This window comes from Ptychodera flava, chromosome 18 (genome assembly GCF_041260155.1).
Source record: "Ptychodera flava strain L36383 chromosome 18, AS_Pfla_20210202, whole genome shotgun sequence".
Lineage (NCBI taxonomy): Eukaryota > Metazoa > Hemichordata > Enteropneusta > Ptychoderidae > Ptychodera > Ptychodera flava.
The window spans coordinates 5868141-5940229 of record NC_091945.1 but is presented as its reverse complement, the minus strand read 5'-3'; the positions used below and the strand labels follow the sequence as shown (position 1 = coordinate 5940229).

The 72089-nt window shown below is 40.2% G+C and overlaps 2 protein-coding genes across 2 annotated transcripts; both read left to right on the top strand.

Moving 5' to 3' along the window:
- Nucleotides 1-43525: 43525 nt before the first annotated feature.
- Nucleotides 43526-45007, top strand: LOC139117896 (uncharacterized). The gene has a single exon (XM_070681130.1). It carries the CDS (start codon nt 43526-43528, stop codon nt 45005-45007), a length of 1482 nt encoding a protein of 493 aa, XP_070537231.1.
- A 152-nt stretch (nt 45008-45159) lies between these two features.
- On the top strand, nt 45160-48646 carry LOC139117895 (uncharacterized). Its single transcript, XM_070681129.1, has 3 exons — nt 45160-45559; nt 46772-47292; nt 47930-48646. The coding sequence occupies exons 1-3, from the start codon at nt 45160-45162 to the stop codon at nt 48644-48646; spliced, it is 1638 nt and encodes a 545-aa protein (XP_070537230.1).
- The last annotated feature ends 23443 nt before the right edge of the window (nt 48647-72089 follow it).

The following is a 72089-nucleotide window of genomic DNA, read 5'->3' as shown; positions in this document are numbered from 1 at the left end:
TGTCCAATCATCAGTACCATTGAAGTATTTAGTGTAATAATCACATGAACTGGCCCGAATCGCCACCTGCGTGACGTAGAACAGGACGGATAACAAACCCTTTTCTAGTTCTATCGCATTTTCCCCTGAATGGTTGCGGGAGGGGAAGTGCAGACCGATCTGTCGCTATCGACACCAGTCTCTCATAGCAATTACGAAAAGGTGATGCGATAAATTCAGACATGCGGGAAACACGAAAATTAAGGCATGTCCAACGAAAGACTCACTGAAGGTTTACCTCTTCCCAAGAATTCAGTGGGGGTGCCGTCGATGTATTTATGTTCAGTGGATTATAGTAGGGTAACGTCGCGGCTCCATAAGTACGGCTTAATATGGACGTCGCACCTGGCAATAAACCCGAAAGCTAAACCTCAACGTAAGTTGAAGTGAATGAATAAGTACCGTATGGTCTTCGGGAAAGCGACGTAGAATACACAAAACATCAAAACGATCGCTGACTGGCAGTAGATAGCAAATCACTCTCAAACCACCCACTGACAACCCGCTGCTGTTGTAAGAAAGTCGCGGTTTCATGTTGAAAGAGAGGGATCCGTTGGAAATCGCACCCTAAAAATGCAAAGAAGATATTTTTTGACACACAAAGGATAGCAGGTATGAATTCGCAGATGTATGGAAAACTATCAATACTGGTCTCTTGAATACTCTGTGGCTTGTATCAATTCACAAGCGCCTGTGGGTTGTGGCGAAGACATTAGCTGTCAGCTGTAGCCTGAACTTTGCAGTGCAACGCTGTGGATATATAATCGAAAGTCGACTTGGACAACAGAACAGGGTTTCTGTCAAGGGACAAAACTGTGGGGGTATCTGCGTTCGGGTTGTGTGTCACTGCAAACATCAAACTGTCAAAGCCCATAAGATGTAAAGATTGACAACCGGGATCGGGATTTACGAGTTGATACCGGCGGAGACCGGTGAGGGCAGCGTTGTAACCAAATAGAGTCTGGGTCAAAGTAGGTGCCATGGAATGGAACTTTTTGGGCTCCCCAAGGTCGTAAGCTTGTGATATTTGAAAGCCACGACAGCTGCTAGAATAAGAACTACTAATAAGAACGATGCTGTTGATGCATTCCTTCATAAATACATTTGAAAATATTCTGCATTACACAGAACAGAATGCTATATTATTCAGGAATGCGTTCAGTCCTTTGTCGAGAAAAAACTATGTCATGACTATGATCCAACTCTATAACTTTGGACAAATAGCCAGTATTTCTTGACTTAATGCTAAGTATGGGTCAACAAAAGTTATCGCTATTGCTTTCGGCAGTTTTTGATGTCATTCACTATTTCATATTTTTCCCGCCTTCAACTGCAAGTTTTCGATGAATATTGAGAAGTATTTTGCTTTTTACTGAAAGACACGTGAGAGACTTATTGGTACCATTTACTGATATCATGCAGGTTCACTTATTGTGCTGACATTATGTGTAAGGTATCATTGCGTTACTATTATGTTTACTGTGTATCTGTAAACTTTCTAACAGCTTGGATTTTAAACAGTGTCCTAACGATAGAAAAAGAGAATGAATCAAAACTATAATCTTGTAACAGAACATGTGTGTTTATGTGAGATAGAAAGGGGTTCAACAATTTTTGCATATTCATTATTTGCTGCTCCAGAATGCGGCCTAAGGCCAAACCAGACTACCGGTGTAGAGACTTTCTGGAGGATGATCAGCTTCTCATATTGGAGACTCCGTCATGCTTCATGCTCCCTGGCCAAGCCCGGGTCCTGGTTCACCTGGTCGACAATAAAGTCTTCGGCTTCAACTCTACGGACATAGTTTGCTGTCTTACATAATCTCAACTACTGTTTTCCTAAGTTCAACCTCTTTCGATAGAGTTATGACATCCTCCCTTATTGTGAGAATTATGACATGGTTGAGAATCCGTTACTATTTGTTGACCCACTGCTAGCATAAAGTCAAGAAATACGGGTCTTTGTCACAATTATACGTTTCTCAGATCATAGTCATGACATGATGACCTTGGGGTTTTTCTCTGCAAAAAGAGTGACCACACTCGCAATTTCTGAACAAAATTGTTAGTCCTCATGCATTCGTCGTCTCAAAATATAATAAATCGTATAGAAAGTCGATGTATACTGTGTAATCGGGAGTAACCGCTTGGTCCTTTTAACTAATCCTTTTTAACTTTTAAAAGAGGCCTGTTTCGTGTTTTTTTTATCGTTCGTTTTTCACGCTGCTTTTTTCTAGTCTGGCTGATTTGTTTGTTGTCTGTAATGTTCAATTATTCCTACTTGCCTGTATTCTTTTAATTATTTTTATACCAGAATAAGATATGTTTTTATATAGGATGTATAGATTCCTGAACTAAATAAATAATAATAATAAATTATAAGTATTATATAGAAATAATAACGCGAATAATAATAGGTTCAATTTCCGTGAAAATTTCACCATAAGGGTATTTTGGGTCGAAAAGACCAAATATGATATCGATTTCATTGCCCCATGTTTCCATGGTAACCATTTTAGGGGTTGAAAATTTCAGTTTTTCTAATATCCCATGAAAAGTTACTTTGATTGATATGAAAATTATCTAGTGGGGGAGTTCGGGTCAGAGAACACAAAAACCAGACTTATTTTAATGTTTCTAGTTGCCATGGTAACTGTTTTGGGATTGAAATGTTACTTTTTCCCTAATTCCTATTAAAGAACGATTGATTGATGTAAAAATTTGATCATAAGAGTTTGTCTGGTTAGCACACCAAAAAATATCACACTCATTGTAATGTGAGATGTTTCCATGGCAACCATTCAGGAGTAAAAATTACCATTTTTTTAAAGATTCCATCTAAAATCCAGGAATCAATAGAATGTGTAATATCAAAGGGATATTTTGGGTTAGAAAGACCAAATATCCAGTGTAAAAATCCAGTAATCAACAGAAATATTATACCAAAGGGTTATTTTGGGTTAGAAAGACAAAATATGATATCCATTTTTACTGCCCTGTTTCCATAGTAACCTATTTGCATTTTAAAATTTCAATTTTTTTCCAAATTCCATTAAAAGTAATCCCAGTTACTATGCAAATGCTCTCCTAAGTGTATTTATCACAGCATGAACTCCATGTTAATTTTGTTTTATGTTGCCTTGGTAAAAAATTTTGGTAACCACAGTTTTTTTTATTTCAAACCATAGACCCTCGAGAGGGTCTATGCTAAAACATAATTCACTGTTTTTTATTTATTTTATGGATGTCTAAGTAACAACTTAGAAATTTGTTCTATAATAAAAATAATTGTAATTTCTTTGCCTTCATTCTAGGATGAATAGTAAACATAATATATATTGGGGCCATTCTGGTCAAAATTATGTTTTCTGTTAATTTTAGTGTGTTAGAATTAATTTTATATAGACCAGAAATAATTTTTGAAGTATTTTTAATTTTGTTTCATGCAGTCATCCCAAATAAGTGTTATATAGTACAGTACTAACTCATTATGCATCGAATTATGTTTATGCCTTCAAATTAATTTTATGTGCTAAAATTAATTTTACTAATATCTCAAATTAATTAATTTTAATTTATAATATTAATAATTAATTAATAATTAATTTTTTTCGTTAACCAGAGAAGAAAAGGCTATTTTACAAGATTCTGCCTATGAAGTGAATTTTCTAGTCTTTTGATGTGTATACTTGCACACCTTTAATACCCAAGGAAACAGGTATAATGGACGACAGTGGGACTCAAAAGTTTTGTGACCTATTAACAAACCCGTTTAACCCTCAGAGTTGTATGCAAATTTTAAAAGTCGCCATGACGACCTGACAACAACATGGCCTTTTCAGCACTAAGACATAGTGTAGCAGGGCTATAAATAAACCATGACCCTTTTATCGGGAGGAGGCATAATTTCTGTGTCATTGTGATTGATACATTGTTATCGAAATGCGACGAGAATGCGTTTTATTGGCCATCGTTTCCTGTGTCTGTCATTCAAGTATGCCAGTTCAGATATTGAAACTTTGTTGCAAAGTTCCACCGCATGGCCGGTTGTCTTCGTAATTTCATATTATGGCAAATTTCTGTGCCCAGCTGGGTTTGACTGCATGCATTTATCTAGCTCGTCCCAAAGTGACGGACGCATCTTTCAACCTTTCAGCTTGGTGAAATACGCATTTATCGATTCGACAAAGGCCTGTGGATTCGCATATCTTTGCACAAGTGCTACATGGACATAGGAAAAAGTTCGACTCACCCTAGCCCTCTCGATTGTTGAATACAACCTTGGTCCATGATGAGAGTTCTCGAATTAAAAACTGTAGTGTAGCCGTGCTCGAATACAAATATCTTCTTATTAAATTACGTCATTGTTATACAGAGTTAGCATTCCAAAGTCTGTCACCCTGTTTAGGGCGGCATTTCCATCTGAATGATTGAACGACGTGAAACGCAAAGCATATGTTCCGGCAATATGTACAGTGTCAGTAGAAATACTGTATATGCTGCTGAGTTACGTAAGCTTATAAGCTTATACTCCACAAAATGGCCACAGGCGGCGTGAACTTCTGAAAGGATTTCCTAAACGTCCTACTTGGTACCTTAGACACTCACATGTGATATCCTGAAAAGTATTCTCTGCAGTAATTCCAGTTTCTGTCAAATTCCATCATTTTTAAAGCTCACAACGACACGATAGCGCGAGATCGGAGACGTTCTACTGTCACGCCACGCACTCTCAATTGCGCATGCTCTGGGATTCGCGTCGCGTCTCTGCGCGCGCGTGTTCCGACAGAGAAGAACGCGAATCGCAGGGTTTCTGCCAGACTACACTGCCAGGGCGAAACATGCGAAATGCAGAAAAAATGTTTATTCTGCAATGCCAATATGACGCTTACGAAGTAGTCTGAATAAGTTTTAAATTATACATCAGAATGAATCCATTGTACATTGGTACATTGGTACGTTTAAGTTAGATTTATAAAATGAACTTTTAATATTACCCCTACTGTATGGAAAATATTCGTTCGGTGGTCGCAGCATAGCAATTTCACTGCAGAGAGAGAGAGAGAGAGAGAGAGAGAGAGAGAGAGAGAGAGAGAGAGAGAGAGAGAGAGAGAGAGATTTTTAATTTATATTGGAATCTTTTTCATAGTCGTGACTTTTGATGGAAGAAAACTAAAAACAAAATTAAATTGAACCGATTGAACGTGTATCCGTAAAGTTCGCACAAAAGTTAAAAGTCTAGGCCTGCTGGTATCGCGTAAACTGCTTGGTGTCACTTTTCCGACAAGCATTTAATTACCCCTTGGCTTAATGATATCCCCCTCTCTCCGTACAGTATGATGCACAATTCTGCGCTGCACGTAAAACAATTGGAAGTCACCCCTATTGACAAAATAAAAATATACAACACCTCTTTTTCAGAATTCCCACACAGCTTCAATGAACTGTTATTAGATTTCTATATAATACTTATAGCCCCTAAACTTGTAATAATAATAATAATAATAATAATAATAATAATAATAATAATAACAAGGCAGTATTGCTGAAGGCAATGAGTACTTGGGCCGTGATAGAGTAATTTTGAGGACAATATATACTACTATTCAAATATGGTCTTGAATTTCCTCCTGTCAATTAGGCATTTGATTAACTGGTTATTAAACGAAGCAATGGCATGACAACGGCAAAATATGTCTAGCAACTTTTGTGGAGTTTGAGGCAGGGGTTCTTTATTTATAGTGGAAATTGCTTAAACTCCTTAAATATTCAAATTACAGCAAATTTCTTTTGTTCTCGATGGTAGATGTCTAATATTTAGATGGGCATATTTAGATTTCTACCCTATAGTTATCCCTATATACCAAAAATCGGACATCCAGCTCTATTGGCTTGCTCAGAATTAGATATGCGCATAATTAATGAGGTACAATATGTGGTGTCATAAGGTGTCCCATCATACCAAATATGAAGGGTGTAGCACTTGTGGTTACTGAGTTGTGGACAAATATATCTATTTGAGGTCAAAGGTCATTGAGGTCACGTGACATTTTTGTCAAATAATTGTATTGCTAAGTTATTCCTATATACCAAAAATCAGACCTCTAGCTCTATTGGCTCGCTCGCTCGCTTGAAAACAATCTCATAAACCTGGCCATATGGGCAACTGTGTATGGGCAGCTGGATGCTTGACTTCCCGGAGAAGGCGAGCTGTCACGTTCAAGCTCAGGATTATTTGTCGATCAAATTTCAGTAAATTTACCTTACCTAGATGAAATTTTGTCTATAGGCTGAAATTTCGCCGAATTTTGACGAAATTGCATCGATTTTTCAGGTTCATATCCGACATTTTTGAGTTTTGAGTGCAGACAGAAATAAGTTTTGAGGCAACATGGCTGCGACCCCATGTTGACCCCGGTATCTGCTAAAGTGCGGGTTGCGGGCTGCGGGTTTTTAGAATTATGGCTAGATTTCTAATATATGTAATATGGCATTTAGTATATAAGAAATAAAACCTTTAGAATGTGTCTATTATCAATAATGATGATCAGGTCTATCGTACAGTATCCCTTTTCCTGCGAAGTCCATATTTCACCATCAGGTCAAGATGGTTAAAATTAATGAAACACTACTATATGGTGTATTTTAACGTAATACTGAATATTTGTAGGCTGTTGAAAACATCAATGCTGTAAACTTGATTTTTTGGACTAAAGATGCTATAACAGACCAAACCAAATGGGTGAAAATACGTCATGTTTCTGAAAAAAATCAAAATCTGCTAAACTAAAAGCGGCGATTCCGAGGACCAATTTATTTATTCCGAGCTGCCTTGCCATTACAAATAATTAGGGATCTGAATCACTTTTCTTTCTTGCCATGGTTGTGAGTGAGAATATACGTAATACCAGACTGACAAAAAAAAAATCGCGCCTCGGAAATGTCGCCACTTATCGCGGAATGAAAATTGTTACATTTCTAGTATCAGGCCATAGGAAGTAAATTCTCTGTAATGCATCCATTCACAATTCGGTTCCAGGGCAACTCATACAGAAAATTAAACAATGCCTAGTTAAATGCAATGCATAAGGAAAGATTTGACTTAAAAAAGCGTAGAAGTGATGTGTATTGTAAATGCCGTGTATTTTTCATGAAATCTTTAAAAAGAAAAAGACGTACAACAAAGGACTTAGTTTACTTTGCCGTTTCGGTTCAAGCGAGGTCGCGACCTCAGAGAACGACATTCTGCTAACATTTTACGCGAGAATTTCAGTGGGAAAAACACGCCGGTGCGTTGCCTTATTTTCAGGAATCGATCTAATTGGAATATTTTTGGATGAGTTTGTGTTCTGCAGCTCTCAATAATTTATCTCCTAATATCATGAACGTATGACTTGCACCTGCAGTATGATAGTCGCTCCATGCCGGTATGCCCCCTTCAAGCATTTGATCCAGCGTGACTTTGAAAAGTTTCGTAGGACTATAATCGTGTTCACCACAATAAAATTATTTGAAACGGCGTTGAAAACGATTTTGAAAATTGTGCTTTTTATCGGCGGTTGAACTAATCTGAAGTGTGAGAAGGGCGAAAATGATATAAAAAACACACACATTTTTTCATGCCCGCAACCTGCAACCTGCAAAATAGCGCATCCGGTTGACCCTGCCTAGCCCTGCGTACGATGCTATGTGCTACAGCTAACACGCATCGTACGCAGGGCTAGCGAGAGAGTTGCCGACATCGACGGTTATTTACGAGAAGTGAATAAAAGACTGTCATTTTTGGAAGCGATCGAGTAGCTGAGGTAGGCTGGGATACGACTTGGGCCCAAGAACGCTGAATTTCGGCAGTAATTTGGCTTTTTACGTGAACCCAAAATGGATTTGAAGTCACCGACCCTACGTACGGGTCTTTGCAGGGCTGTGGTGAGCGGGGCGATTAGCTGTAGCGGAACATACAGCATCGTACGCAGGGCTAGTTGACCCCAAGTGAAAATGTGTTCGCGATCAAATCTTCCTATATTTTTTTCAGAATTTTCGACAAAATCATTGCTTCTTAAATCTTTTGTAAAATATAAAATACTAAAATAAAAATGCGATGTGCCATGTCTCCAGATTTCTAAAACACATCGTTCGTTGACCGTTCGACAGAATACTCATTTCGCAAACTTGTGACGCAGTTGAAATTCAATACTGACCGCCAAATAATCTTAAGGATGTACGATCGGTACCCGCGCGTGGAATTTATCACTCCCCATAAGATTACATTGAAATTTGCTGGAAAATCAATTTCTACTATTATCATTTTCATGAAAATTTGCACAAAGCTCAGTCTAGAGAAATAAATAATAGTGATCAAATAAAATGATATGGTCACCGCGCTAACTTTTGAGATGAACAGCATTGAATTATTTCGTCCATAGAAAATGCATTGGCGAAAATATGCTGACTCAGCATTTTTTCTCATAAATGGCAAAATTCATGGCCGTGTGTCTCAAAAACGAGCGCGGTGACCCCTATATTTTATCACACATTTTGATAATACTTACAAAAGAGAATCCAAAAATCGACAATTTAGAGAAATGACATTACTTCAATTTTACCGATCGTACATCCTTAAGTGAGACGAGATCATTCTAGACCCCGGTTCTAGACATCCTCCAAATTATCCAACCATTCGCGTTAGAGTTCAGCTCGCTTAGAGTATCATAACATTCTTCGGCCTTCGTTTAGATCGACCCTAATTCTCCCATTTAGGAAATAAATACACAAGCTACCTCGACAAAACTTCGTGCACCATCCAGGACCAAACGCACTACAAATCTGTCTTGACGTTACACTGACGTTATCATCTCCTTACATGGTAATCGGCATACCGTATTTTTTAGCAAAGGAGACACAGAATACGTCGGAGTATTCAGTTTCAAAACGTATTACATTGTGTGATGTTGTCAAAAAAAGGTAGTGTTACTGCAGTGGTATAAATTACAAAACACAAAAGTTCAAATCAGTTTATTTTGGACTGGCTTTACCCAACATTTCATATTGTTTCTTATGCCAGATTTGACCACGTACTTACTGGCGACCCCTTTACATGCAAATTTTGTGTCAAATGGTGTGTTCTCCTGGAAAAACAAACGTACGATTTCTATATGAAGGAGGCGAAATTTGCCCTCAAAACTCGAAACCACCCCTTTATGGGGTGTACCTAGCTATTTTGAACGAGCTTCTCGAATCTGCAGCTCTATTTCGAAATGATGGTCTGGTTTCTCTCAGCTCAAGGATAAGTGTTCTCCATCGCTGTGGGCATTACTATTCTCAACTGGGGGTACAGTTTCCAGTCGTAATGTTTTTCATTGTGTCCGGGATATAAAACCTTTCCTTTTCAAACTTTCACTTTGATTTACACTAGTCCACATCTTGTCAGTGATTAAACATGTTTCAAGTTTAAATGTTAAATTCTGGTCTCGAGCCCTCCTGTTCGACCAAACTGAAATTACCCCTCCCACTTTGGCTCGTCCAGTGGGTGTAGCAAGGGTCGTGCCATCGCTTAGGAAACGGAGGGTGCATTAATTGTTGCATTTCAATGCACATTTTGATTATATTCAGAAAATTTTGTGGCAAAAACTCAGATAGAGAAGCATTTATATTCACATCTCACTTATTCATGACTGGCTGAGAGCAGCACTTCCATTAAGTTAGCATCATTACGCCATTTATTATGCCAAGAAAGATGAAGCCAAGACATTTTGCCCTCCCTGGTCTCAGCAAGAAATGGTTATACCTTACAGAGTTTTTTCCCACGGAATGAAAACAAATGTACTTGGGCTGAGGCCCAAGTACAATATAATAATAATACGGATGTTTGGCGCTAGTGCGGTTGCGCGCGTTAAAGTCTCCCTGCCAGCCTATCGCAGCTACCAATAGCTGACTTCCTTTGGCATTGGGACAGCGCGAGGCGATGATTGGCAAATTCACTTGTCAGAATCGGTAAGTTTGACTGGTAAAGATGGCATTTGGTGTATCAAAATTTCAACTTGATCGGATTTATAAATGAAAGCTAATCATTTGGGACTTAAGTGACGAAAATACCCAGGCAAGACACAAAGACGCACAAGTTGATGTAATATAATAGCAATGACCCCCGCCGCAGTCAGGTACACACCCTAATTTTGGTAAATTCGCTCCAAAGAGCACGAGCCAACAGGCTCGTGCTATATCTCGCGATTTGTACCAAAATTAGGGTGTATACCTGACTGCGGCGGGGGTTACTGCTTAAACGGTATAAATTTTGATGATTGAATAACAAAAATAATTTATTAAAAACAGTATATTAACATTCTGATGAGACCCTAAGGAAAATATAAAGACGATGAATTTATTTAATTAGGATTTTAAGAATGGTCTCATGGTTATAAATCAGAGAAGACTTTAATGCACAAGGGTGGTCTTTCAACGTTTCTGTCTATAAGTATACGCACGATTAGTTAATGCATTTCATACGACAAATGGACGGTAAGGGAGTTAAACAGACTGTTTTATATAAAGTATTGTAATCGATAATGTACTGATCAGCTGAACAAACTTCCTATCTGATAAATGTAAATTCCCCGTTCAGTTTTACTGTTTATGTCGATATGTTACTTACTAGACCCAATTGCTTTCCTAATTTTTTTGCGGCTTGAAACTAAGATTTCGATCATGTGAATATACGTATGCCTACGACATCTAGTGAAACATGACGTCATGTCCATGATATCTGTAAAAATTGTGCATACAGACAAACTATGCTGTTCGGGAGATCCTTGATATGCGGATCTGATCGTCTCTTTTTGAACGGGCAGTCCCGTTACACATACATGGTAAATCGGCAACGCCAATTAATGTTTAGTACTTTCCGGGTAAACTGGTTTGTGTCGCTATAACTAAAAATGATAGATTTTCAATATGCAAAATAGTAGTTAGGCACACATTAACCTCGGAGGACATCTTGACATGAAAGGATAAATCACATGAAGGGAAGAAATAGCGGTAGGCAATAGCCCGGTGGTGGCAGTCTCGGAGCAGCCGGGTACGCACGCTCGTCAGAAATTTCGCGTAAAAGGGGATGATTTTCGTCGGACATCACGGAGACATCTAGGTCCGTGAAATCGACAAAAGGGGTACTTTTTCAGATCACCCTCCGAGAATAGGTCTGGTTCTTCTCCCCAAGACGCTTTCTTACTCGAGAGAGTAAAACCCAGCAGCGGTCCCCCCAAGCCATGATCCAGAACCGTCCCGGGAGAACCGTACATCACATCGTGAAGGTGATTGTAACTACGTGCCCACCCCTAAAATCAGTTCGAGTAAAATTTTGTATGTTCTGGCTGTTTAAAAATCCAGTGACCGTCCCTGTGATGGTAAACTTTGTTCTTGTGTTTTATGAATAGATACGCTGCATTACGGGGGGGAGATACCTAATTGTGTTCCTTTTTCACAAGAGTCAGCACACTTGCTTTGAAATTTGTAAATTATGGTATTCAAATGTCTTGGCAAGACATTTAGGTAAAATATTCCAGATATCGGGGGTGTTTTTCGCAGTGATTTTCTCTCAAATTTTCCCGAAAAAGGGGGTGTTTTTCAGAGAAAAATTCTGGGAAAAGGGGTGCATTTCAAACTCTGCTAACGAGCGTTGGTACCCACCCATCCAGAGACTGCCACCGCCGGGGCAATAGCTCCCTCCGCGAACGTCTCTAATCAGATTGGAATACAGTCAAACGAAGTCCTAAGCATATGTTGTGCAGTTTTGAAAGTCACATATGTATCATGAATTCTTTACAAAAAAGTAGACAACAGAATAAAAAAGAGGTTAGTTTGCTGTTGGGCCGGTTGCACACGGGGACGACTTTGCAGTGAGGCCGGTCGGGATCTCACTTTTGTTCGAACTTCTACCATGGAGCTCCATCGCATCGCAGCTAGATAGCCGGTACTACGGTAGTATTTATGAGAATTAGATTCCCATTACGTTCGATATTATTTGGAAATACTTTTAAATTTACTTAGTAAGACTTTTGTACTGCTTTCAAGATATAACTTGTTCCTTTCCGAGCGTTTCCAATTACGGCAACGATATGCGAAGTTGATACGCTGTGTTACATATATTTCCTGTACGGCGTAGCCCAGCCGTACACTAAACTTCGTTTGAATAGACGGAGCAGAATCGGTCCTGTCATTTATTTTAAGAGAAATTTTTCATAATAGTGCATAATGGAAGAAACGACTAGTTCAATGATTACGATGTAGTATTGAATTTTTATTTATATATGTTTTTCTCTCAATGCATTCATCAAACTTGATCTCCGTACCGTCGGTCACAACGTGCAATGCCTTGCACGAAGCTTAATCGACTGCCTTTATCGTTAGTTTAGCTGTTAAAGACGTTTGTTTGAACGGCTCATTATAGTCGAAACAATAAGTAAACACTTACATATTTATATCTTTCCGGTATTTAGCTGAATGAGTCTCCAGTTTCGATTGAATCAGACCTTTTCGAAGAGCAAAGGTTTCTATGGACGCTATTGTAAAACTTGTGAGCGTGCGGTGGTGTGATTAGTTTTGTTTCGTGTGTCAACAAAGCCTGGCTTCTGGTCCGGACAAGAAGTCATTTTTCACTCCTATTACTGTTAATCGTACACATTTGCGAGGTGGGCTGGGACATGCGAACTGTGCGACTCAGTATTAATTATGGTCTACTTTCTCGTACTGAGGATGTCATTTTAATCAAAAATATGAAAAAACTTGGTAGGCCTAAAAGTGACAAATACTTGGGCTTTAATCAGACAATACACTATAGAAATACCTTTTGATTGCATAAATATCATCGAACACGGCTTATAAACGTGGAATCTACATAATCTATATCTATAACACGATTGTTTACAAACATTGACGATATGAGCTGACATAGATGCTGATGCATCTAGTTAACACTGATTAACGTACTATCATATCACTACCATCGTCCCCGGTAAATATTTACGACAGTTAAACATCTTATGAGTGTCTCCAGTGAATGTATATGGCTGAAATTTATTATCTCATGATGAGCGTCCCCAATAAATATTTAGAGCTAAAATGTTTATGACCTCATTATCGGCTTTCCGGCAGTAAAATGCTTATGGCTCTTAACTTTATGAGCTCATGATTAGCGTCCCCTGTAAATTATTGTAGCCAGAGACACACCTCGCCGAGATTGGCGTGGTTGGAAATGAAATAAAATTTCTTGGTTAAAATAGTTCGGATCAGATATTCCAGGAGTGCTTGAAGGTGTTTTCTATTCAAACTGGTCGTCGTTTATCCGATGCCATTCGTTAGGGACCAGGGACCCTGATCACGAGATGATGGACTTTTCACCCATAACCCGAACATGCCGAGTAGATGAGTTTACAGGGAAATCATGTTATATTTGGGATTACATACCACAACATGGATCTGTCTCTTAAGTGACTCATCCACCCTATCATTTACGTGCATATCTAATTTTAATCAAGCAAATAGGGCAAAAGGGCTGTTTTGGAATGACCTCGAATAATCTTTGACCTGCTTAAAGCTTGTACCCTCAGCAGTCGACCAATTGCGAGGAGCTCCTTTATGTATGCCAGCGCCAAGTCGTTGAAACCCTTGCATGTTCAGCACGAAATTTTAAACTCTCTTCACTTATAAACAGGTATCTAGTGAAAACTTCGTAGTAGTGGTTAAATAGAACCTATTTTCTTCATTTTTGACACGATACGTTCAGCTGATAGCTTGTAACTCCCTGATTTGATAGTTCGGAAGGCCAAACAGCAAACGGTTACAGTAATCAAGTCTTGGTGTAATAAAGCCATGAACTAATTTTATAGCACTTTTATCGAAAAGATTGTGAATTTTTCCAATTTTCCATGAAGCAAATGATGCAGACTTACATACATTCACGATATGAGCTGACATAGATACTGATGCATCAAGTTTAACACCAAGATCACCCATTACAGGGGATGAATGAATACTAACTCTCCCAACCTGCAGATCACAAGCACGTGGTTGACCTTCATCATTAAATTTCAACGAAAATCTAATCAACCCAGTCTTGCCATCATTCAGTGCCATCATGTTGGCAGAAATCCATTATAGGATTTCTTTAATACAGATCTCAATTACCTATTGGTGTGGAGGCACAGCAGCAAGTAATATACTGTTGGGAGTCATCAGCAAAAACATGGATTGATATCGACTATTTAACAAAACTTTCTTATCTGACAAAACTCTTTTTACCAATAGCGCAGGGAGGCACTAAGCCAGCGCACTTCTCCGCCGCCATTAAATATATATGTGTCGCCCTGCGTACGATGCTGTGTGTTACCGGCACTGGGAACACAGCGTCGTAAGTAGGACCATAACCCCGGAAACACACAACATCGTACTCAGGGCTACAGTACAAATACAAGGAGTGTACCGATTTAATGTTTGAACGAAGTATTCTATTCAAAGGATTTTGTTTCTGTAAACTACTCGCAAATTGTTTAACTTTTTATTATTGTAACTATGACAAAAAGCAAGAACAACCGTTGTTCTTGCATCGACCGTAAGGCTCGCTCACCACAGTTCAGACACTACATGTAGATTATTTTCATATCATCAACTTGCTTGTTTATTGAGCATGATTAATGTACTCAAATGGCAAAATTAGCGATTGTGAATGCTGACGCAGATAGAATTAAGGCAGTCGCGAGGAAGTTGATGCAAAACAAAACAAGAAGTACTCTGTTCGCTATTGTGGTGATTTTGATACTCCCGCCACAACAGACAAATTAAGCCATGTGACCTCGGGGCGCTTACAGTATTTTTTAATAATTATATCGCCATTTTGTGATGTTTGTGCTTTTTGACTGCCTTCAATTAAGATTTCTATTATGTATTTTGACAGGCGAAGTATTGTGTTGGGGATTACATTTTACTGCCACAAATGAGTAGGGCTACAAGCAGTAATTAGTTATTTTTATCAGATAAGCACGTTTTGTCAGATAGGCGCCAAGCACTCGTTCTACCCATGGGAGTGCTGTAAATCTTCAAAAATTGAACTTTCTCCAAGAAAAGAGTGAAAATGCGTTCATCACATGAACCGGCCCGTATCCCCACCTGTGTGACGTACACCAGCACAGATACAACAAATCCGTAACAAATCCGAATTACCCCTGTTTTACGTCCTCAACCGGAACTTTTTTCCTGCATGCAGCATGGTACCGTTCATACATGCACGTCGCGACACAGACAGATTTGTTGTGATCGATGCCGTGCTCTCCTTACATTTTCACAAAAAGGTTACCCGACAAATCCACAAATGGAAACATAGAAGGCATGTCCAACGAAATTTCGAGTCGTAAAACAATAGCTATTCCCGAGAATCGTAATGGGGATACCGTCGATGGTTTTATTTTAATTGATCAGTAACGTCGCGGCTAGGCTCCAGTCGAGTCGTAAGACAAGGCTCAGTGTGGACATCGTACCTGGCGATCCCGGTTGGCGAAAAACCTGAAATCTACACCTCAACGTAAGTTCAACTGAATAAATAAGTGCCATAATCTTCGGGAAAGCGACATAGGAGGCAAAAGCATAAAGTCATTCGACTAAAAACGATAAAAGTCATTCATCACACTCGCTCGGAATCAAACCTGCAGCGTAAGGGTGCAGCGAAGACAGTTGTCGAGCTGTAGTCTTAACTCTACAGTGCAGCGCTGTGGAATCCGATGTATTTCGAAAATTGACTCAGACAACACTCACAACAGAACTTAGTTTCCGTCAAGTAACAAAATTAGGATGTATCTACGGGCGAGATATGTATCAATGCAAACCTCAAAGTCCGTCAGATGAAAACATTGACGACAGAGATTGGGAATCCGTGTTGGCACAGGCAGAGACCGATGATGGCAGCGTTGTGACCACAAACAAACATGCAATGTGGCCTACTATGTGTGTCATCGAACTGAATCATTCGCGCTCGCCAAGGTCGAAAACTTGTATGATATTTTAAAAAGCCGCAGCAACCCTAAGAATGAGAATTACTGTCTCGATCGTGGTGTTGCCTTCGGCTCGAAGTTTTACTTCTACGCGAAAAACAATCTTATACGATGACGTCAAACAGGGAAAAAATACCATTGGATTATATATAAATACAGTTAGGAATAGGCAACCTAATGTGAACCTCATGACCCCGATTCTGCTAGGTCTTTCTACCTGTGTCGGTCTCAAATTTGTATCCTGAATACAAGATAATTACCGTCCAGGATATCACTGAATAGTACTACATCGCCAAACAGGAATCCGTTCTTTCATGCTTTGGAGCTTCAGTGCCTTCGACACAAAGTGTGCCTCCCTGTCAACACAGGTGGACGTTGTTAAGAGGGTTGAACTCCACACTTTAATTTAGAGCACTCTTTCGCTGTACCTGTCATAAAAGGTTTTCCCTTATAACAAATTATGAGCATCTATACACATACAGTTGATTGAGTATGTAAACATCCGCTAGGAAAATACAAATACAAATAAACCCTTGAGAACCGGAAGATATATGGACTCATTAAGTAAACATTTTCTTTTGCTTTGCCTTGGATTAAAAGCGAGCATTGCATTTCAGCCGATAATTCTGTTTATTTTTCTAGAAATCTTCACACGTTAGCCCTTCCCTTGAGACTGGTTTGTAGAGACTTCAAAGTGCATGCTAATATTACTTTAAAACCTACTTAAGTGCCGTACCTTTTTACCTATGTTGAAAGTTTGACCTTTGTACACTGAATGAGTGATACTGTAAGGGTAGCACCATTTATAGTGCTCATTTAAAATGGGTTACAACATTTGAGATGGACAAAATTTGAATTTTCGAAGAATAAAACGTTTAATGTATGAAGCTGAATCAATGTCATCATGTTTGCTCAACACTTCGATAAACCAAGAACGGCCTGACTCTCACCAGGCTAAATAATTTTATCGCAAATCGCTGACTGTAAAGGACGCCATAGTCCGCTCAATATGCAAAAATAAGTCGTTTTTTTCTGAACCTTTGTAGCATTTCGATTTTTTCAAGCAAGAACGACGAGTACACAATGATAGGTGACTGACAATGTTACAACAAACACTGGTTAACATTCACGGCTGAGACTACAAGCTTCAGCAACATCCATGCAACACAAGAACAGCCCGAAAGGGAGCCTGGCATACTTTCAATATTCCGCATTGTATTTGTCTTGACATTTAGGTTTGCATTTGTTAACAAAACAATTTTCATACCCAGTTTGAGCGTCAATTATAAAGTTTCCGACTGTATGTGTGTATGAATGAAGTGCTGACTATCCAAATTTTATACACTGCAATATCATTAAAAGTCATATTACATCTCTTCCAAACACTCTCAATTATACATTAGTATACAGGATGATGATGATGATGATGATGATGATGAAAAGGTGGACTAGAATAAGAGCAGTAATTAATTCTGTCTTTACCCTTATTACCCTTATTACGAGATAATAAAGTATATGAATAACAGACTTTACTATCCGTGTGCGATCTTAGCATCTTGCCAATTTTTCATGAATTGTGAGTAAAGGGCTCATGTACAAAAAAACTCGTATTCCTATTAAACACGCGGATGGAGGACCTGTGTGGAAAATAAAAATCTCATGGTCATGCCAGCTACCCTGCCTGAAAGGTTAAGTACATTTTTGATATATTTTCTTTACTTAACAGTAAAACTGACACCACCATACATAAATATATAACACTCAAGATAGAAGCCTGACCAACTTTGCCAAGGGCCACAACCTAGTTTAATTGGACTTCGTTAATTTTACATAAATTCACAAAACTATACCAGCGTGAAAAATTCCCAGGTATGGGGAGCAAGCTGCTGCGCTGGCCTCATAAAAGACGCCCATCTCCGCTAAATTTGCAGAAATGATTTTTTCCTGAAATTTTATAGCATTTTCAAATTTTTCAAGCAAGAACGACGAGCACACAATGATAGGTGACTGACGATGTAAGACGTACACTGGATAACAGTGGCGGCTGAGAGTACAAGTTTCAGCAACACCAATGCTACACAAGTACAGTCCGAAAGGGAGCCTGGTATATATTCCGTATAGTATTTGTCTTAACATTCAGGATTGCATTTTGTAACAAAACAAATTCCACCCCAAGTTTGGGAGTCAATTATAAAGTTTCTGTGTGCATGAATGATGTGCTGACAAGCAAAATAATATACACTGCAATATCGTTAAAAATACATTTTACACCTCGTCCAGGTGATGATGATGATGATGATGATGATGATAAAAAGGAGGAGGAGAGCGAAGACCAGTGGTTAATTCTATCTATGCCCTTAAATTAGATTGTCATCGGCCTCAGATTGATAGGTTACAAAATCTTATGACTGAATAAATTTAGGCATAACAGACTTTTACTGTCCGTATTCGATCTTGGCATCTTGCCAATTTTTCACCAATTTTAGTACAGGGGTCATAGACAAAAAAGAAACTCTTAATTCTATCAAACATGTGGGTGGAGGAACTTTGTCATAAATATTGTCGTAAATAAATTTTAAGATCATACAAGCTAACCTGGCTGAAAGGTCAAGTACATTTGTGAGATATCTTTCTTTGCTATAGCTGACACCATGATACATGTAAATAATAACACATGAGAGCGAGGGCAAGATCACGATTTATTGCCTGCCAAAGGATGGTGGTCATGATCGAAATATTGATGATGCCCGAGCCGTAGGCGAGGGCATCATCAATATTTCGATCATGACCACCATCCCGAGGGCAGGCAATAAATCGTGATCTTGCCCTCGCTCTCATGTGTTATTATTTTTATTACACCGAACAAACTACGGCTCGGGCATCATCAATATTTCGATCATGACCACCATCCCTTGGGCAGGCAATAAATCGTGATCTTGCCCTCGCTCTCATGTGTTATTATTTAATTATTACACCTCACTCATTCAGCGTGCACTGCCATTGGTTAAACACGACTCACGTGACATGTAAAAGAACGTGATGATGCCCTCTGCGAAAGTGATGATGCCCTCTGCGAACTTGATGATGCCCTCTGCATTTGATATTACATGGATGACGTCATTTTACTTACTGCGCATCCTTTCTGCGCAAAACAAATTGTCGTTCGCTTGTACTTGCTACTATCGCTGCGAAACGTCATGCAGAGCGGGGGGGGGGGGGTAACTCCATGGCTAATAGTACGGGGGGGGGGGCTCCGCACGAACATGGAAACCCAAACTGTTGTGATACCAGTTTTGAGCAAAAAAACCTACCCTTTCTGATACCTAGTTGTGGAAACGCAGCTATCTCTTGGCGGGTGGCGTGAGTTGCAATGTGAGTGGCGGTGTTGACAGTTGACCCGCATAGCAACTCACGCTACCCCGCCAACAGATAGCTGCGTTTCCACAGCTATCTGATACCATACTATACCATACGTATACAGATACGACTCACTCGCCTTGCGTACCAGTGGTACCAACAGTCAAACCGACAGATCGGAAATATTGATGGTAGATCTGGGATGTAGATACATGGTTTCCAGTGTTGACAGCATGATTTTTAACAAATGTCAGTTTGTGTTTAAACCGGACCCTTTCTCATACCAACACCTCGTGAAAAGTATACCCTTTCTGATACCAAACAGTGCAAAGAACGACCCCTTTCGCGCGGACCCTCCCCGTATAGCCATCTATGGGAGTTACCCCCCACCCCCCGGGATGCAGAGCTGTCACCGGCACAGTTAGACGATATTTTGATGCAAGTAAACAGCAAACGAACGAAAATGGCAACAAGGAATGCAATTTCTGTGTTCAGCGACTATGCAAGCAACAAATTTGGATACGCCACCGAGGAGATCGGCAAACTTTCAGCGGCAACCCTGGACTCGGCACTGACAAGTTACGCTGAGGTCCGGACTCAGAAAGGCGAACTGTACTCGAAGAAGTCTTTGTGTTTTTGTGTCTTTGCATGTTTGCTTGTTCGGTGTAATAAAAATAATAACACATGAGAGCTAGGGCAATATCACGATTTTTTGCCTGCCCTCGGGCTGGTGGTCATGATCGAAATATTGATGATGCCATGACCATCATGACCACCATCCCTTGGCAGGCAATAAATCGTGATATTGCCCTCGCTCTCATGTGTTATTATTTAAATAACACCCAAGGTTGAAACCTGACCAAATTGCCAAGGGCCACAATCTAATCTAGCTTGGATTTTGTTCATTTGACATAAATTTACATACCATACAAGCATGGAAAATTCCCGGGAAAGGAAGCAAGCTACGGCCTGACCTCACCATAGTTCCCGCATGTTCAACTACATGTAGGATAAAACTTACAACATACCAAACAGTTTGTATCGCAAAATTACAGCTAATATCAAATTTTACCAATTTTTACCTAGACATAATACAAAAGGCAATGCTTTGTATGAAATCTTATTTATTTGTTACAGGGACATATCCCAAATATGAAATAAACGTTTAACATAAAAAAATATTGAGATGCAATGCCAATGGCTGTTTTGCATGTTTTAAATGGTACCGCAAAATCACATTATTGCCAACAACGACGTGCAGCTTTTTTGTTTAAGTCTACGGCCTCGGGGAAAAGCGATGAGTTTCTGGTAACGGACGGCCCCTCGGGCGATAAATGGGCGCTATAGCCCTAATGACCAAGTAATAGGTGTTTAATATCATAATATCATATGTATCATATGATCTTGCCTGGATCGTCACCTGTGTGACGTTTACCTGGACAGATAAAACATCGATATTACCCCGTTCAACGGGAATCTTTTCCCCTCCACGCGACTGCAACCCCGCCTTCCCCGGCGGGAACTGCACAAAAACAAATATTTCGCGTTCGATCGATACTGTTTATATTCTCACAGAAAAAAAAGCTAATGCGATAAAATTATGCCACGGAAGGCATGTCCAAAGAAATTGCGAGTCGCAAAAGCTATTTTAATTCCAAATGACCCGAACGAGTTGCCAGACCTCTACAAACGGAATGCTAATGGTCTGCAAGCAGTGATCCGTCGTCCATCGATTGGCTTAGGGACTGGACATAAATTACAGGGGGGGGGTGGGCCGGTGTGTTTTTCAAAAAAACGCTGCGTAAAAAATAGTGACCCTTCAAAAGTTCATGCACAAAAATTAGTGACCCTCCCCCTTATCCGTGCATGAAATAAGTGACCCTCCCCTGTTACTCAATACCCCCCAAAAAAACCGGCATGTGTTAAAGACCCCCTTCTGACTTGCTATACTTTTTAAGTCGCCCTCCCGAAAGGAAGGCAAAATGTGGCCGATATAACGCGTTGTCCAAAAAATATCAAATCATATGTGTGTTATTCATGTAAATGTACTTTGCTTGAAGTGGCAGGTAAAAAGTGCATGCCTGTACAAAAAATGTAAGTTTTAGATTTTATCGATAATGTTGATTCACTATACATGTAGTCGACTATAAGAAAACTACGAACGTGTATTTTCCAGTATAAAACTAGCTATATCTGTTCATATACAGATGTTTAATAACTGATATAGATATACTTGATTAGCATGGGTTGTTTACAAGTGCACATGTGAACAAGATATTTGATTTTGGAATTTCTGTCAAAATGTTGATCCACTATACATGGGAGTCTATGACAAAACTATACATCGGAGTCTATGACAAAACTGTCAAAAAATTTTCAGAATTAAAAATTTGCACCATTTGTGCATATATGGACCCTGAATAATTGACATAATTGTGCTTGATTAGAAGAGGGTGGTAAAATGTACATCTGTGTACAATAACTTTGTTTTTGGAATTTCGCATAAATGTTGATCCACTATACATGGGAGTCTATGACAAAACTGTAAAAAAAAATTCAGAATTAAAAATATGCACTATTTGTGTATATATGACCCTGAATAATTGACATAATTGTGCTTGATTAGAAGAGGGTGGTAACACGTGCATCTGTGTACAATAACTTTGTTTTTTGAATTTCGCTCAGTGAAATGTGGATCCATTATACATTGTAGTCTATGAAGAAACTATGAATAATTTTTTTTAAATACAAAACTTGGCAAATCTGTGTATTTATGTATGCTTGATTATTGATATTTATGTTCTTGATTAGACTAGAGTGGTTACAAGTCCATGTGTGTGCAAGAAATTTGATTTGGAATTTCACCGAAATGTTGATTCACTATACATGGCAGTCTATGGTGAAACCCTATGAATAATTTTTTTCCAATACAAAAATAGGTAAATCTGTGCATCTATGTACACTCAATTATTGGTACTAATGTTCATGATTAGACTAGAGTGGTTTCAAGCCAATGGTTGTGCAAGAAATTTGATTTTGGAATTTCACTGAAATGTCCATTCACTATACATGGCAGTCTATGATGAAACTATGAATAATTTTTTTCCAATACAAAAATAGGAAAATCTGTGCATTTATGTACACTTGATTATTGGTATTAATGTTCATGATTAGACTAGAGTAGTTTCAAGTCAATGGGTGTGCAAGAAATTTGATTTTGGAATTTCACCGAAATGTTGATTCACTATACATGGCAGTCTATGATGAAACTATGAATAATTTTTTTCCAATACAAAACTTGGTAAACCTGTGCATTTATGTACACTTGATTATTGATATTAATGTTCATGATTAGACTAGAGTAGTTTCAAGTCAATGGGTGTGCAAGAAATTTGATTTCAGAATTTCACTGAAATGTCCATTCACTATACATGGCAGTCTATGATGAAACTATGAATAATTTTTTTCAAATACAAAACTTGGTAAACCTGTGCATTTATGTACACCTAATAATAGTATGTACACTAATTATTAGTATTAATATTCATGATTAGACTAGAGTGGTTTCAAGTCAATGGTTGTGCAAGAAATTTGATTTCGGCATATCACTTAAATGTCGATTTACTATACATGGCAGTCTATGATGAAACTATGAATAATTTTTTTCCAATACAAAAATAGGAAAATCTGTGCATTTATGTACACTTGATTATTGGTATTAATGTTCATGATTAGACTAGAGTACTTTCAAGTCAATGGGTGTTCAAGAAATTTGATTTTGGAATTTCACTGAAATGTCCATTCACTATACATGGCAGTCTATGATGAAACTGTGAATAATTTTTTTCCAATACAAAACTTGGTAAACCTGTGCATTTATGTACACCTAATTATTAGTATTAATATCATGATTAGACTAGAGTGGTTCCAAGTCAATGGGTGTGCAAGAAATTTGATTTTGGAATTTCACCAAAATGTTGATTCACTATACATGGCACTCTATGATGAAACTACAAATAACTCATAGGTTATCTGATCCTAAATTGTTATTCAAAAGTTGTTCGACCTGAAGCTTCCAGTTGTTATTGATGACACTATGCACTATTCTGAACAGTTTGTATTCTGTCAATGTCCTCAAAAAATTAAAAAATGTACATACAGCGACATGAACGTTTGACACCGACCTATACCCAATGTATTGTCAATGGGAGAATGATGTCAAATAAGTAATCTTCCAAATTGTTATTGAAAGAGTCATTATAGGGGACAGTTATGCACAATAGTGTTGAATAAGTAGAAATCATGACAACTTAAATCAATGTGACTGCTTGGATCATCAATACATTCATTATTATACCTGAAATTTGCGCTCGAAGGGCGCGCCGAAAATGGTAATGTCAGAAAATGAAAGTGCCAGGAGGTATTTTTTCTTTTTTCAGTATTCCATAACGTGCACATGCAATTTCAGCTTTGATGCATGAAAAAAGGTGACCCCCCCCATAGGCTTGCACAAAATTTTATGTGCGAAAAATGGCGACCCACCCCCAAAAAACACCGGCCCACCCCCCCCTGTAATTTGTGTCCAGTCCCTTGGTAGCGTCGCGGTTCCGGGTCGTAGGGTTCAATGCAGACGTCTTACACGCGGCCATATATATACCTGAAAGCTGCGCCGAATCGGAAGTTTAACTGACCATCTACATAGCAGTTGTTGGCTTAGCAAGACCTTTATCTTAGCGCAGAGAGCAATCAGATGTTTCTTAGCGAGCCCGACGCCATGAGAGTTTCCATGAATGTCTTTGGGCGGTCTTCAATTGCCTGAGGAATGGACTGAGTAATGAAAGTCAACAGCTTGCTATAATCACTTTGCACCCAAAGGTGTTGCTTTTCAAATCGGCTTCCATCACCTAAAAGGTATTTTCAATGTTCTATCTTGCTTCTTGTTTCAATGAAGCTTCAAGCACATGGAACAGAAACTCAGAAGATAATAAATCTTAGAAATGTATGAGCGTCACTGCTGTAAATCTATTTCAAATACGATTCTCAACACTGCAGCGGTCTATACGTTTGCAAACGTTACACATAAACAACCCAACAATATTTGTAATGTTTTGGGACAGTCCAGAACCTGTTTAAATATTTTGTCGAATTTTTATTCCTTTTAAAGGGTGAGGGATTTAAGAGTAGTCATGATGGTACATGTATCATAGTGGCACTAAATATTGGAAAAGCATAAAGAAAGAGAACACGAAATTTATTACAGTAATCACTAAAAAGCCGTATAGGTGGATGTGTAGCTTGTAGCTTGCTTGATATGAGAACGATTATCGATGATTTTCATCTTTACCGAAACTGGCGGGAAGAAACAAAACATCCCATCATGTAGTACTCACATACATTGTATGTGAAATGTGGTTCATGTGCCCCAGATTGAATGTGACCTTGATCCAATTGTGAGTTTCATGTGAATATACGATGTGTGTCAGCCCTACTGTTAGCATTGCTATTCATGATTCCTGCCAATCTCGGACCAGCAGAAAGTATTTCATCCATGTAGCTATTTCCAGTATACTTTAAAGCGCCGTAGCCTTCTGAACGAATATTTGCAGTACTGTCACGTAATTTCAGTGCTACACTGACGAAATGTGTTTTTGAAGATTAAAGTCCTCAAATGTATATAAAGTAAATGTAGGTTTGATTTTACTGCCAACGTGGAAAGATTATGACTACATTTTATAAAGAGTGATAGGGCTTCAAATAATTATTTTTCGGTAGATGAAAACAAGTAAAAAAATTAAGTAAGTAAAGGTACTCTCGGCAGATATCAAAATCATTGGTTACATTACAACTTCTAATACCATTATTATTGTAACCCACGTCTTTGGTTGACAAATATAAAGTAGAAGTACTACAGGGTGGAGATAGGAATTGTGACAGGCAAAGGCAGAGTTGCACATTTTGATAGGGTAACCAGCCATTTGCAAAGGTGAACCCCATTGTCACTTCATCACGATTAACATCTGAAATGCCTTAAAGTAACTTTACGACTGGGTGGTATCACCGGATGTAATAAACATTTATTGCCATGCAAAATAAGTACCGTAAAATCACAAAAGGCGGGAAATACGTTGAAAGGAGGCATCTTGTCTATAAATTGTACAGTGTGATAAAGGATTCAGCTTGTGCCGTCCAGAGTCACTCACCAATGTGTGAGTAAACATTTGTATGCTAAGCAGTTTGATTTTCTTTTGACAAGTCATTGAAAATCGAGAGCGTAGACAAATCTATATAGGATGCTATAAGTGTGATTTTCTGTATCAAACCAGTACAGAAACGTTTTTATTGATGGAGACAGAAATCTCAACAACAAATGAATTTCAAGTAAGAGTCGTCAAAACATCTTAGTCCTTTGAAAACAGCACTCTAGAAGGGGTGTGCTTTACGAAAACTTGTAAATAAATAAAAATGTCACAGTTTTACGTCACATGATTTCTGATTATAAATGTCACTGCCAAAACATCGGTGCACAATCCCGCCTTTCACACTACAGTCGTAGCGACGTCGGCGATGTTCAGCTGTCTACATGCTTATCGAAGTGCCAAGATGAAGATGGGCAAGATCTTTGCAATCCTGTTGTTGACCATTTCAACAGAATTTCTACACAGTCAAAGTACATCCGTTCCAGTTTTGTCAATCAATATGAGCTCAACTATCTCGACAACTTACATTACAACTGAGGCGAGCACTACTAACGCCAGTACAACAGCGATGCCGGAAACACCTCAGAAACTACCTGCATTCAATTTCACTTGTGATGACTCTACTGTATTGCTATATACCAAGAAGAAATATGAAGTTTTGACGAAGGAATTCAGCAGTTTCTTTGAGGAGAGAGAAACAAAAATGGTGACATTTCATCTGAGTATGCCCGAATACGATGGTACAGATCCACTACTTTATAACAGCACCGACACAGGTATATTTGGTATGACAACTTGGAAATGGGTCTACGATACGTATGGTAAGACACTGCTTCAGCTACCACCTACTGCGTACTACTACTCGTTCGGACTTTTGTTTTTGACGGCCGAGAAGCTGAACATTGAATTTGATAGCGAGACAAATGGAACAAAATAGCACTTATGTCCACAGACTGTAAGCATGATATGGTTGTAAAGTTTCTAATACAGCTTATTACAGATGGTTTTGAAAAACTTACGGGCAGATCTGAAATCGTTAAGGATGATATTTTAAAAAATAAACAGTGTTTATGTCACAATTCTGTTGATAAATCGGCATTCATATCAACATGCTGTTGTATTAGCTTCGTTGAAAGATCAGACCTGGACAACATAACTAGAACATGTAAGCCAGTTGATTCAGAGTGGTGGTTGGACAGTGTACACGGTACAATCCTTTCCATTATCGTTGCCTTATCCTGTACAGTGTTACCTTTTGTCAGTTGGTCATTGCTGCCAAATCATTCAAATATAATTCACAAATTTACTTGGAGTAAAACGGGTAATGCCAGCAACAAACAAGACATACCTTTGGAGCATGATTTGCTTTTGGCGATAGACCAGGCTCCAATCACTTTGAAAAATGTGCTGAAATACTGGAATGGGAATATTGAACAAAGCACTTCTAATCAGAATAGTAACTGTCGATGGAAATGTTTTATGGGGAACCTCGTATGGCTTTTCTTTTATTGGTGTGTCGTTCCTTCTTTTGCATGGGCTTACTTTTTCATCGCTATATTCTTGTCCGATAATAATTTCAAAAAAGAATCTAATGCTTGGCGTAGATTCGAAAATACAAGTTATGATCCACAACGTATAGACTTGTATTTTCTCCCGAGAAATCTATATGTAACGCCTTATATTTTTGGCGGTTACATGTTTGTGTTATGCATTTTTGTTTTCTGTTTGAGAAAGGAGTTATCTAAAGTAGAATGCATAGTACATCCAGGTGCATGTGAGGAAATAATAGAACTACAACTCAATCCTCATCTGGTGTAGGAACTGAAACCTCAGATGGTGCAGGAACTGAAAACTTAGCTGGTGCACAAACTAAAACCTCAGCTGGTGCAGGAACTAAAACCTCAGCTGGTGCAGGAACTAAAACCTCAGCTGGTGCAGGAACTAAAACCTCAGCTGGTACAGACACTAAAACCTCAGCAGGTGCAAAAACTAAAACCTTAGCTGGTACAGACACTAAAACCTCAGCCGGTGCAGGAACTAAAACCTCAGCCGGTGCAGGAACTAAAACCTCAGTTGGTGCAGGAACTAAAACCTCAGCGGGTGTAGGAACTAAAACCTCAGCTGGTACAGACACTAAAACCTCAGCCGGTGCAGGAACTAAAACCTCAGTTGGTGCAGGAACTAAAACCTCAGCGGGTGTAGGAACTAAACCGCAGCTGGTGCACAAACTAAAACCTCAGCTGGTGTAGCGACTAAAACCTCAGCTGGTGTAGGAACTAAAACCTCAGCTGGTGCAGGAACTAAAACCTCAGCTGGTGCAGGAACTAAAACCGCAGCTGGTGCACAAACTAAAACCTCAGCTGGTGCACGAGCTAAAACGTCAGCTGGTGCAGAAACTGAAACATCAGCTGGTGCAGAAACTGAAACCCAAGCTAGTGAAGGAACTACAGACACAAATGATGTTGGAGAGACATCCAAATGCATACCCAAAAAGCAACACATTTCATGTCAGCTTTGTGATAAGTTTGATTTTAGAAGTGAAGAGCCGTTTTGCTGTCTTCATAGTGTGTATGAAAGATTTATTTTTGCCTTTTTGCGCCATGAACGCAAGCATGAATGTCAATATGAAAATGTCCACATTTATGTCAATGTTGTGGATGTATGTCGAGGTATCAATGGCTTTCTATTAAAGATGATTATTAATGCAAAGGTGGCTTCTTTTCTATTTTTAATAAATGTACAGACAAAAACAAACGTTTTAAAAATCTGACTCTAACTTTATGGATTTCTCTATTTCTTGTAACACTTTTTATTGATTACATCCTATTTCTAGATGTGTGTTTCTTAACTGAAGTTATTGCATGCATTATCGCTGCAGTAACCCTTCATGCTGATATAGTAGTACCTTACTTGTCTCTCATTGTTGTTATATTATCATATGTTGTATTTGTCTATAGAGGTTTTACTAGTTACTATGAGCGTTTGAAAGAAATAACATTTGAAGTGATACATGAATGGAATACTGATGACGACAATAATCAGACAGAGGAGACTGCTGATGACGATGATAACCACAGAAAGATTAGCGCTCATTACGAAATGGACAATTTTGATCCATGCTATTGTTGCCTTTGTCGTTCTGGTCAGAACAACTCGTCAACAGATGTCATCTCGAGAAATAATGATAGTCATCAGGATCCACAAACGGGTGAACTCTTATATGTAAGCGTGCCTTTTATCAGGGATAGGAAGTGGCGTGAATGCATAACTCACGAACTGTTCAGCTATATTTGTGAACACATCTATCCTGTGAGACTGAAGTTCATGTCAGCAATTTTTCAGTTTTTGATAATGAGTTTAATTTTGTCGTTTCTATTCTCTGTCATTATCTCATTTGACATCAAGCCCTTTGTTACAGTGTCAATAACTGCCGTAATAGGCAGCCTACCAAAGTTGCGTAGCATGATCTGGGGATCAAAAACGTTAGAATATGGCGACCTAAAGTATAAACAAACTTATGATGAGGTACACGTGATAATAGAAAAATTTTTAGTGAAGAAAAGCACTACAACAATATGACGCTAACTTGTCTAAAAACTGAATGGAAACAGTTAAGCGAGAAAAGGTACAATGCCGCATGTTTGGCCCTTGCTATAAAGAATTTAGAAATGAATCTACGGTCATCTATACATTTTCATCTTATTATATTTAGAGTGTTTATGATTTTTCAAAGAACAAACAGAAAAAGTTAGTTTGGTGAAAGGAAATTTAAAAGTTCTCATACAGAAGGGTTTCTTTTCAGCTAAAATATTTGCTCTAAATAACATGAGATCTAATGAAAGACTAACAGATTTTCATCACAGTAACGTACGGCAGATTTAAGGTCATTTTACTTTTGCATGAAATTGACATTGGTTATTTGCACATCTAACGAACTATCACAATGAGGGACATAAACCTAGTTCGACTGAACCAAGAATAATGAAATGTATTATGTTTATTTGTCAATAAATCAGAGGTAATGTTAAATTTAGAAATAACTGCGACGTATGTACTATACCATGGAAGCAGTTTCAGTTCACACTTAATCTCTTACCAGAGACTGGGGTGCCCGACAACACCCTGTCATTTAAGTGGTACATATATCTTTTTATCGTGGATTCCACGAGGTTTTTGCCCTGTTTATGTTTGCTGTACTTGTTCATTCCATTGTGTGTAGATTGATCTTGTGGTTGATTTGTAATTTCTGTATTTAACATCGTTTGTCTATTTCTGTCCTCTGTATTGAGTAAAGAACTTATGAAAAGAACAGGTGTCCAGAATTAACCGCGTATTACCCATGATCCTGCCTTGTTAAGCCTCTGGGAAGTCTTTCTGTAAACTCAACAGTTCAATTTTCGATTTTGAAAACCTTTAGTAATGGTGTAGCATTTCTAGAAGTAGTATCTTTATTTTGTGCCTGAAAAGAACGGAATTAGATATTTTGTCTACATTTGTACATTTAATTAAGTTTTATGAGCATAAAATTAAATCCAAACTTGTCTAAAGAAACATATATGCTTCTGTAAACAAGTTTGCATTTAATTGTATCGAAACTTTCAGAATTTAAAGTAGAGTTTGTTTGTTTGTTAGGGGCTTTATAGTAACCAAGGTATAGCGTTTTAACGCAATTGGAAAGCCACTTATAAAGCAGCTTTTTTATTTTTATGAACATTATGGCTACAGCATATAATCTAATGTCTTCAACTTCCAATCGTTTAAATTCTATAGAATATGTAGGTTTTCTTTACTTGAAATATAGTATTGTCATGAATTTTCTTTTGTACTTTGCCAAGACTTATTTCAAATATGTTGTTGTATTTTATTAAGATTTATTATCTGTGATAGCATTATTCATCTTAGAGTTTTGGACTACCACTTTAGCTGTTTATCTCATTCTACTTTACCCTTTGTTTTTGAAATGATACATTTCAAAGTCTTGCATTTTTATGGCGCAAATCTCTTTAATTATTGTCAAATATTTTAGTTTCTCTTAACCAAATTTGTGCACACCGTAAAGTTTCATTTGAGATCTGACCAATATACACTGACCTTCTCAACGTTTACCTATTCCTGTTTTCTTATGTATACTCATAAGGTCGTAATGATAAATATATTACTTGATGTGTATTGTAAATTGCTGGAATAAATCAATGATAGTTTTCCCATCTGTAACGAACTGAATACTCTATTCTTGTCCGTATTTCGTAAGCGATCATCAAGAACTGTTCTTTACCAGTTGACATTTTTCAATATTTATCACATGAACTGGCCCGAATTCCCACCTGTGTGACGTAGAACAGGACGGATAAGAAATCCGAATTACCCCTGTTGTACGTCATCAACCGAACTTTTTTCTTTCATGGTACCGTTCATACATGCAGGCGTCGCGACACGAACAGATTTGTTGTGATCGATGCCGTGCTTGCTCGCACGTTATTTTTACAAAAAGGTGACCCGATAAATCCAGACATGGAAACATAGAAGGCATATTTGTCCAACGAAATTTCAAGTCGCTAAAACAATAGCTTTTTCCGAGAATCGCTAGTTTGCAGTGGCGGGCATATCGACTACGGGATCAATAGATCGATCCGAAAATCGATCCACTCAGCAGACTACCCAACTAAGGAGCGCCTGTGGTGTTAATGCAAACATCAAAGTTCGTAAGACGAAAACATTGATGACCGAGATCGGGATTGACGAATTGACACCGGCAGAGACCGGTGACGGCAACGTTGTGGGCACAGACATGCAATGAGTGTGTCATCGAACGGAATCTTTCGCGCTCGCAAAGGTCGTAAACTTGTGTGATATTTTGAAAGCCACGGCATCTCTGAGAATGAGAATTACTGTTTCGATCGTGTCGTCTCATTTACTTCATAAATATAACTGTAAATATTCTAAGTAACTCTGAATACTATGGCTATCCGTCGCTAGCACGGTGAAAGTTATGTCCGCCGATGGCCAACTTGCCTTAGCATCGGTACAGCGCGAGACAATGATTGACACGTTCACGTGACCGAATCCGTACGTCTGGTTGGTGGAGATACCCTTTAATGTAGCAAATTTCAGCTTGATGGGATTTATGAATGAAAGTATCTCCTGGGTGACGGGCCGCTTTACTCTTTAAATGAAAGTAATCCGCGTAAGTAAAACACAAATCGCGACGAAATTCATGCAATTTGTTACGATAATTTTGATCCATCTACGTCAAAAGAAAAATAAGAAGACTGTTCATGTGATAAATATATAATCCCATGGTATTTTTTCTCTGTTTGACGTCATCGTATACTCGTGTTTTTCGCGGAGCCGCACAACTTCTCGCCTTCGGCTCGAAGTTGTACGGATCCGCGAAAAACACTCGTATACGATGACGTCAAACAGAGAAAAATACCATGGGATTATATATAAATAGTAGTCAATGAAAATGATGTGACTGATAAAGACGAGTAATTATCAGAAATAGAGTGACGTGTATAGTTGTGCAATTCCCTGTACTGCACTAAGAACGTTTATTTGTTGATAGATTAAATCTTTCATTTTAAATTTGCAATTTTTCCAGGGTCAATGGACAGTCAGCATATGCCCTTATATAGAGTATTTGTATACTTTACTTTTCATCGTACAAAAGCATATCAATTACTGAAGACGCCAGTCTTTTCAAGTTTTACTTAACCCATAACAAGTGCCTTTGCCCGTCGCTTAAATGTTGCTTTATGTATATATGCTGCTGTATATGTTATGTGTGATACATATCTTTGTACTATAGAAGGGAAAAGCCTGCGCATTTTTGCCAGACAGAGAGCAAGAGGAAGAGCAAAATACGAAGTCTTCGAGTATGTTTTTCCTTCGTATCTATAATTTAAAAGATGTGAGGCTTGATTTCAGAAGAGGTTTTGTAAGCTTATTTAGTTGGCAACTTATCCGTTGTGCACCCGTATGATTAACAAGTACGAATTCTGCATTCTCTCCATTGGCATATCGGAAACCATCATCTGGCTGGTTAGGTATTTATCATATATCCTAATGAGTGAGTAAACTTTTCTCAGAATGGTGATAGCTCAGACCTAGTCTTTACGATGTTTGAGAATTTCTGGTCGTCAGTGGTGACAAGCTTGTACATTTCCAACACAGCTCTTTGTACATACTGGTAGAGTTTCCACCATCTACAAATAATGGTATTGTCTTTGTAAGGTTCCGTATAAATCCCAGAAGCCATAAAACTAAGAACAAGAGACATCGCCGCGAGAGGGCGCTATGCTCAAAAAACAAATTTGTAATATGAGCGTATGAGCGTAGACGTATGAGGTATGAGGTATGAGGTATGAGCGTAGGCAAATAGTTACGTATATTATTCCACTCCAGGTCATGTGACCTATTGTTCTTGCCATTAATTTATCCCTGAAATCACGACTGCCACCTATCGTTCTCATCCAAATTAGTAATCAGTCACATTTTTATTCATATGTAAATAAGTAATCACCACACTTTAATGAAAGAAATCATTATCACATCTATAAAAGTGTGGTGATTACTCATTTAAATATAAAAAAAGTATGAACGATTACTAATTTGCATGAGAACAATAGGTCCAGTCGAGATGTCTAAAGCATTCACACACATTCAATAACACAATAAAGACAAATGTTCAACTGAAATGTTATAACATCACATTTTCTAATTCAATTTTAACTTTCTTTGAACCATGCTCATATAAGCAACATGATTTGTTGATGAAGATCTGCCTATTTTTTAATTCGGCGTCTTCTTGGGTTGGACCAATCCTGTCTGTTTTGTTATGTTGTTTCGTAGCAACTTAAGAAACTGGTTTACTTACAGCTTCCTCTGATTAACATTAGATGAAAATGGTAGATGTATTCGACACATGCTCTTGTAGTGAGATCGACAAACATTTGAGGCGCATTAACCGTCATCTGATCTGTGACCTGTTTGTTCTTTGATAAGCTGCTCATCGAATCCCTGATGTTGCCACATTCACCTGAAATTATCAAACACAAAACATATGTCACAAATAGCATGGAAATAAGTACAGCCTTTTTATTTAATACGTTTGTGGAATAGAGGAAAGAAATTCTGTGATATTGCCACACACACAACAAAATATTTTGATCAATGAATTTAATTTTATAACTTTACAGAATTCGTTTTATGATTGTATAAATATCTTAGTAAAAGAATAAATTACCTTGCCAGAATGCCCAGTGTGATGGCCTTCTATCCAAGCCATCTCGCACATTTGCTTCACGTAAAGACGCCTACTTTCTGGTAGGAGAACTTGATTACCCCTTGGCAAGGGTCGTCGATAGTACTGTCCTGTCGGTGGTATCATCGCCAAGTTTTTTTATAAGTTGAACTACACATCGTGGATTGGATGAACTCTGTAGTAGCGGCTGCTCTTATAGGGCAGTTTGCCCGTGTAAAATCCACTTTGGTTGTTTTTACATGGCCGTCCATGGACCTCTAGGAAGTCTTAAGGGTCATCAGATCAGACAAGTTGACAAGATCCATCTTGACCAGTCAAAAACACCAAAATGGCATTGAAAGCCTGATGCATCCACGAGGCAATTACATGCATCTACAGATTGAATGACTTCTCCCTAGCCAATAGCCAAAACGACAGAGTAAGGCAAGCCATTTTGTTTAACCAATCAGATTAAAACAGTTTCCTTCTACACAGGTACATTATACCACTCTGTAGCCCTTATTCAAATGCAGATTTGCAGTTCAGCACAGCCCTTGTCCTACTTGTCTGGGATAGGTCATTCTCCCAAACTCGCATGCCAGGTGCATAATGACCTCTGTAAACCTTTCGACGTACAATGGGTCGCTTCATTCCATTGGGGTGTTCAAATGAAAAGTCGACAATTTATTGGTAGTAATTTTCAAATTTTAGAGAAGATTTGCCTCTTTTTCGTGGTATAAGTCGTTAATCGCACCTCGTAGGTGAGCTGTTACAGTTGTAATCACCACACTTAGGGATTGGTCAGTTTCTTCAGCCTGGGGGGGGGGCGGTGGATTCATGGGGGGGGGGTCACCCTGTTTTTGACTTTGGTGATGGGGGGTCACCATTTTTTTGAAATACCCAATGGGGGTCAGTGTGTTTTTGAATTTTGACACAGGCTCATCATTGCCTAAAATGCTAGTGTCAGCCACAAATTTGATCATTCAGTTGTATTTTTCGGCGCGCCCTTCATGCGCGTAACTTTAATAATCAGTCATATTTTCAGCACGCCCAACTTTAACATATCAAGCATACATACATCAGAGATATTTGTATGTTCAATATTTTTCAGCTTGCTCTTCAGCTCATCACTTTAATATATCAGACATTTTTCAGCATGCCCTTCAGGTGCATGACTTAAATATCAAGGCATATATATCAGAGATATCAGGATGTTTCATATTTTTCGGCGCGCCCTTCGGGCGCCATACTTTAATAAATCAGAGATATCTTGATGTTTGCAAAGTGAAAGTGTACATTATGAAATCTGCATTTCATATGAAAAGGATGACAAATTCCTGATACTTTGCTGTTCTCTTCATGAGAATTCAGTATGAGAAAGCAACATGCACAAATATTTCACAATATATATTTGATACAGTGACTTACTTTAGAGATAGAAAAATGACAGGATATCTTTCCTTCTCATTGATGCAATTATTTTCCTTTGCGTCACAGGTTTTCTGTAGAAAGATGCTTTTTTTATGAACAAAATAACAGTTACAAAAGGCAGATTTTGTCATTATTAGCTGTGCTTTTATGGTTTCAATGTTACAAGAAAAGGTCCTCTTAGACACTGTACACATCAGATTTGGCTAAAAAAGCTCTCTATGGCTCCTCAGGAGATTTAATTGGATGGTTGGCAAGTCTTAACACCCATCAAAACTTTTGATTTACTGCTTTTTCCTGTTTGATATTAATGATTGTCATCCATTTCTGTACAACAGTTCAGGACATCTGGTTGAGCATAGAAAGTGTGAAATACATTCACAGCTCATTCAAAATACAGCTCATTCAAAATGTACTGTATTCAAACTTTAAGATTGACACTTTGAAATTCCTATCTTACAACTGACATGTTAACAATTTCATTAAAACATAGAATGACTATTTAAATATAAATATATATGTAAAATGTAAAATATAATATATATATATATATATATATATATATATATATATATATATATATATATATATATATATATATATATATATATATATATATATATAATTTTTGTCCACCTTTTGTTTTACCTATGTCGCGCGCCGGGGGGTCACCCTGTTTTCGAAATTTGGAATAGGGGGGTCACCCTGTTTTCAAAATTTGGAATAGGGGGGTCAGCCACTTTTGACGTCGGCAAAAAGTAACCCACCGCCCCCCCCTCCAGGCCGAAGAAACTGACCAATCCCTTATGGTCAGGAACCTGTAAACATCACTCGGCCTTCGGCCTCGTGATGTTTACAAGTTCCTGACCATAAGCGTGGTGATTACAACTGTAACAGCACACCTACTCGTGCGATTAACTATACGTACAAGATCGCTGATTAGTAAAGACTGGAAGATTCCATTTAGGTGTGACTGCTATAGGGTCAAAAGCAAGATTCAGTGATAACTTTCGATCGATCATAAACAGCAGTTAAAGCGCAGTGGTCGTCGCGCTGCGCATCCTCCTGAGGGGGTCCCCCTCTGTTGTAAACAAATCCAAGAACGCCGCACATGTTACGGGTTGATTGTAATGTTTGCGATATTGCCGCTTGTTAAAATGGCGGCTGATCTGTCACAAGCATAGGCCTACCAACTAACCAAATGTAACATGCAATAAAAGGTCAATTAATCTAAGTTAAATATCTGCTGAATATTGAACAATAATTGCACGCTGGATTGAGATCACATTTGCTCATGATTTTCTTGAATCAGTTGAATTGGGCTCGGCTACTGTTATCGCTCGAGCCATAGAGCTAGACGTACGCATGTACGCATGTATACGCCAACAGACTATCAACGACCGGGCTCTAGGTTTTCGACATCGCTAGCAAGGACGAGAGCTTTCATTTCGAGAGGCCCGACAGGAGTACAAAGACAACAACCCAAACTACAGAAATCTACAGCTCGCAGAGCAATGCCCGCTGCAGCAAGAAGCATCTCTGCATCTGTTCCGTTCCGTGGTCTGTATGAACGTCGGTGTCAAACCGGGTATATGGCGCGCTACACTCGGCTGTGGAGAATCCAACTCAACTACAAAGTTTACCCCGTTTGGGGGTGCTAACGAGAATTCCGAGTACAGGTATCAAGTCAAGCGAAGGACCTTTCATAGGTCTTCTTGTTATGTGGGGGTTATCTCACTTGAAAGAGGATTCAGACCTACCCGGCAATCAGGAGGTACAACAACGAAGTTTGCCCAGCACCGGTAGGCCTACACCAGCTAGCGGTTGGATCACTGCCATGACCGTGCATAGGACCGGGGCACAGGATCTCTCGATACGTCTATGCACGGTGTAGCCGTGCAATTTTCCTGCCAAATGCCGCGAAAACCCTCTCGTTTTGTCTATTGTTTCCTGTCATTTTACTATTTCTTACCACGTAATATTAGAAGAAGTAAGACATGGTGATCAACAGTTGGTTGTGGGCCAAGTCGTCGCGGGCCGGTACGTTGTGGGACCGGATTCTCTATATCCGTGTACGTCAACGCGGTGACCGTCTCCCAACAACATCTCCCGTGTCCTGCTCTGGCTTGCCGATCGTGGTCTTGAGTGTAATTTTTGTGTTAGGCATTGTGCTTGTTGCTGGTCTACATATATAGGCAATGTTGATCATTTTAGTTATGTATTTTCACTGTACTGTACATAGCATTGTGTACAACCAGCGTGATCGCGCGCGATCAAACCTTTTTGTTCACTGTGTCTGCGTGCAGTAAACTCAGCGACATAATGTGCTGAGTGTAGTGTCCCAATGTTCGTAGCTCTACACGAGTTTATAGATAGAAATACTCCACTGAAGTTCGTTTCCGATCTTAATATTTTACTATTGCATGATGTTGAGTCTTACAAAGGCCTTAACAAAGTGGGGGACTGCTCCCATCTCACTCCTATTGAAGTTGAGAAGACTTATGTTTACAAAATTTATGTTTGTCAACAAAAAAATCACGCACGCGCAGCGCGACGACCACTGCGCTTTAACTTTCCAATGTGAGTATTTGAGCGCGTTTCGTGTCCGCTGAAACTTTGCTGTGCACCAACAAATTACGTCTATTAACACCTTCGAAATTCACATCCTTTGAAATTGAACTGCTGTAGACAAAAACCGAGGTATAAATGTACCGCATTATAGAACATGTCATAAACAGGACAATACACACGACGTTGAACATCGATGTCGGTGAAAATCCCGGGGGGGGGGGGTTCTCCCATAGAAAGGTGAACGGGTATGTGCCGCCCCAATGGGTCACTTTTTCGCGGAAAAATCCCTAAATATGGGTTGACTTTTCATTGGAAAAATCCCTAAACATGGGTCGCAAAACACAGCGAACGTCCCTAATTTTTTTACATGGATTATAACCGCAGGGGTTTCATTAAGTTTTGAAGTAGGGGGCCAGAATGGAAAAGTAGGCGGCTTGCAGCTGGCATGACAACAAAGCGGTCGTCGTCGGGGTAGGGTCCGGGAGGGGGAAGGCCGAAAACCCTGAAAAATGAGCTAAAATTCACTTTTTACAGCTCACAGTCTCTTGAATTTCTAGTATTTTTAGGAGAATTGTCAGCAGTGTTCCAGAGCAATTTGTAGTCATATCATAAAAGCCATTTTCCTGGGAGATTAGGCCTAAATATGATAATTCATAATTAAAAATGATAAAATGTGGTAATGTTGACGATATTTTGAACAAAGAAAACTGAAGTCTCTAGAGCCTTTATGCTTTCACCCTAAACTATAATAATTCACCATTATTAAGGATATAAATTTGATATTGTAGATGATATTATACAGTGTTACATCTAGACAGGGGGATAGGGGATTCCCCCTCTGTTGAAATGTTGGCACCCCCAATTAATTTGTCAAGGGGCACCACTCCCCCCCCCAATAAAATGGTGCCAGTCACACCTTAGAGGTACAAGTAGAACACATGAACTGGTGAAATGCCCCCAAAATTTTCTGGTAAACGGGGAAAATCCCCTTGTTGATGCCATCCTGGATGAAACACTCATATTTTAAGCACAGTAAATGAGAAACTTTTCAATTTAATGTACAATGTTATGCTGAAAATTAAGAACCGTGATGTATGGTATGGAAATCTGTAGATGAAGAACTTTTATACCACTGGGGAGGTAAAAAGGATAATTTATATAACGAATAATGATAAAAACTTACAATCATTACCATATTTCGCAAATAGAATCAAAGACCCTCAAGGTTATTTGACTATATGGGTATGCAAAGTAAGAACCTTGATATAGGATATGAAAATTTGTACGTTCAGAAGCTCACATTTGGATTTAACCTGACGAAGTGAAGTGAATTTAGAGGTCTGATCTTATTTTAAACCACTCTGGGCGACATTCTTATTCAGGCCGTCGTGCGTTGCACTGCGGTAGGCGTAAATGTGAAGGTATATATAACCAGCTGGACGTATGATATGTACTGCTTTTCGGTCGAGCCACGCCAATAATTGGCGTGGCAAGACCGACAAGCAGTAGGCCTACATATCATACGTCGGCACGTCGGCCTACTAAAATTCGAACTGTAATCGGGAAGTTTTTTCGTGAGAAAAACATCAGGTCATTGCCTTCGAAAACAGGTTAAATCCACGTAATTATCCTTCTCCTGTTTCTTGGTCCACTGCAAAACCGAAGATCGTACAGCGAAGCTTGACCTTGCGATCGCTTCCGTCTTCATTTGTTCATCGACCATTTTGAGTTGAGCTAACAACGGCCGACAGGTGTAGTATGCACGATTTCATTGGCGTATATAAAGGTCACCACATATGAATCAGCAATCAGGTAGCCAATAGAATCGTCCGTTGCAATTCCGATTTTTATTGAGGCAGTATACGCAAGACCGTGCTGCATCGTAGTATACAGGCGATCGTACTAGTCGCTCGTCTTCTACATTTTCTTTCACTTAAAAGCCGTTGAAAAGTTTGATTACACAGCTTGTTAAACTTGTCCGTATCATTTCAGAAGGTAAACAATACTTTAGCTATGAAAGACTTCAAATTTTCCGAAAAAGTAGCCGGCGAAATCGTGAGAGTAACCGGTCAATTTCGCCGGCTGCCGGCTCTTAATGAAACCCCTGGGATTAGAATAACGGTATAAAATCCTCAAGACCCATCCCTCGGGCAGGCCGCGCCGCGCTGACCGTGATAGGCAATGCGCGTATGCGGTGATAGTGATGTGGTGACGCGACTCTCAATCGAGAACCTTCTCTGCAGTGACGTGACCCAGGTTGACCCCACTGAAAGACTGTTACTTAGCAACCAATGTCGTCAGTTCCTGTGCGTCTGATCCTTGGAAGTCATCTGTCATGGCGGCTTTTGGTGTTTAAGGTGTCGCGGGAGGTTTTGCTCGTGGCATTTACACATTTGAGGTTAGGATTCCATTTTTTTTCAGAAAATCCCCATAGTTTAAGTTATAATAAACCCCCGGAAATAAACCTCGATCTTTTATTCAAATGTTACAAAACAGTACGAAGCTGTGAAAGATATCGGGATTTGATTTCATCCTTACGTTGTCGTCTGCATGGCTTCCTTGGCATGGCTTCCAGTCACACATAGCCGGAAAGATGAAATGTGCTGTGCCGAGCGAGCTTAGAGGATATACTGTGCAGTTATTGTGATTTTGCATATTCTAAAAAATGATTCAGGCTACACAGTGAAAATCCATTTCTGTTTTTTGATGACTGGTGGAAATGTGGGCTTATATAGCACAGTGGCAGTAAAGACATTGCATGCATGATAATTAAGGGACTGGTCAGTTTCTTCGGCCTAGGGGGCGGGGGGCGGTGGATTCATGGGGGTCACCCTGTTTTTGATTTGGTGATAGGGGTCACCATGTTTTTGAAATTCCCAATAGGGGTCAGTGTGTTTTTAGATTTTGACACGGCCTCATAATTGCGTAAAATGCATCACGTCAGCCACAAATTTCATCATTCAGTAATTTGTTGCAGTTTTCGGCACGCCCTTCGGGCACATAACTTTAATAATCAGACATAATTTTCAGCACACCCAACTTAAATGTATCAGACATACATATATCAGAGATATATCATATCTGTATGTTCAATACCTGGGTTTAATATTTTTCAGCGGGCTCTTTGAGCGCATTACTTAATTAATCTCTCAGAGATAAAAAATCAGAGATATATGTCAGAGATACCTTGATGTTTGCTAAGTGACAGTGTACCATTATGAAATCTGCAGTTCATATGAAAAGCATGACAAATTCATGACAAATTCTTTTGTTTTGTTGTATGTGAGCCACGTCTAAGACACAACAAAAGCACCTTTTAAGTCTCAGCTAAATGTTCAATGAATTAGTCAAATGTCACCTCAGATGCCACCAGAGAACACCATTTCCACTAAAAAATTTCATTTTTCGCCTTGCGAGAGGGGGGACACCCCCCTCTCGCACTCTCCCCCTCTCGGCCGCTTCGCTCCCTCGCTGTCCACCCGTCTACTTTCTTAAATTACCCGGCTACTTTTAAATATAAGGACAACGCTTTCTCAGTATAAGTTACATGAACCTCTGAATGTAAGCACATATGTAAGTTTTAAACAGATAAATGATTAAGTGGTGCCACACCTAAATGTGGCCGCCCCATGTGAATTTTCAAACAGATAGTGAAAACAGTGCATAATCCTAGAAGAATTAGGCCTATACCAACGTGTTTCCATCCAATAGATCTCATGGGACGGAATATACTTCACTGAGACAAGGTATTCTCTATTTTCATTGTAATATGTGAAGTATTGGAAAATTGCGGGAAATTTAAGATTAACTTATTAGACTATGTAAAAATTCCTGGCTGTTTTGTAACAAATTATTGTTTTCATGACAGTGCAAGGTAATATCACTTTATTGGTAGAAATCAAATAATATCTGAAATTATTGGAAATATTTGAACTTGAACAAATTCAATGACATTGCAGCTCACGGCCCTTTAATACTTTTGTTTGCTAGTATTCTACTTGACAACTGGTCAGCTTATTTTCTTTTTTGATCGCTGCATTTTTCCCTAACTATGGGTCTGATTTTGACAAAAAGTCCCTAACAATGGGTCTATTTTTGACAATACACATGGGTAGACGTTTTAAACTTGGGCCGCACACCCCCGTATGAAAATATTGAGAGTACCCCCCCCGGGGTGAAAATGAAAAGATTTTACAAATATAACGGCCACGCTAATTGTTAGCCTTGATTAGACAATCGCATTCAAGGGCAACAACTGGAACTGGCTAAATACTCTGCACGCGAATCGCTCTGAGCGCAAGAAATTAAACTTTTTTGATATGATTAAAGTAAGACAACGGAGAAATTCAATCCATGAATTCAACCGGCGATCGATCGCCTTTCAGACATTGCATAATGATTTACATACAGCGCAGTCGAGTCCGATACATGTACATGCGGCATGCTTTGAAACGACGCGACGCCGAACGTCGCGTCGGCAAAATCGTACAATGAGAGCAAAAAAAAAAGATAATTTTTACATAAAACCCGCTGGACCATACATAAATAATTACAACCTGACTGATAAACTTCTGTGCATTTTACGAACGCCATCTCGTTTAGCGAGCTCATCGCGATGCAATCATATTTAGAATTTTTACTTTCTGATGTCAAGTGCACGGCTGGTACATGTACTGATGTAGGCGATAGTTAGCTTGGCGCGGCAGACAGTCTGACTGCATATGCTTCCAAACGTGACAAGAATGTCGGCATAGTTATGTGTTCCGATAGACACCACAGAAACAGTAACTCTGTTGGATTCATATTTATTTTTAACACGATACAAAATTTGCTCGTCAAGTACAATTTCTATGCAGTAAAGTACATGTTAGTGAAATCTTTTCCAAAAATGAGTCTGTCTCAAAAAATGGTCTGGATTTCCCACACGCATTGTCGCCATTCATGTCTCCTAATTAAATAACAGAATGATATGATGTATATTTATCATACATGCTGTGCCTGTATTGCCATTCTCTATTGTTCAGACGGTACTGATATGAGCCCATATTTTAACTAGTGAAAATACAAATTATATTTCACTGTAACCGAACTACTTACAGCGACGCGCACGTGTGACCTTCGCAGTATGCATGACCTCCGTTGGTATTTGTACATATAAAACAGCTGAGCGAATAAGAATCCGTTACGTCATTATGATTATGGTCAAAATTATGTTGTTTGCAGTCACATCATCGCATTGCACTTAGGCACAAGTACAGTTGTACCTAAAACATACAAACAAACGTATTGAAAATTTGTATAATTTGCCGACACCTGTCAATTCATGGCCGGTCCCGTGGCGGTGCACGGTGCAGTGTTATCGGAGATGAAAGTTTATTTTCGTGGACTTGTGCGGATTCAGACTTTGAACTATGATAGCCAATCAGCTTTCAGTATTCATTAGCCAATCACGTCGAGTTTGTGATGTTGCGGTATCCCGCCAAAAATGGATACTTTTCTCACGTTCTAGATGTTACTGTTCAGTACTAGTTTAGTGTTGTTGAGTTCTAGTCAATAAAGCGGTTGAACGCTGATTCGGGTGTCGATCCAGTTATTTATACTGACTCAGAACCTTGCTCACATCCCCATCCCATACATTTTTTGGTGCCGAGACCAGGATGGCAGACGCTCCAGAGCAACCCGTATCGACACCACTCACGAGACTGAAGGGAACGAGAAGAGGCCATCGGGCTTCGCTGACCAAACTCTTCAACAAGGCCGAAAATCTCATCGCCTCTTTCGACTCTGAAGCCAACAAGACGACTGCCCTGGACAATCTCATCACTCTGAGTGAGTTGATAAACTCTAAGTACGATATTCTTGCATCAGTAGATTTGAAAATAATCGAAAGTGTTGACGAGGGTGCACTCGAAGGAGTCATCGAGGAGGCTGACGACTATCTCCATAACGTGTTCGACAGGAAACGTAAGATATGCAGATTTATCGACAGAAATTCGGAAAGCTCATCACCAGTCAGATCTAACAACGGAGGAGCTTTACCCGCAACTCAGTCTACTTCTGTGAAGACAACTAGTCTACCGAAGCTTCAACTACCCACCTTCTCCGGGGACATACTGAAATGGGTGAGTTTCTTTGACGCCTTCAAGTCTGCTGTCAATGACGACAAAAATCTGGGAGACGTACAGAAATTCCAGTACTTACGCGCTCAGCTTAAAGGTGAGGCAGCTCGGACCATCGAAGGTCTATCTCTCACAAGTTCAAACTACGGACATGCACTTCAACTTTTGGATGAGCGGTATGGCCAAAAGCACAAAATAATAAGCGCCTACATGAAAGCGTTGTGGGACATGCCTACTCCCACAGGAGAACTCAGTAGTCTCAGAAATTTCTACGACACCCTTGAGAGCTACATTCGTGGCCTTCAATCTCTTGGGAAAAGTGAAGAATCGTACGGAGATTTACTTGTACCCATAGTCTTAGAAAAACTTCCAGCAAATACTCGCAAACAAATCGCACGGGAACACGGTAACAACGAATGGAATCTAGCCGATCTACGGAAAGCGATTTACAAGGAAATCGACGCGCTACACGCTGGATACTCAACCGATGAACTTGACTGCGGTTCCTCCGACAAACCATCCATGACTGCCGCATTTCACGCCAAAGCTTCACCCGCTAAACCCAAGAAATCCAGAGCGTGTGCCTATTGTAAGGACTCTCATTTTCCCAACGACTGCATTGTCGTCTCAGATCGCGCCAAGCGACTTGATATTGTGAAACGCGATAAACTTTGTTTCAATTGCTTGGGAAAGCACCGAGTCAGTGAGTGCAAATCAAGATTCAGTTGTCGTGTATGCCGCAGAAAACATCACACGTCTCTTCATCAAGATCACACGGACAATAAGACTGATAAAACTGCAAAGGCAACCGAAAATACCCCAGCTACTGAGACACACGTTCAATTTGCCAAGACGGAGGAGAGCCACAATGCCAGTAACTCGCGAAACGGACCAATCCTTCTCAAAACAGCCGTCGTTCCAGTCTCTACGAAACGCCAAACAGTTGACGCCACGGTGTTATTCGACGAAGGTGCTACGCGTTCATTCGTCACGAGAACTTTCGCTACAAAATTCGTTTGAAGATTAAAGGCACTGAAGTAATTCGGCTGACATCATTCGGTGACAATCAACCTCGCGAAAGATCAATCGATGTAACCACGCTTACACTGAATACGCTCTCTGGACAGAAAATAGACATTTCTGTGCTCATAGTTCCTCAGATCACCACAAGAATGACTAACTTTGTCACACGATCGCTCATCAATGTACCCTACCTACGAGAATTGACCCTAGCTCACCCCGTTTCGGATGCCACTTCGTTCGAGATATCTGTGTTGATCGGTGCGGACTATTATTGGGATTTTGTAGAAGATCGCGTGATTCGTGGCTCAGGACCTACCGCCGTGTCCTCAAAGTTCGGATATCTACTTTCCGGTCCCATTCACTCAGGAAAGGCGACCAAAAACCCAGCCACGATTCTACACATTCTCACAGACACCTGCGAAGAAGAGTCTCAACTCAAAGTTTATTGGGATCTCGAGACAATCGGTATCAAAGACGAACTACTCGCAAACAATAAAACGAAAGATGACTTCGAACTGTACAGAGACACTCACACATTGAAAATGGCAAGTATGTGGCACGGTTACCATGGAAACCAGACCACCCGCCCTACCCACAAACTACAATATCGCGGAGATGCGTACGCGTTCTATGGCTCGCAGACTGACACCGGACATTCTGGAGCGTTATGACAAAATCATTTCCGACCAAAAGGCGCGGGATTTCATCGAAGAAACGACAGATGATGAGAGTGAGCGTCGCAGCGGCCACTATCTGCCACATCACCCAGTCAAGAAAGATTCAGCCACGACGCCAATACGGATTGTTTATGACTGTAGTTGCAAGCAGTCGACCGATTCTCCAAGTTTGAACGATTGCCTACTAACGGGCCCGCCTCTACTGAACGACCTAACGCAAATTCTACTTCGATTTCGGGTAAACCGCATCGCCTTTTCGAGCGACATCGAAAAGGCCTTTCTACACGTGCGATTGGATGAAAGTGACCGTCAGTTTACAAAGTTCTTGTGGTTATCCGAACCGATGAACCCGGAAAGTTCGTTCAAACGTATTGTTTCAAGGTGATACTCTTTGGCGCCGTCAGCTCCCCATTCATCCTCAACGCGGTTGTAAAGACCCACTTAGAATCCAGTGTTTTCTCTGCATGCTCACCGAAGCGGGCAATTTCTGCCCCATTCATCAAAATTAGGGGGCAAACTTGACATTTGAGGGGGCAGTATTTTTTAATGCTTACTAATGACATTGGGCCCAAACAACATATCCTATCAAAACATGAACATAAAATGCATGGCACTGGTATCCATGGAGACTGAAGCACAACTATGTCCTTTACTGTGTTTTCTTTTCGATGCGTACACTCCACGTTATCACGTCACCAAAATTGAATGACAGGCGATATTTTGTCTTTTCCGGGGGAATAACGGCAAATTTACAGGTCACTACACAGTGCGCTTGGGTCACCATCATACGGACGTGCGTGCTGTGTTTTGTGCGCGATTTCGCGCAGTCAGTAACTTTCAAAGGGCAGAAAAAGGCTCGAAATGCGCAATCGCGCAGTCGAGAGAAAACCCTGAGAATCTCGCGAACGCACTCCAACTTCGACCGACCTCGAGAACAATATTTACGTGGACAATATCCTCAGCGGAACCGATAGCAACGAAGATGCGGTCGAATACTATGAAGAGTCAAACCACTTGTTTGAAACGTGCGGATTTAATCTACGAAGCTGGTCGTCTAACTGTGAAGACATTCGCGTGCTTGCAGAAAGAGACCATAAACTCGAACCGGACACTACCGTAAACGCACTTGGACTTCGTTGGTTGACCGAAACAGATGAACTAACGTACGCCAAGAAAGATCTCAAACCGGTCGATAGTCTCACCACGAAACGCGAAGTCGTCAGAACAACAGCGAGCTTGTACGACCCGCTTGGCTACCTCTCTCCAGTTCATGTCAAGGCAAAGGTGTTCATACAGCAATTGTGGAAGAAAGGACTGGCCTGGGATGAACCCCTTGGTAACGAAATGTGTAAACAGTGGACGGATATAGCGAATGATATCAGTAAAACTACAGAGCTGAAATTCAAGCGACAGTACTTCGATTCTCCAATTCAACCTGACAGCCAAGACTACGACTTACATGTGTTTGCCGGTGCAAGCAAGAAGGCATATGGTGCGGTCGCATACCTTCGTCATGGCAACGAGACCGCAATCGTCATGGCCAAAACTCGAGTTGCACCTCTCAAAGAACTAACTTTACCTCAGTTGGAGTTGATGGCTGCCTTGGTTGGCTCAAGGCTAATCAAGTTCTTGTGCAACGCATTTATGGATAAACTACGTATTCAACAGTGTATTTTATGGTCAGACAGCGAGATAGTTCTACACTGGTTAAACAGCGACAAGAAACTTCCAGTCTTTATTGCCAATCGCGTCAGGAAATCAGAGGAATTTCTTGTACTGCTAAATATAGACTCTCCACAGTCGCTGTGCCTTGTTTTGTGCGCGCCGCGATGGGCCTGCATTCGAAGGCTGTGCAGCTGTGAGCACGCGCTGCCAGACACAGCGACTGTCGGTTCTCGCAAGTATATGAATATTCATAAGGGTAGTGATGTCAAAAGAAACACCTATCTAACTGGGCGGAGAGAATATATACCAGTAGCTGGTAGACTTATATACGCGGTATGTTTTTATTTTTCATTTTTAATTTTATTTGGCTATGCTACTTGTCATTTTTGTTTTGATTAACGGATGCGTGGAGTTCTATAAAGTACCCGGATCAGGCAGAAATCCGACCGGTCGCTTGCAAGAACGTCCAGACCCTGGGATTCGCGTCGCGTCTCTGAAGGGCGCGCGCGTGTTCCAACAGGGAAGAACGCGAATCGCAGGGTCTCTGCCAGACTACGCTAAATACTGTCCTACAAAGGAAAATCCAGCAGATTTGCTAACCCGAGGGATTTCTGCGCGTAACCTAGAGACAAACAAACTTTGGTGGAATGGACCCTCTTGGTTACACCACGGCGACTGGCCAATCAGCGAATTGTTTGACAGTGCCATACACCACGTTTCACTGTCAGCTGCAAGAGACGACGATCTCCTTGGTAACTCAGATCAGACAGGAGATAACAAAATTGTCAGCGAACCGGAACGCGAAATGCCAGCGACTGGTATACAATTCATTGTGGACGCGAACAGATACAGCAACCTGCCAAAACTCCTTCGCGTGTCTGCCTTGGTCATAAGATTCGTATCGAATTTGAAGAAATCAGCTGTTCGGAAACGCGGACCCATCACTGCAGATGAAATACAACACGCGGAACTCGTTTGGATCAAACACATCCAACAAGAGACTTACGGCAGACGTTCAGTGCAACAGAAAGGACAGTTTGCTACAACACAGAAACAGCTGAAACTTTTCGCCGACGAAAGCGGAATACTGAGATGCGATGGAAGATTACAGAACGTGCCTATCGGTTACGATGTGAAATTCCCGATTTTGTTGCCGAATAATCATCGATTTACCGATCACTTAATTCTCGACGCACATTCACGACTTCTTCACGCCGGAGTACAGTCAACTGTAACAAATACGGATAGTTTTCAATCGGATTCGAACCCACAACATACGGCATCAGTCGCCTAGCTGAGAGGCCTGAGACAGAACCAGTCGGCTAAATCTCCACTCCCAAAAAGAGTGGTTCAATAGCCGGCTAAGTTGTTACATTTTTCTGACTGAGACCTTTCAACACGTTGTAGAGTTCGTGAAGCACTCACGCACGCATGCTCACTATCATACATCGCACATACACACTTTATCAGTCCGGGTTATGTCCATAGAGAGGATAGTACGATTGACCAATCAGCGAACCTGCCGCCGCCAACGTCATGAATACTTAACCATGCAAACCTTGGCTCGTACATTGCAACGAGTTTGGAACTTTTCGGCTTGATTTCGCCCTTTATTTTTAGCACTGGGTAGTTTTTAGTTGTAGACGTTACGCACAATGTTCAGTGCGGCCGAGATGGTGACCGACACAAGTGGTTAGTACATTGAAAATTACTTATTTGGATGAATTTCCTGGCCGGGTACGGCTCCCAGAAATCAGCATTTGACCCTTGTAAATCTACAGTAAGTTATTTGTCGCCAAATATCGCCAATTTTTGGTCAAATTTCAATTTAACCTTGCCAACTGCAGTATGCAGAATTTTTCAAGCTTTACAAAGATGGGTCACTGTTTTAGTCGGTCATCGGAGCACGATGGAGCACGATTTTTTCGATCACCATGCGTTTCCCGGTACGATTGACCCTTCGCTCAGAAAAACGCGCGCCGGATCAATCGCCGAGAAGTTAACCAAAAGCTGGAAAAGAGAACGAAAAACGTCCAATAACTCTTTGTCGAATATGGTCAAGGGTAAAGAAACTCAGAAAACTATTCCTGAAGAAATCTTACAATTTTTAACACGGTAGAACGTCGCCAATCGACTGGAGCTAAGATACTTCCGGGTAGCCAACAGTCTCACTCGATCGGTGGATCTGTCAGGTCACATCGCGATCTGAACAAAGTGAACCAACGTAACCTTTGACCCTTGTTACATATACAGTACGTGATTGGTTCTTGCCTTAATTTCATTACATATACGGTACGCCATTGGCTCTTCCCTACTATCCTCTATATGGACATAACCCGGACTGTTTATCGAAGCGAAGAAACGAATTTCATCGCTTTAACTGGGCGAACGATAACCTCGGGACAATTCTGTCCACCAGCAGTGTTACCGCCCCAGGATAGAAAATACGGATAGTTTTCAATCGGATTCGAACCCACAACATACGGCATCAGTCGCCTAGCTGAGAGGCCTGAGACAGAACCAGTCGGCTAAATCTCCACTCCCAAAAAAGAGTGGTTCAATAGCCGCTAAGTTGTTACATTTTTCTGACTGAGACCTTTCAACAAACTTACAGCAGCGATTCTGGATCCCGAAACTACGACATACTGCGAGGTCTCTCCTGAGAAAGTGCGTCACATGCCGTAAGATAAGCGGAACTTCGTACACATATCCAGTACAGGCACCTCTCCAAACAGATCGTGTAAACATTACACCACCGTTTACTGTAACAGGAGTAGACTTTACTGGAGCGTTGTACATCAAATCTACGAAAACTGTACGTGACACAAAGGTGTACGCGTGTCTATTCACCTGTGCAGTAACACGCGCGGTTCATTTAGAGCTAGTCACTGACTTATCGACGAGAGGTTTCCTGCAAGCTTTCCGTCGTTTCGCAGCGAGACGTTCACTTCCTAGTAAAATGATCTCGGACAACGCGACTAACTTCATATCAGCATCGGACGAATTGAACCGATTATTCGACGCGCCTGAAGTGAAGGACTACTTGGTGAATAAACGAGTTGAATGGAAATTCATACCCAAACGAGCCCCATGGTTTGGGGGGTTTTGGGAGCGATTGATTGGGCTGACGAAGAACGCCATAAAGTAAACTCTGGGACGTGCATATGTAACCTACGATGAGCTGAACACCCTGCTAACTGAAGTCGAGGCAATGCTGAACGACCGGCCGATAACTTACGTCTCTGCCCACGTTAGAGACAATATACCTTTAACTCCAGCTCATCTACTGCATGGTCGTCCCTTGACTACGTTGCCATATCTATCTGTTGATGATGACGAACTCACTGACCCTACATATGGCAACCACGATGATTTAAACAGACGCTATACTCTACTAACTACACTTCACACCCGATTCTGGCGTCGATGGGTGTCGGAGTATTTACCAGCTCTACGCGAGAGCCATAACTTGTCCGGAAAAACTGTAAATGCCATCAAGGTTGGAGACATGGTACTTGTTCAGGACGACGTGAAGCGACGCCTAAATTGGAGTTTGGCTAAAGTTGAAAGACTCAACTACGGACGCGACAACCTTGTAAGATCAGCGGAAATTAAGACAGCCATGGGACATACAAGTAGACCTGTGAACAAACTTTACCCATTGGTAGTTAACTCTTGCTCTCATTAATGTGTATTACAAGAACTGAGCAAAGACACATTTCAGCATTTCAGTTGGTGTTTAGATTAAAACAATGTTCATGTTTCATTCAATTTATTGATTGTGAGCTATTTCTCAAAAATTCCGCGGCCTGGAGAAATATCGGAGATGAAAGTTTATTTTCGTGGACTTGTGCGGATTCAGACTTTGAACTATGATAGCCAATCAGCTTTCAGTATTCATTAGCCAATCACGTCGAGTTTGTGATGTTGCGGTATCCCGCCAAAAATGGACACTTTTCTCACGTTCTAGATGTTACTGTTCAGTACTAGTTTGAGTGTTGCACACTCCAAACAGTGGCGGCGCTCTCACTTCCGTTTCACTTCTGCTCCCGCTTTCACCACTGCCACCGGTGACTTTGCATAATAAAGGCGCATGAATATTAGCAATGCCATTCTTTTGTAATATGTCAGGCGAGGTCAATGATGTCATATCAAGACGTCATTGACCTAGATTTATGGGGCCAACTACAACGCGGTAACACGAGTTTTGGACGCGCGCAACCGAAGTATAAACGTAAAAACCAAGACAGAAGTGCTACAAAGTGTTTGAAACTCAAAAGGAGACTCCGGGAAGGAGACATTGTAGTAAGTCATGACTACAGGCTACAGGAGAGGCGACAGCGAAGTCATGACTACAGGCTACAGGAGAGGCGACAGCGAGAGGGTACTGCGTACGCATATAGAGAAGACGTCGCCGTACTCTTACATCTGATTTTAATCAAATTGCGGGAAAAGTATCATTTTCCTTCTCTTGACACCGATGATGAAGCGAAAAAATGACTCTCTTAAAGGGACGGCACTGTAGTCCTATGTCCGTTGAATATAATTCAATGTGGTCAAACCATAGATCCTCGAGAAAAACTTGAGGGTCTGGGTCAAATAAAGCATTAATAATTTTTAAAATCATGTGGTACATCAGCATTTAAATTTGACATCAGAGGACGTGGAACACTTTAGGCCGATGAAGGTGAAGACAGCAACTTTGAAATGGCAAGAAAATATGTATACATGTGTATAAATATTTGTTTTTGAGAATGTCAATAAGTAAAGTGAATATGTCATTTTAGAACGCGGATTTTCAAGGTAAAAATTAGGTCACCGCTCTAGTTTTAAAAATATAATAAAGGTCCCTAATTTTGTCAATAACGTAACACAATGCCGAGTAAGCCTATTTTCACATAACTTTTGAAACCTTTGCCTGCGGTGTATCTGAATATCTAGCATAATGATATGTTTTGACTGGGCAGTGTGCCAAGTTTAATGAAAATTACAAGGGAAGAACTGAGTTTTCTATCATTTAACGTAATCCTGGCAGCAGACGTAATTGTTGCTCTTTTCTGTATCATTTTCATCTGATTGTCTTGTAACTTGAGACCACATCCAACAGAGATGGATGAAGTCTACACAAAAGATGAGAAATAGGAATATTCGTAATTCGTAATATTTTGCGGGAAATCGGTATACGTAGTTGAAATCGGTAACTCGACATATCTGTATTTCGGCAATAAGCCAATGTCCTATTTGATTTTCACGCTTGCATTTTCGGTCAATCCCTGCATATACTGATCTCGCATGACGATTTACATATATGGGACAATATTGATCGCCATAATTTGCTTCCTTTTTGCAAACTAAACACCGTCAATGAAACGTTTTAGAATCTAAAGCATTTGCGGTACATTTGGCGCCCATTCGGTTTTTGGAATATTAAACCTAATAATTTATATTTAAAGTAATCTGGGAAATGTGATTTTCTATCACATGTTGCATTAAGGAATATTTGATTCTCATATATCGCTATTGGACAATGCCCATTATTGTAATAATGATAACTGCGGCACTGAAGGCTCCCAAAAACGTGACTGAAGGCAGTTCTATTTGAAGTTGATAATGATTAATGATGTTATTTCTATTGGAAACCTCCTTTGATACTCAACAAATCGTACACATGTCAACCACATCACATTCCGATGACGACAGCCATACGCCTATAAAGTAATGTATCGTCACTGAAATCCCGGGACTGGAATTTGCTATTTCCTCCTGTGCAAGTCGTAGCATCTCTGCTACCATGTCATTTGCCTCAATCGACACGATGTCGTTCCCTCAAGACTGTGCTACTTTTATGAGCAAGTGTGATTCTACAAAAAGGTCAATTGGCCCAGAGTTAGAGGGAAGGGAAAAAGGGCAAGCGACGCATGGCATATTTCTCGAGCAAACAAAATTAGTAGCCCTCATTATATGACTAATGAAATATTAACCTGAACTAGTTTACATCACGAATTTCAAAGTCGTCGTCAAATTTCCCTTTTCCAAACTAAGTTTTACATGGTCGACACTTGAAGAGAGCTTGAAGTAAAACCACCCACAGAGAAACTGCAAATGACGACCGAATTCGAACGAAATAAGATGTCGCCATCAAGAAGGCTCTAGTTACATAAGATTGTATGAATCCCCGTTGCAACACTTTGACATTTGTCGACATTTTTTTTGCATTCTTATATGTTGCCACTATGTCAGCAAATCACCTGGCAATAAATTTAGCCCTCCGCGCCCCTCGGCCAAATTCCCAGCAAATCGAATGCGACAATCTAGCAATAGATAGGCCTAAATCTAGTATTTGACTGAAAACAGAAATACCGAAATACCGAATACATATTATCAAAGGGAACTATAGTATTCGCAACTGTGCCTGTGCGAGTTTCCTGTTTACAAACAATGTATTTCATGCACGATATCTAGGTGCACCTCATAATCATAGCTGTAACATTAAAATTATACGATGTAGATTATGACAGATATGAATAACTTTCATCGATCACCATCGTATCTTGGATGTTTACATTGGTCGTGTGAATCCCATGCAACCTTTAAGCGCAGCTCCGACGACTATATCCCTTTAAATAACATGTTTGGATCAAATGATATACGTATTCATCCAGTTAAAACAAGATAATTAAAATAATCATTTGGCCATATTGTGTACGGCGATAAAAGAATGGCGTGCCACAAGTTTTTGAAAGCGTGTCGTTCAGATGCACTGAAAAGAAATGAAAATGATATTTAAGTAATAAACCTATTTCCATACGTCTAATGTCTTGTTTTGCCGCAAAATATCACGGATTACTTACCAGTAATTTAAAATGAGAGTATCATGTGATAGAGACTTTCATTTTTGCTATTTAGTAAAGTAATGATAGAAATTTAAATAAAATGAAATAAAATTTAAATACAGCCATTCAAAATGTATTTACACAAAGACACAAAAGTTTTTTCCTCATCAGTGAATGCTGCTAGTTTTGAAAGTTTATATGAGAATAATTTTTTTATGTTATCATCCGTAAAGTTCATTTCAATGCTGGCCATTATCTGGCAGCAGTTTTCAAGATGTGGTCATGTTTCATTGTACTTGTTCACTTTCCAAAGTGTGTTATCATGCAGTAAGTTGAAAAATGAAAGTGCCGTAAGAGTTGTCTGCTTCGGTGCCACCCTTCACTCACATTATTGTATCAGACACATTCACCCGCGAAAAGTAGGTCCAACGATTTTCGCAAATATGCGACAAAAAACAACATAAAGACATCGTTTTATACTTTATTCTTTGATTTTGAAATTAAATATAGCCATACAGAGCATGACATTGTTGAAATTTGCAATCAAGCGAACTTCGTAAAAATGTGGTAAATCACCACATTTTTGTCACCGGTGGCAGTGGTGAAAGCGGGAGCAGAAGTGAAACGGAAGTGAGAGCGCCGCCACTGTTTGGAGTGTGTGAGTGTTGTTGAGTTCTAGTCAATAAAGCGGTTGAACGCTGATTCGGGTGTCGATCCAGTTATTTATACTGACTCAGAACCTTGCTCACATCCCCATCCCTTACAAGTGTTTTCGTGTCGTCTTCGCTGCTGAAGATTACACCATGGATGTATGATTACACGTAATGATATCGGTTGACAGAGCATCATGATAGAATTGCTTTGCGACAGGTTTCCTGTTGATGAGCTTAAATTATCTGGGCGGTGAATTACATCGTTTACAGTCGTAAATGAGCCACGAAAATCAAACCGCACCGAAAATACATATTCGCGACAGACTAGGTTGAAGGTGCACAAGCTATTTCCGATTTGTACCTGTCAGTGAGATTCACAGGTCATGATCGTGTCTGGTGGCACCGGTGCGGTGCGGGTTTCAGATACAATGTAAGATCTAGGGAAAGTCAAACTTTCGCTTAGGTTGTTAAAGGAAGTTTAGTTCTATTTAGGCAAGCCAGGAACGAAAATATACGAGCAGACGACGGAAATACCTTTGAAATGTTTTATTCGTACAGTAACAAAATCACGAACGAGTTACGACACTACAGCTTACAGTGTACTCACTTCATGTTTTCCCTAATCCGCTTACTAAGATGGTAAATTCGGCACATTTGACGTCTGGGGACATGTATAATTCTTCGAGATAAACTGACTGGTACGGGTATTATATCCATTGTGCATTCATAGATGTCGCAGAGCTGCTTGCTCCATGTTCTCAGCTGTTCATACTCGATAGAGTTTGAGCGTGGCGCGAGTATTTTGACCCGATTTTGGCGGCCTCATAACTTTCACGCAGGGATGAGGTTATGTATCAAAACACGAAAACACACCCATTTTACAAACTCCCGCCTATGTTTTACATCCACCGTCATTTTAAACTAAAAATAAATCTTCTTCAAATTGAAAAACCTGTGTCGACATCGTAATATCTAAATTGTTTGCTTTAAAAGTGCTCCTTAAACCCTCTTTTGAAGTGGAATGGCCCGATAGCGGAATAATATCAAGAAGTGATACGGTTGTCATCACTCCTTAGCAACCAACTTTTTATAAGTACAACCTGGAGGAAGCAAGGTCGATTTCAAGTTGATTTCGTCGCTAATTTCGGAGCGTCTGTAGGAAAACAGTCATAACCAAAGCATGCATGTATGATAAAGGGGTTATTACACGAAGTTAGGGCGATACCGCGTCGTATTCTCGTGATGTGTCCGTATTTTGACTCGTTGCTGCGCAACTCGTCAAAATACGGACACATCACTCGAATACGACGCGGTATCGCCCAAACTTCGTGTAATAACCCCTAAATAGTGAAGGGAATATTAATCAAATGAAAAATATACCCACCTTTTTATCTGTCACGATTGTGCAGGGTAAAATGTCCTTCACGTATATATTACGTATCCATGTATGTACAAGATAGAATGGCACATGCCACGTGGGTAAAATGGGTCAGTACATTGATCCTCGAGAAAAACGTCAGTAACACTTTTGTTAAAAGTCATTTTTTGACAGCCGCCCCTATAAATAATGGTACAGTCCGAAAAATTACGTCATCGGCTACTTTAGAGTGACTTCAGATTCGGATTTAGCTCTGAATACCACACATGAAGAGTAATTTTTTGGATTCAGATTTACAAATGTAGCTGTGAATATCAAAAAACGTGAATCTTTGGCCACCAAATTAAGATGTTTCGTGAAAATAAGTAGCGTGCATCAAGAGGCAATAGGGTACTATATTTCTGCTCAGTTTATACAATGATCCCTTCAAAGACGACTGTGAAATCGCTGATGACATGTGCACGGACGGAACCTAACCTATTAGTCCTCGCTTCGCGGGACTAAAAAGCATTAGCCTATAGTTTTCTCATGGACTACCATGTATAGTGAATCAACATTATCAACAGCTGATTATCAATTAAATCAAAATATCAAACTTTTGTACATACATGCTTGCGCAAAAATATTGCGATCCACCTGTAATTTCTGTCCAATCCCTTTGAGGGGTAATTTCAAAATTATAGCAAACCAGAAGGGGAAATTTGAACATTAACACCTTGTGCGTTCTTAAGGAGGGTCATTTGAAAATATCTGAAATAATCTTTCTATTTGATTCTATCGTCCCCTCCAGCGGTGTTTGTGTGTGCAGCTTTACTCAAGCTACGGAGGAGATCATGAAATATTTGTCATCTTAAAAGGGCGGTCATCAATTTTTTGGTGCAATGGGTAGGGGTTCACTTATTTTGACTGATGTGCAGGAAGAAGAATAACTGAATGCTCCCTTACCCGTACATAATTCCTATGGAGTACCCCTATGGCTCCTTCATCCGTCGCCCAAGTGTTATGTACACCAACTTTAGGGCCAGTTTGGCGCTCTTCGTGACTAACAACAAGATAATGTGTATCAGACGGAGGAGGTTGGTAGCCATGCTGAAAGGTCCGTTTCCCCGGGCCAACGTGAAGATCGGTTTTCATACCGATGGCCTCGTGTGGTCAGACTGACAGTAGAGGCAGACTTCGTACACAGCAATATGTTAATAAACTAATGCACCTAACAACAACATTTTCTATAGCGGAAAGGGGGGGGGGGGGGCAAACGGGATTTGATACATTTCCAGAGCCTTGACAAAGGGTAGGGGTTAAAGAGAGCCGATGCACTGGTTTGATTTTTATGTCCTGAAAACTCTTTCCATTTTACAATTCGATCAACAGTTTGCTCGAAACGTAATTTTACTTACAGCATTTTTTTCATATCCGTGCTAAAAGGAGCATGCACATGCTGGTTTGTGTCTACGGCACCGTCAATGTCGTCGCATTTTGTTCCTTAGTCTCCCCTATGTGTTTATCATAACACGATTGTCATAATTTAAACCATATAAAAAGCAATTTTCTGTAAAAATTTCATCCCCACAATTGCCGTCATCGTTCATTGAAGAAATCAAGCAACCGTAATTAGAGAGATCATTTTTGCAACGCAGATTTCAAAGCGGATGATATAGACAGCTCATACTGGATACCAAAATGCCATAAAATACCATACAAAGCTAGGTTTATCGCAGGGTCTTCAAAATGTTCTACACCAGAGTTATATAAGATACTGACGTCTCTTTATTAAACGGAGACTTCAGGCATACTGTGATATTGTCTTTTCTCAGAGTGTCATCAAATCAAGATCTATTTCAAAAACAAAATCTAATAAAATTTTCGATTTTTCAACATTATATACAACGATAGCACATGATAAATTGAAAGAAAGCTTGAAAAAACTAATCCACCAAGCATTTTTCTACAAAAACGGTTAACGCTTTACAAGTATGTAGTATTAGGGTATAATTCTACATATTTTGTTAAGAATGTTACTAATTCTTAAGTTTTATACAGAGGAAGATATTATCAGTATGCTTGATTTCCTCATTGACAACATTTTTGTCGAATTTGGAGGACACATTTTCCACAGTGCATAGAAAATCCATGAGTACTAACTGCGCTCCCTTGCTTGCAGACTAATTTCTGTATTCTTACCATGCAGAATTTATCCAGAAATTAATGAGACGGAAAAAAGGTATCTGTAGCTTGAACGTTTAACCTAACATTCAGATACATCGGCGATGTCATTTCAATGACTATCTCGCTATGATTTATCCTCCAGAATTGGAGATTAAAGAAACTATAGAAATGGCCTCTTCTGCTTCCTATCTGGATTTTTCCTTGATTTGACGCTACTGGCCACCTCTCTACTAGGCTATATGACACCAGAGATGAACTTTCCCATACCTCTTCAACAATATACCACTCTTACAAGCTTTTGGGTATACATTTCCAAGCGTATCGATATCCGGTATGCAAATGCAAGTAGTTCATGCCGTGATTGTAAAGAGACACAACTATCTCTCTTAAAAGTTTAACTTTGAATTCAAGGTTACACCAGGAAAGACTTGTCTGCATTCCACAAACTTTGAGTGGTAGCGACCCCATCTTGATTTTTTCCCTTATAACAAGTACTCCATATTTTCAACAAGCACGGCTCGGGTTTTTTTTCTCAGTATCCTTTTATATCTCTTCTTTTTTTCCGACAGTCATAATGCCACTGAAAAGTTTTGCATCATGATAGACTCGTATTTTTAGTCCCCACGGACACCGTCCGGGGGGACTTATAGGTTTGGTCATGTCCGTGCGTCCGTGCGTCCGTCCGTGCGTCCGTCCGTCCGTTCACGCAGATATCTCAGAGACGCCTGGAGCGATTTCGTTCAAACTTGGTACAAGGATAGTACCATACCTCATACAGATGCACGTCGATTTGTTTCACAATGCGATCAAATTTGGCCGTGGTAGAGGACTTTTTAGTTTTCACCTCCATAGACTCCCATGTATAAGGCAGACCATGTATAAGGCAGACCATAGACTCCCATGTATAAGGCAGACCATAGACTCCCATGTATAAGGCAGTCCATAGACTCCCATGTATAAGGCAGACCATAGACTCCCATGTATAAGGCAGTCCATAGACTCCCATGTATAAGGAAGTCCATAGACTCCCATGTATAAGGTATAAGGCAGACCATAGACTCCCATGTATAAGGCAGTCCATAGACTCCCATGTATAAGGCAGACCATAGACTCCCATGTATAAGGCAGTCCATAGACTCCCATGTATAAGGCAGTCCATAGACTCCCATGTATAAGGCAGTCCATAGACTCCCATGTATAAGCAGTACATAGACTCCCATGTATAAGGCCAAGATAAATAAAAATTTAGTTTCTCATCGTATTCATATTGCAAAAAGGATGCAGTGACACAGTTTTTAGTCCCCACAGATAAAGTCCAGGGGGCTCATAGATTGGGTCATGTCAGTCCGTGAGTCCATCCGTTCACACAGATATCTCAGACACTTTGACAAAATGTCATGTGACCTTGGTGACCTTTGACCTCGAATATACATATTTGTCCATAACTCAGTAACCACAAGTGGTAAACCTTTCATATATGGTATGATGGGACACCCTATGACGCCACATATTGTACCTCATTAATTATGTGCATATCTAATTTTGAGCGAGCCAATAGAGCTAGAGGTCTGATTTTTGGTATATAGGGATAACTTAGCAATACAATTTTTTTGACAAAATGTCACGTGACCTTGGTGACCTTTGACCTCAAATATACATATTTGTCCAAAACTCAGTAACCACAAGTGCTACACCCTTCATATTGGTATGATGGGACACCTTATGACGCCACATATTGTACCTCATTAATTATGCACATATCTAATTTTGAGTGAGCGAATAGAGCTAGAGGTCTGATTTTGGTATATAGGGATAACTTAGCAATACAATTTTTTTGACAAAATGTCACGTGACCTTGGTGACCTTTGACCTCAAATATACATATTTGTCCATAACTCAGTAACCACAAGTGCTACACCCTTCATATTTGGTATGATGGGACACCTTATTACGCCACATATTGTACCTCATTCATTATGTGCATATGTAATTTTGAGCGAGCCAAAAGGTAAATGTATGATTTTTAGTATATAGGGATAGACTATAGGATAGAAATTTTTTGACAAAATGTCATGTGACCTCGATAACCTTTTACCTAAAATACACGATTATGTCAATAAATAAGTAACCACAAGTGCTATGTCCTTTATATTTAGTAGGATGGGAGACCTTATGACAACACATGCTTTACCTCGTTAATTATGCCCATATATAATTGTGGGCAAGCCAATAGAGCTAGAGGTCTGAATTTTGGCATATATGGATTAATTAGCAATACAATGTTTTTTTTTCAAAATGTCACGTGACCTTGATGACCTTTGACCTTGAATATGCATATATATGCATAACTCAGTAATCACAAGTTCTTTACGCTTCAATTTTGATAGGATAATAGACCTTAAGATGTCACATCTTGTACCTCATTTATTATGCACATATGTATTTCTTGGCTGGCCAATACAGCTAGAGGTTTGATCTTTTTTCCCGATTTAGAACCATAACTTAGACATGCCTCTTGTTTCAAATTGGGAACAATGACATAGACCTATGTGTCCATAGATCTGAACATATACACTTTAGTGATACTTCTTAATGACCTCATTTCCCTGCCCCTCAAGACTAATACTCCTATTACAAGTGGGGACTATGTCATTGTCAATGACTTGTTCCCAAAGTGAATGGTGATAACCTCCGGTTTTTCTCTCCCCTGTGGCAAATTCTACAGCAAAGAACAGGCTGGCTATGGCCGGGCTGTACTGTACGCGCCACGCTAGCCAACGTTTCATTTGCAGACCACATGATTGTTTAATTTCAAAAGCCCTGTGATGTCAGAGAACCGCAACAGCAACCGGGAGATTCAAACTGAGTATGTGTCTCAGTATGCCATGAAAATCGCGGTGTTTCCCAATGATTTTCCGAGATATGATGTAAAGTAATCCCCTAATTAGCTTTGTTATGAATATTTCACCTCTAGTCATGCTACTTTTCACTCGATGGTTGGTGAATGGAGTGTTATTTTAGCGCTCTGAAATAGGGATGCATGAGCTGGAAGGCGGTTGGGCTTGCACCCCTTTTGTAAGTATATGAAGAGAGTGTAAGTTGAGAGTGAATTGCGTAGGGTCAAATAATGATAGTACTCCTTATGACATCTCCATTACGTTTGAAACAACGACAGCAACGCAATAGTTATGTTCGTTGAATTGTATTGGTTAGCAACGATAACAAGACATCTAATATAAACATAAACAACAATACAAAATACAACAACCAGATTGCTGGGTGCCCTTGAGTGTATACAACACCGAGATTCCGTAGCAGTCCCGACAGTTCGATCGAACTGTAAATACGCTATCGAAATCTTACAGCAAATCCGACCACACATTATGCATAATCCCTTCACCGGCACTACCCAAGTTTATTTAGTCACTGGGTAGATTCCGCTCTGAAAGGGTGTTTTGTAAACAGCTCAGCACTAGCTTTGCCACAACGAACCTTTTTCTCAGACTGCCATCAAAGTTGTGGGCATCGAAGTATAACTTTATATTTTTTGGGAATTATTATTATCACAGACAAAGAGAAACAGACTGGCAACGGGTATTGTTCAAGGCGTGAAGCGATTCCGTAATTCATCCATGTTCGCCTCACCTCGGGTAGCTCTCGTCTCGCTTTTCCGAAGAGTGCCGACCATGCACCCTTTGGTAGTTTCCGGATTTTCGCCAATTTTTAAGCGAAAGTATGTTCGGCAAAGTTTGTCTTATTGTTGTCATGTGGTGCTGAGTGGAATCGGCATGCTGGCGAAAACGGGAAAGTTTTGAGCTTCGGGAAAGTGAGTTTTACCATTTTAAAAATTCCTCTCACATTTTTATGAATATATAATGAGTGTATTTCAACCAAATTTGAAAATCTTCTATCGATGCTGTCTGGTTTTACTCAGTGGTTTACAGTCAGTCGTATCGTCTATTTAAGTTGGTCATTATGAAACTGCGGGCGTGTTATGTTTTGATTGGCGTGAAGCAGGGTTTCCTGCCCTGAGAGCTCACAAAGTAAGTGTGGTGGCTACGCGACTGGCAGCACGATGCCATCTCGTCGTACTTTTTGCATAATCTCGTGCAATTATCAACCACGAACACAGGTCTAAAAAAATCGAACACCTCTTAAGCTGATTTTAATATGAAAAGGCCATAGTCTACCGAGACGACCATGGAACAAAAGCCATGCCGCTTTGCTAGTCTGTTTCTTCTATTTGCCTGTGTTATTATTACATGATAAAATCGTGTTTATGGAAATGGACGATTCTGTGAAAAATTCTAATCGGCCTGTTAATACAAGCGTGAAGTAAAAAGAGCCTTTACTTTAGGTCAGAGTGAGAGCTTCGAACAGCGCCCTTAGTGGAAAAAAATGAGAATTTTTTATTTTCGTTCAAAAGATCAGTGTGGTCCACTGTCCAATTTCTACCCTGGCTGCGCTGCTCATGGAAACAGGGTCATGTATGGACTATTTTAACCATAGCTATCATTGGTCAGTAGTACGAATGAAGTGAATGCATTGAATTCATTTCCAACTTGAAGTTACCTTCGAATTTCGCATACCCATGGAGTAATTTTATAGTTTCCCGAACCACAGGCGTTATGTTGGACAGGGTAGTTTTGGTGTAGACTTAGGCTACTTTCCGACACATAGACAAATGCGTTGCATACGTTTGTGGATAGTCTACGTATCACAACATAAGGACGTGGCCTAAATGAGTAACTCTACACGAAATCTACCTGGTCCATATCATGCCTGTGCCCGAACCAAGTATCCTATGTCGACATTGAATGAAAAACGGAAAATCATCTATTTTTGAGCCGTTGACGTACATGCGAAAAGAAGGATTGGCAGTTTGTCACCTTGTGAGAAAAACATCAGACGATAATCATCATTTCACCACTAAAGGCCATCATAGAAGAATAGATTCGGAGACTTAAAAATGAAGTCCTGCAAATAACTTCAACGCTCGATGTTTCGTTGTCTAATTTCCGAGCTTGCCACTATACAGATGTGCTGATCACATGATCAAGTCAAGCGACTGTGCTCACAAACATGCAGTCAAAATTACGACTGAAATATTAGCCAATACCTGACCTTATTTTCGTGAGCAGCGCAGCCAGGGGTAGCATGGGGCAGGGGACCAGACTATTCGAAAGATGACTAGTGAACCCCCTCGTTTTCCGCAGTCAAATGTGGGGAAAACTCTTATTGAAGTCTCACATCGTCAAACCGCCGAGATCAGAGTTTATAGCCGTCCCATGTAATGATCAATATTGATGCAATTTAAGACTCCTCAGATGCTTACTACTTGTTAGCATGAAATCTCGCACCATATGTTAGAAGAGGAAAAGCTCTTTCTGCTTGGTCGTCGCCATCCATTATGGAAATCCGGTCACGACATGCGACATGCGACCTGCGACTTCAAAACCGCGACCTGCGTCCTGCGAGTTTGAAACATGCGACCTGCGACTTCGGCATTCAGACCTAGGTGTAACGTGCGACTTCACAACAGCGACCTGCGTCCTGCGTGTTTGTCAAACTGCGACCTGCGACTTCACAACTGCGACATGCGACCTGCGTGTTTTTCAATATAAAGGAAAGTTCGGATAATCGATTTAAATGCCCAAAACAAACTAATCGTTGTAAGATTAATAGTACAACATTTACTGTTAAAATAACGAGCACTAGCAACGCTCAAAATATGCCCTAAAACAAAAATCCTTATAAGCATCCAGAAACTCCGGTCGATGCTGGGTCATGTTAATTATAATATGACACCACACACCGGATCGCTCACTATAGAGTCAGTCAATAGTGGCTAACTCTCTTAGGTACCGTTCAGTTTTTACGGCCGGGGGGGGGGGGGGCCCGGCAAAATCCAGGGGGGGTCATCAAAATTTTGGAATCCGCAAAGGGGGGGTCATCGCTTTTTCACTGGTAAGAAAGGGGGGGTCACCACATTTTCAAAAACATAATACCAACAATAAAGTTCACTTTATGCCATTGCCATGATCGACCCTCTTTACCGGCGGGCCGCCTTCGGCGGCCCACTACAATAAATATACATTATGTATTACCCATGACCCTCTTAACAGGCAGACGCCTTTGGCGGCCCACTCCAATTAGGTTTACTTCATGCAATGGCCATGATGACCCTCTTTACCGGCAGGCCGCCTGCGGCGGCCCACTCCAATAAATTGACTTTATGTAATACCCCACGGCAATCTTAATGGCCGTGCGCCTTCAGCAGCCCTGTCCAGTAAAGTCTACTTTATGCAATAGCCATGATCGACCCTCTTTACCGGTGGTACCGGTGGCCCACTAGAATAAAGTTGACTTTACGTAATGGCCCATGACCCTCTTAACCGGAGGGCTGCCTTTGGCGAACCACTCCACTAAAGTTCACTTTATACAATGTCCATGGACATGAGTTGTCTATTGAAATGAAGTTAAAAATTGCCTTACAGTCGTCCTAATTAACAGACGTTTCAATGGATGTGGCTGAGAAGTTTGTGCACTGGCATCTCTGCTACACGAATAAAGTGCGCCGCGTACCGGAGTTCAAATCCAAACCATGCGGGTAAATTTGACGTATGGGTTTTAGTTATTTTTAAGCGGGGGGGGGGGGGGTCATCAATTTTTTCGTCTGACAAGGGGGGGTCATCTTTTTTTCACGAAAAATGCAGGGGGGGGGTCTATATTTTTTTGAACACCGGCGACAAGATTTTGCCGCCCCCCCCCCAGCCGTAAAAACTGAACGCTCCCTTAATAATGAATCTGGCTTCTCCTTCTCGAGTACGAAGATGACTTCATCACACAACCAAGCGGAGGGGATACAAAACAAGACAGCGACTGATGAAGGAACCCCATTTTTGGTTCCGAAACACCGTTAAGACTCAGACGAATCACTCAATCAGCAAACCGTTATACCGGGGACCCAGATCACATGGCTAGGGTCAAAGCACTATCGATTCACCGTGTCTCGCCATGTATTCCACACACAATAATGTGTGGAGTTGCCCTCATTTTCCTTTTTATAAATCGGACTTTGAAAGCAACCGAACAACACGTAGGCCAACACACTGAACATAGCTGTGTCATCGAAGCTCATCTCGTTCCTAAATGACACTATCTATCACTGATATTAACTGTGACTGTTTTTCATAGTCTCAATAAACATCAAATACCTTAAATCATGGATCAGGTCGTGATCTCGCAGGTCGCAGTTTCAAACTCGCAGGTGGCAGCTAAGCCAGAGCGCGTGGAAGTCGCAGGTTGCAGTTTGACAAACACGCAGGACGCAGGTCGCAGTTTTGAAGTCGCAGTCGCATGTCGTCACCGGATTTCCATAATCCATCGTCTACGGCTACCTGTTTAATGTGTATGTCCCATGAGCTATATTCGGATTCCCCAACGCGTGTTAGGACTGGATGCTTGTTCGAAACTTGTTTTATGCAGTGTTCAAATATATCTAACAAAGGACCGTCTCAAGAGTCAGAAATGCCGATGATCAAGTGTATTATCGTCGCTGGAAAGATACTGTGTGAATATACAAAGGTGGTTCTTTTAACTAATTCTTACAAGGCTCTACCTTCAAAAGAAATTATTTCATCGTATGATGTTTATTTTGAAACCTATTTAATCTAATAGTGACTCTTAACTGGCAATTGATACGATGTAATGCAAATACACTTTAATCAAACAAAACAATAAAGAAATACCTTTTGATTATATAAATATCATTGGACACGGCTTTTAAAAGGGGAATGAGCATAAACTGCATCTATAACACGATTGTTTATTGCTAAACACGCTATCACCTAACTACCACCGCCCTCAGTAAATATTTATTACAGTTTAACATCTTATGATGAGTGTCTCCAGTAAATGTATATGGCTGAAATTTATAATCTCATGACCAGCGTCCCCAATAAATATTTAGCGCTAAAGCATTTACCATCTTACTATTAGCTTTCCGGCAGTAAAACGCTTATTGCTCTAAACTTTATCAGCTCATGATTAGCGTCCCCTGTAAATTATTGTGGCCAGAGACTTCACCTCGCCGAGATCAGCGTGCTTGGAAATGAAAAAAAAATCTTGATTTAAATAGTTTGGATCAGACATCCCCAAATTACCAGTAGTGCTTGAAGCTGTTTTTATCCGAACTGGTCTTCGTTTATCCGGTGGCATTCGTTAGGGACCAGGGACCCTGATCATGAGATGATTGATTTTTCACCCATGGCCCGAACATGTCGGGTAGAGACGTTTATGGGGAAGACATGGTATATTTTGCATTACATACCACAACGTGGATCTGTCTCTTAAGTGACTTAAATCCAGAGAAAACAACTGATAAGAGGCGCTTAACAGAGCTAAAAATTTAAAATGTTAGTGTTGCAGGGTTGTGTATGCCTTTTAAAAGAGACGTGTTTTCAGTTTCTTTTGAAAGATGGGAAGTGACTGGCTCTCTTTATATCACGTTGTAGGAATTCCAGAGCTTTGGCGCAGCATTTACGAAGGCACGTCTCCCATATGTTTTAACTTTAAATTCTTGATATAATAACATGATTTGGAGCCTAAATTACGGGTGGGGTTGTACTGTTCTAAAAGTGTTGATATCTAAGCCCAAGCCAGATTACGTAGTGCTTGAAAAACAGTGATAAGTTGTTTGAATTTAAGTCTCCATTGAATGGGTAACCAGTGAAAATTGTAGAGAGCCGGTGTAATGCTGTCAAACTGCTTTGCCCTTGTGATGAGACGCGCTGATGTGTTCTGTACACGCTGTAGTTTACTTGCGTCATTTATTGAGATGCCATATAAAAGAACAGTTACAGTAGTCCAGTTTGGACGTGACAAATGTGTGAACAAGAAAACGAACCATGTCATATCTAATATCTAATATCTAATTTTAATCGAGCCGATAGGATGAGAGGGCTATTTTTGGACATGGATCAGTTCTTACACAACATTCGTTTCCAGAGTTTGATATGACCTCGAATAATCTTTGACCTGCTTACAGCTTGAACCCTCAGAAGTCGACCGATTGCGATAACGAACGTATAGGAGCTCTTTCATGTATGCCGGAGCATAGTCAGCTCAAAATTTCAAACTATTCGCTTATTAACAGGTATCCAGTGAAAATTACGTAGCACCGGTTGAATAGATTTATTTTCTTCTATTTTGACACGAGAGGTTAAGCTGAATTTTGAAAAATTTGTAACACTCTGATTTGATAATTTGGGAGGCCAAACAGTAAACTGTTACAATAATCAAGTAATAGAGTCTTCGTGTAATAAAACCATGCACCAATTTTTCTATAGTACTTGTATCGAAAAGATTATTGTTTTCCAATTTCCCATCAAGCAAATGATGCTGCGGACTTACATACATTTACATGTGAGAACATATAATATGTAACACAAAGATCACGAACTACAGGGGATGAATGAATACTAAGGGACCGTTCAGTTTTTACGGCCTGGGGACCGGCAAAATCTTGTCACCGGTATTCAAAAAAATATAGACCCCCTGTATTTTCTTTAAAAAAAGATGACCTCCCTTAGTCAGACGAAAAAAATTGATGACCCCCCCCCAACTGCTGAAAAATAACCAAATCTACCCGCACAGTTTGGATTTGAACTCCGGTACGGGGCGCACTTTATTCGTGTAGCAGAGATGCCAGTGCACAAATTTCTCAACCACGTCCACGCAAACGTCTGTTAATTAGGACAACAGTAAGGCATTTTTTAACTTCATTTCAATAGACAACTTATGTCCATGGACATTGAATAAAGTCAACTTTATTTGAGTGGTTCGCCAAAGGCAAGCCCTCCGGTTAAGAGGGTCATGAGCCATGACATAAAGTCAATGTTAATGTAGTGGGCCGCCGAAAGCGGCCTGCCGGTAAAGAGGATCGATCATGGCCATTGCATGAAGTAAACCCAATTGGAGTGGGCCACCAAAGGCGTCTGCCCGTTAGGAGTGTCATGGGCTATTTACATAAAGTAACTTTATTTTAGTGGGCCGCCGAATGGCCCGCTGGTAAAGAAGGTAGATCATGGCCATGGCATAAAGTGAAGTTTATTGTAGATATTATGTTTTGAAAATGCGGTGACCCCCTTTTCGTACCAGTGAAAAAGCGATGACCCCACGCCTTCGCGGATTCCAAAATTACAATGACCCCCCCCCCCTGGATTTTGCCGGCCCCCGGCCGTAAAAACTGAACGGTCCCTAACTCTCCCAACCTGCAGATCACAATCACGTGGTTGACCTTCATCATTAAATTTCAACAAAAATCTAACCAACCCAGTCTTGCCATCATTCAGTGCAAACATGTTGGAAGACATCCACTGTAGGATTTATTTAATACAGATCTCAAATTACCTATTTGTGTAGAGGCTTATCAGCAAGTTATATACTGTTGTGAGTCATCAAAAACATGGATTCTAAACCATGCTTTTCTATGATCGTGTCCTCAAGGCATGCTGTATACTAAATATGAAAAGCACAGGTCAGTGACAGACCCCTTGAGAACACCACAGTCGAACGACTGCGCTTCCGACACCACCAAATCCACACATGTGCACCCGAATTGTTTAGAATGAGCCATTCTAGAACCGCCGTGCCAACAATTCTAAACCTACTAAGTAGCCTGTGCATTAGGGACGTTCAGTTTTTATGGCCTGGGGGGGGGGGGGGGACTGGCAAAATCTTGTCGCCGGTGTTCAAAAAAAATATACACCCCTGCATTTTTCGTGAAAAAAAGATGATCCCCCCTTTGTCAGACGAAAAAAATTGATGACCCCCCCCCCCCCCCCCCTGCTGAAAAATAACCAAAACCCATATGTCAAATTTACCCGCACGGTTTGGATTTGAACTCCGGTACGCGGCGCACTTTATTCGTGTAGCAGAGATGCCAGTGCACAAACTTCTCAGCCACATCCATGCAAACGTCTGTTAATTAGGACGACTGTAAGGCAATTTTTAACTTCATTTCCATAGACAACTTATGTCCATGGACAATGTATAAAGTAAACTTTATTGGAGTGGTTCGCCAAAGGCAGCCCTCTGGTTAAGAGGGTCATGGGCCATTACGTAAAGTCAACTTTATTCTAGTGGGCCACCAAAGGTGGCCCGCTGGTAAAGAGGGTCGATCATGGCCATTGCACAAAGTAAACTTTACTGACAGGGCCGCTGAAGGCGTCCGGCCGTTAAGATGGTCATGGGTTTACAATAAAGTCAATTTATTGTAGGGGGCCGCCGCAGGCGGCCCGCCGGTAAAGAGGGTCGATCATGGCCATTGCATGAAGTAAACCTAATTGGAGTGGGCCGCCAAAGGCGTCTGCCCGTTAAGAGGTTCATGGGTAATGCATAAAGTATATTTATTGTAGTGGGCCGCTGAAGGCGGACCGCCGGTAGAGAGGGTCGATCATGGCCATGGCATAAAGTGAACTTTATTAGAGGTATTATGTTTTTGAAAATGTGGTGACCCCCCTTTCCTACCAGTGAAAAAGCGATGACCCCCCCTCGCGGATTCCAAATTATGATGACCCCCCCCTGGATTTTGCCGCCCCCGCCGTAAAAACTGAACGGTCCCTTAAAACGTGGGGTCGATGGTGCAAAAGCATCAGAAATTAGTAGAGCAGTTTCAATGCTGTTGGTCCTCGCGCATGATAATTGTTATGAATTAATTTGAAGAAGTGTTGTCTTTTTCTATTAATTTTCCTGGTAACAAAATAAATTAATAAAAATAGCTTCAAATTACAAACCTTCGGGGTGCGAATACACTCTTTGATTGCAAAAATCAATGATAGAACGCAGGTCAGCTTATTTAAAATGACACTGATATCAGTCACATGCTACTGATGTTTGGAAGAATTAATCAACCTTAAGATCTTGAAATGCCTCATTACAGGTGCAAAATTACACGAGATTGTCATGAGTGGCACAGACTGAGCCTTAAAGGAAGGCTATACTATTGCTGTAATATTTTTTGTGCCTGATATATTTTACATAAATATATAAAATCCATTCTTTTGTTTGAAAAACAAAGACAGTTCGCTTCTGCTTGTTAAAGTGACGGCTTGTGAAACTCAGCGATGTTTATCAGGTTTCAGAAAAGAATATCACGTTTGTACGGCGACCTTCTGACAAAACATGCTTATCTGACAAAACTGTTTTTACAAATAGCCTAGTGAGTCACTTAGTGATTTTCTCGCTGTCATTAAATGTATCATAGCGGTACATGTCGCCCTGCTTACGATGCTTTGTGTTCCCGTTGCCGGGAACACAGCGTCGTACGCAGGGCTATAACCTTTGGAACACACAGCATCGTGCAGATTTAACGTTTATAAGAAATATTATATACGAAGTATTTTTTTTGGGTACAAATTGTTTAATCAATTATCTTTATTGTATATTTGTTCTTGCATCGGCCGCCAGGCTGGCTCACTGTAGTTGGGGCACTACTTGTAGTTGCTTTTTATATCATCCATTTGCATGTTTATTGAGTATAATTAATGTAACTCAAATGGTAAAATTAGCGATTGTGAATGTTGATGCAGCAAGAATTAAGGCTACCGCGAGGAAGGGGATGCATAACAAAGAAAAGCAAGAAGTACTCTGGTCGCCATTGATATTGCGGTGATTTTGATACTCCCGCCACAGTAGACGAATTCAGGCATGTGGCCGTAGGCGTGCACTCCTCTACCCCTTAAGACGGCCATTATGTGTTAATCGTGGGGGACATAGTGATTAATTGAGTGACTTGGTGATTTAACGCAATCAATGCAATTTACTGTGTTTTTAATCATTGATGTGGCCATTTTCTAATGTTTGTGATTTTTGACTGCTTTTAATCACTGGTTCATTTGTATGTTTTTACAGGCTAAGTATTGTGTGGGGGATTACTTTCAACAAATGAGTAGGGCTACAAGCAGTCATTAGTTATTTTTGTAAGATAAGTGCGTTTTGTCAGATAGGCGCCGTACACACGTTCTACCCATGGGGTCCAGGAAATCACTCTCGGCAAAGAGTACACACATATATATAGATAGGAAAATGCAACCCTCATGACACACACTTGTAACACATGTGATAATCTTAGGACACATCATTTATGACCCTGACGTCCCCAACTCTGCTAATTCTTTGTACCTGTGTCGATCTTAAGTTTTTATCCTGAACATAAGATAATTACCGTCCTGGATATCACTGAATAGTACTACATCGCCAAACAGGAATCCGTTCTTTCATGCTTTGGAGATTCAGTGCCCTTGGCACTAATTTTGCCTCCCTGTCAACACAGGTGGACGTTGTAAAGAAGGTTGAACTCCTCACTTTAATTTAGAGCACTCTTTCAATTTACCTATCATAAAAGGTTTACCCTTATACCAAATGATAAGCATCGATACACATACAGGTAATTGAGTATGTAAACGTCCGCTAGGAAAATACAAATGCAAATAAACACTTGAGAACCTACAGATATATAGACTCATAAAGTAAACATTCTTCTTTTGCTTTGCCTGGGATTAAAAGTGAACATTGCATTTCAGCCGATAATCTTTTAATTTTTCTAGAAATCTTCACATGCAACCCCATCCCTCGAAACTGGTTTATGGAACCTTTAAATAGCACGCTAATATTGCTTTACAACCTACGCAAGTCCAGTTCTCT

Coding starts and splice junctions, on each gene's coding strand:
- LOC139117896 (XM_070681130.1), top strand. CDS start 43,526: ATGGCAGACGCTCCAGAGCAACCCGTATCGACACCACTCACGAGACTG.
- LOC139117895 (XM_070681129.1), top strand. CDS start 45,160: ATGACTAACTTTGTCACACGATCGCTCATCAATGTACCCTACCTACGA. Junction 45,560..46,771: donor TCACACATTGAAAATGGCAA/GTATGTGGCACG, acceptor GCGTGCTTGCAG/AAAGAGACCATAAACTCGAA. Junction 47,293..47,929: donor TGGAGTTGATGGCTGCCTTG/GTTGGCTCAAGG, acceptor TGTCCTACAAAG/GAAAATCCAGCAGATTTGCT.